We start from the raw sequence: 68,717 nt of genomic DNA on the forward strand, positions 1-68,717 counted from the left end.
CACTGTACCTCACATCGGTCTGACAGTGAGACGCTTTAACAGACAGCACATACGGGTTTTCATCACTCATACCTGATACAGAGTTGGTACTGTTACTGGTGCCCAATGAAGACTGTAGCTTTCTGCGCTGTTTCTGTGATTCACTCCTCTTTCCTTTTCTTTGGCATATTGACTTTTAATCACTGGGAAGTAAATGTAGTAAATGTAAGAATATTTTTTTTAATTACTGATTATTGAATATATTTACTGATATATATAAAATGTAACAAATCTTATCGTTGTGTCAAAGCTGATGTAGTCGTCAAATCAGTGGTCCTTGACGAATATACAACAGTGAAAACAGTGAAGAGGTCAATTTACTTACTCCTTCTGAAGATGCAGCTCAGTTTTCTTATCAGTTTTTTTTTTTTTTCTGTGGTTTGAGATTGATTTTTTCAGGTTGTAAGATTGGGTGTAAATCTTTGTGGTATCAAGTATAAATAGTGTATCAAGTATTAACAGTGTATCAAGTTTTCCAGAATCATAGATGGTCGTAGATCAAAATTGAGGGTTCTGGCCTTTTTTTTCAAAGATGCTAAGCAAGCTAGGCGTAGTTGCGTAAGGGTTAGAAGCAGATCTGAATTTGCATCTTGCAGTTTATAGTGCGAGCAAGCAAAGCAGCAAGCAGTGCAGCAGCATTTTGATGTGGCAGGCCAGTTATCAGTTTGGAAATGAAAGGATAAAATTAATGTAAATGAAATAAGCAAGATAAAGGGTTTAGTAAAGCATATAAAGATATGGACAGGAAAGATAGGGACAGACACACACAGAAAGAAATAAAGACAGTTACATTATTAAATGCAAATCAGTAAGCATAATACATAAATAACTAAATAAACTGCCCTAAATAGGGATTAATTGTTTATCTCATTTATATTAAATATTTGATAGTAATAAATAACAACAATAGCATAATTAAAGAATGCCCTATTAATATCACTTGTACTCAAAATAATGTTTAAAGGCCCATTCACACCAAGCACGATAACTATAATGATAACGATAACTATATAGTTCTAAAAATCGTTCTCAATATTAAAGAATAACAGAGTCCATACTACAACAATAACGATGAAGGCATAGAGAAACGGTATCATAGGAATCACTTTCAGAATGATTTTTTTTCCAGCTGATGAACGATATAAATATTGACATCCAATCAGAATCCATCCTGCTATAACGGGGCTCGAGGATTTAAAGCGGCAGACGCACATGCACTCAGAATAAACAGACGATGTGGTACACTGGTGTGGACGCTAATATCGTTATCTTTATAGTTATCATTCTTGGTGTGAACGGGGCTTAAGAGTATTACTTACACAACTGAGGGTTGAAAGAATGGAAAACTTCCTGAGCAATCAATATAATTTAAATCATTATTTAATGTAATGACCACAACATGTGCTGTTCTGTTTTTTAGCAATAGCACATAAACTACAGAAATAAACCATTGTTTTTAGCTCATTACTAACATCATAAAGAAACGACTAATGATTTTTAAAAGTTTACTTACATAGAGAGCCAAAGTATCAATATCTCCTTTGAATAAAAAATTAAAAAATAAATATATTGTAATGTAGTGAGACTCAAGCATCTCCTCATTATAATACTCAAATCTAAAGAAAGAATAAGCCATGAAAGACAGCTATTGCAGATTTGTATCTGACTGCTAATGTGAATATGCAAACATTACAGTAATTACCTTTAAATGGTGCTGATGGCAACACTTGGCAAGGAGACAGTGCAAGACTACAACAATCTATTAAGTAAACAAAATAAGTCATTGTGATCTACCACGCACAAATATTATTTAGATGTTAAAAGCAGAGCAAAAGAAAGAAGTATTAAATGTTGTAAAAATATCCTGACATAATTTGATATTAGGAGTCAATGTACCAAATGGTTCTAAAGATTACTTACATCACAGGATGCAATGACCTGACTAGTAAAGATTACAGACATAGCATAATTACAGAAAAACAAAACCGTGAAATAAGAAATCATATTGAGTCACTTATAACACAAATTTAATTATTGTTTTTGTTTTTTAGCTTATTGCTACTAAAAAAAATATTGTTGAGTATTTGTATTGCATTACAAGTAAACAAAATGGACATCCAGACTACTAGGAAGAAATACATTGTTTTTTTTAAATACAATAGAGCATTATTGACAGCTCAAACAATTATAGTTTAATTAAGTGATACATTTTTTGTGTCAGTAAATATACTAATGAAACCTTGATGCTAAGTAGAGAGATTACAAATATTACAAAGAAATTACTAATGTAGTAACATGATGCAGTGATTTTAAAGGGTTACTTACATAGAGAGCCAAAGCATCAATGGCACCTTTGAATAAATAAATCAATAAAAATTCTAACTATTATCAGAATATCCACATTATAATGCTTACATCCAAGGAAAGGAACTAAACATATTCAGCTATTGCAGGTTTGTATCTGACTGATAATGTGGTGTTTATGAAAACATGAATTACCTCAAATGAAGGTGCTGATGGCCACACTTGGCAGTGGGGAGGAGGAGGCAGTGGAATAGGTCAACAATCTAGTAAGAAAACATATTAAATAACTGATCTACCACCTTCACATAGTATGCATACCTTAAAGCTTAGCAAAATAAAAATATATATATTTAAAATGCTGATATAATTTGCTCAAAAGATTACTTACCGCAGCAGAAAGTGCAATGATCTGACATAAGAGCAGATACAAAAGATTTACAGGCAAGTAAAAAAAGGGAGAAATTAAGCAATCACTAGGAGTCAATTAGCTTACTTTCTATGAGCAACAAACAAACTCAGTGAAAGCAGCCATGAATGATAACTCTAAATATCATTAAATAATTGTGTCATATCAGTCAAAGCATATAGTTACAGCAGCAACGACCTGGTTTATACACAATATATGTCAAATAAATACTATAAAAACTATATCAATGTAATGGTCTCTAATTCACCGCTAGCCCTGCTTTATTGCAATGCTAAATTTAATTCGTTAATATTCTCATACATAACAGTATAATACACTCAGAATTATTATATTTAAAAAGCGGACAGCCTCAAAAACACAACAAACATACTTCTGAGAGCGCATTATATTACTGGCTTACAGTGATATTGAGCCTGTGTGTTGCTTGGCAACCGTTCTAAACACTGTTGAACTAACTATATATTGCTTTGCGTTTTTATTACCAATTGTTACCAATAAATTATTTTTTATTTTATCTGTTTATTTAATGAAACCTTGATATGTATATACATATTTGATGGTATGGCTATAGGCTATGTAAAGTGATATTTATAACAACTAACTGTTACGGGTTACGGGGATTTTAGACATGGCTTCACGTCCTGCCTGAAGACGCCTTTAACTGATAAAAAAAAATCAATGTAAACCGGCTTCACTAGGTTTATTAAGTGCAATCATTTTATAAACAATCGATACTTTTATTTTCTTTTTTACAATGTTTGATTGCATAATTGCCTAGCAAATCTAGCAGACTCACCTCAAGAAATAACCGCCGGACCGGATGAATCCAGAGTGACAGCTCATTAGTTATGCAAAATTCTAACGCTGTTCATTGGTTAACCGTTAGTCTATTGTTTTTCAATTAAATACTTTACAGTTAAATACTAATCTTTTTTATCTATCATACATATGAAAAATCAAATCCGGATTTAATTTAAAATGGGGGACAAAGATGTCTCCTTGATCCAAAAGCTTTTCTGCTGAAAGAATAATAACAATAATAATAATAATACGTTAATATATTTAATAATAGCATTTCATTATTATTATTATTATTATAATTATTATTATTATTAATAATAACATAAAATATTTTGAATTGGCTTTTATATTTACGTTTTAAGTTTAATTAACATGGTAATAATTTAAAGAGTTTTGTCCTTTTTTAATTTTATTTTTTAAATATATATTTTATACTTTCATTAATTTAATTTCAGTTTTACTTTTAGCAGGCTGTAATTAAAATTTTAGTTAGAGCTTTAACAAATGTAGAAGTATAGTTAAATATTGAATATATAGAATAATATAATATAGATAATAATAATAGAATAATAATAATAATAATAATAATAATAATAATAATAATAATAATAATATGCCATCTTTAGCCATCTACAAGAATCGGCTTGAAACCGATCTCTTCCATATTTATTTGACCCTCTAACTTTAACACTCAATATTCTAATTCTATTATATATAAAAAAAAAAAATCTAACTACCTTTCTAATCTTTTTTTTTCTATTTTCTAATAATACGTTAATATATTTAATAATAGCATTTCATTATTATTATTATTATTATTATTATTATTATTATTATTAATAATAACAAAAATATTTTGAATTGGCTTTTATATTTACGTTTTAAGTTTAATTAACATGGTAATAATTTAAAGAGTTTTGTCCTTTTTTAATTTTAAATTCTTTAAATATATATTTTATACTTTCATTAATTTAATTTCAGTTTTACTTTTAGCAGGCTGTAATTAAAATTTTAGTTAGAGCTTTAACAAATGTAGAAGTATAGTTAAATATTGAATATATAGAATAATATAATATAGATAATAATAATAGAATAATAATAATAATAATAATAATAATAATATGCCATATTTAGCCATCTACAAGAATCGGCTTAAAACCGATCTCTTCCATATTTATTTGACCCTCTAACTTTAACACTCAATATTCTAATTCTATTATTTAAAAAAAAAAAAAAAATCTAACTACCTTTCTAATCTTTTTTTTCTATTTTCTTTTCATTTACAGTTGTATGTGTATGTGTGTTTGCGCGTGTGTGTGTAAAGATCATTAACATTAGGTTGCTCTATTCTTTTTTTTTATTAGATCGGTTTTCTTTTTATTAATTATATTATTTAAAATCCCATGCAACGTGTATACGGTGTTAACCTAACTGAGACTTGTTATAGCACTTATTGCTCTTTTTGTTTTTGATTGCTTCCACTGTCCTCATCTGTCAGTCGCTTTGGATAAAAGCGTCTGCAAAATGAATAAATGTAAATGTAATGTAAATATATTATATCATATAATATATACTATATTTTCTATAATATAGAAAAGCAAATATCTTAATATGTTTTATATAATAATATATTTTATTTAAGTTAACATATATTATTTTAATTAATTAAATTGTGGGCTAATCATTTTAGCTTTAATGATAATAACACTCTAGGTCTATCCATATGGGAGATTATAGCAAATATAACTTTTATATTAGCCTATTATTTTTTCCAAAAGCAAATAAATAAATCCACATTTGTGTCACCGCGGATTTCTGATATAGGCCTAAATCAAATTAGCGAAAGATATATTGTGACATTTAAAAATGAGAAACATGTCAACTTTAGAGATTCTTCCTCGGAAATTCAAATCCCCATCACTTAATTGTATTTATTTATTTTCCCCCTCCTCCGGGAAATATAACAAGGCATGATGATATAAAGAAACAATTTAAATAAACTATTCGCAAAAAAATGCGAATGTATTTTTTTAATTGTTAAGACTTAAATTATTACTCGCGTGCAATGACCGCGAAAAAAAACAGAGTTTATAAAGCGGTGTCCGTGACCGGAGCGCACGCATAGCCCGACTCCATTCAGACAGAAGAAGAGCAGTGGATAAGAAGACAGACAATTTTCCTAAGGTAAGTACTTTTACCCAACCAATTTATTTAAATGACTTTTAAAATGTATAATAATCACACTACAAATATCAATTTAATATTATATAGAAAGAAAATACAATAATACCCTATAATAATTATACCCTAAACAAATCCCGATCTGAGGGAACAGTTTTTTTTCCCCCAGAGTTATTTTAACATCAAAAATAAAATAAAAATTTTTTTTTTAAGTTTTTAAAATATTTTTCCATATAGCCTATAGATAAAAAATAACGAAAACGGACAGTTTTTTCTAGTAAATGTATCTCAAAGCTACATTGTAAATGTATTACATTTACTGTACGACCAATAATGTCCGTTATTTCCGTTACATATGAATGACGCCATTTGTGCTAAGGGAGCAGCGCTCAATCCATAGAATGTATAGGTTCAAATTGCAAGTGCGCGAGCCCCGCTCTCTCAGACGTGCTGAGAGAGAACCAGCCACTGCGCTACCATTGGGCCCGGGTGGGTTCGGGCCCACCCATTTTGGCCCAGGCCTATGAGCGGTGAATATTTTCATTCTAGTGGTTCATCCAATAAGCAGTCCGAGGAAAGCTTTGAGTGAAAGTGTCCAATTAAATGAATCACGTTGGCGGACGAAATGTAATGTGCCGCAGAAAAAGCACTGGAACGGAGATAAAGGGAAACCCGTTTTTTTTTTTTTTAAACTATAACTATTATAGTTAATTAAAAATGAGCGTATTCATTAAATTAATTTCTCACGACAACTTTATTAATAAATAATTATATTTATGTAAAATATTTGTTCATATTTCTGGCTCATGAGCACTTTTTATTTTGATTAATTAATCACAAACTCATTAACATATTTGGCCTAAATGTCAAATATTTCTCATATTTCAGGCTCATGAGCCCCCTTTCCTTTGATTAAAATGTATAATATTATCCCTGATGAAAAACTAAATATTTAAAGTTTTGAAAAAATGTATATATTAAACATTTATACAAACATATGCAATATCTGATTCATATTCAGTAATGTTTTGTATTTCTCTTTGCTTTGTTTGTCATCAGCAGCTAAACCCCCCCTCAAAACATCGTAAGTATATTTTTTGGTTGACTTTAAGACATCTTCTCAGTATTTATGTTTAGAGATAGTAATAATAGTAAATTGTATTTTTTTATGCTACTAAGATATTACTTCCTTTTTCTTACCATCAGAATGGCGCATCCATATTCCACCCCTCAAAAGCTGGCGCTAAAATGTATACAGACACGTCTAATCCAAAAAGCTGGCTCATTTGTCCGCCGAGGGTTTAAAATTACCATTGACACACAGCACACATCAACAGTCTGTGCCCTCACAGATGGTAGTAGGGCCATTTACCACAAAAAAAATGGCTCGTATCCTGAATTTGAGGAGGGGGCATCGTATATTTTAAAAAATTGCACATTGTCCGACAGACATGGGAGGCTCTGTCTTCTTGTGGGAAGATCCACATTAAAGTTTAGAACAGCTCCATTAAAAATTTCTGAGGAGGCAGAGAGAGCTGCAGTGGAATTAATCCATCCACCATCCTATTCTGCCACTGGTGAGGAGGAGGATCTGTTTTCCAGGAGTGGATATCTCAGCCTCCTAGGAAAAGTTGAAAAAGTGAGCTAGCTATCTATATAAACTCATTCAGACTCTATCTATCTATCTATCTATCTATCTATATCTGTCTTTCTTCTGACTGTTTCTATCTATCTATCTATCTATCTATCTATCTATCTATCTATCACACTTTTAACATCGCTAGTCATTTTAAATTTTGCAGATCCAGAAAGTAAGGATGACAATGTCAGACATCCCAGTCTTGGACCTCAAAATGAAGTGCGGCGAAAGGCTCCTTGATGTGTCCCTGTGGAGGGATGAAGCACTCAGTGAACTCCATGAGGGAGACAATGTGCACATCAGCCATATGCGTGCCACCATTTTGGCAAGTGGCAATGCAAAACTTCAGTCATCGAACTATACTACCATTAAGGTACTTATGATTATATACTCCACATTACACAGTAGAGCTATCGTGAATTTCTGTCTAATAATTAGTACACACACACTCACTGGCACTTGCTCACTAGCGCATACACGCACATGCACGCACGCACTCCCTCTCTAGTGCACGCACTCACACAAAGACACAGACACTCACTCACCAGTGCAAACACACACTTACTCACTAGCGCACACACATACACTCCCTCACTAGCAGGCACACACACACTCACTCACTCGCTCTTGCTCACTAGCGCACACACATATACTCACTCGCTAGCACACACACACACACACATACATACACACACTAGTGCACACAGACACACACACATTCACTCACCAGTGCAAACACACACTTACTCACTAGCGCACACACATACACTCCCTCACTAGCAGGCACACACACACTCACTCACTCACTCTTGCTCACTAGCGCACACACATATACTCACTTGCTAGCACACACATACACACACATACATACACACACACTAGTGCACACAGACACACACACATTCACTCACCAGTGCAAACACACACTTACTCACTAGCGCACACACATACACTCCCTCACTAGCAGGCACACACACACTCACTCACTCACTCTTGCTCACTAGCGGCACACACATGTACTCACTTGCTAGCACACACACACACATACATACACACACACACTAGTGCACACAGACACACACACATTCACTCACCAGTGCTCACGAGTAAACGATAGTAAACAATCTCAGCATCTTTGCGGAAAAAGTGAGGAACAAACTGATCTCTGCTTCATTACAGTTTGCACATATTTTTTTGTCATGAACGTTGATCTTCCCTCAAAACAGCCGGTAAAAGAGTCGTGCGATAACCTGCGTCATCACTAAGACACGGCATTAAATCTGGCTTTTGTTCACACAGCGCTCGTCCCTGGATTGAACACGGCAATGTTACTAGGTCCCTGACCCGGGTTCAATGCCAGAATCAATCCCGGGACGTGTTTGCTTTCACACATAAGGCGACCCGGCAATGTTCCGGCAATTTGCCAGGTCCGACGTGCAGTGTGAAAGGGGCTTTACTCACACTCACTAGCATGTGCACACACAAACACACAGTGAAATACAAACAGTCAATTAAATTAAAAGGTTTTTAATGTTTTATGTTTTTTTTTCAGATCGAGGAGGTTGAACCTGTCGAACAGGAAGTTGAAGTTGTGGGAGTGACTGAAATTGATGACAACTGCCACCTACTTACTGCGGATGATGAAATCTTTGTTGTGCCTTCTGAACATTATTGTGGCAGCATTGATGACCTAATCATGGAGTTGCCCATGAAAATTATTGTAAATCATGTTAATAAACGAGTAGTTAGCGTACAAACAGTAAACTAATCAGTAATCAGTTCAGCGAATCAGTTTTATTGTAGTCATAGCTTTATAGACTAATCAGTAATCAGTTCAGCGAATCAGTTTTATTGTAGTCACAGCTTTATAGACTAATCAGTAATCAGTTCAGCGAATCAGTTTTATTGTAGTCATAGCTTTATAGACTAATCAGTAATCAGTTCAGCGAATCAGTTTTATTGTAGTCACAGCTTTATAGACTAATCAGTAATCAGTTCAGCGAATCAGTTTTATTGTAGTCATAGCTTTATAGACTAATCAGTAATCAGTTAAGCGAATCAGTTTTATTGTATTTTATTTTTTTTGTAGTTATATATATATATATATATATATATATATATATATATATATATATACACTTTTGCATAATAGTAAAAAAATATTTTACACTATTAGTTATTTGTGCTTATGCTAATGCAAATTAATGTTAAATAAATTTGTTCTTGTTCAAATTTATTGCAATTGTTTAAACACTTTATTGCACAATCACTTAGGCTGTGTCTGTATTTATACCTCACTATCACACAGATGAATTCAAAAACACAAATCTTAATTAGTAATGCTTTTTAGAAATCTTATGATCACCAAGGCTGCAATAATTTTAAAATTGAAAACCTTATGCACAAATGCTATTTTGGGGATTTCCGCTTGGCATTTTTCCTACCTAAATTCAAAAGCTTCCCATACCCACACCCACATGCAGTGGTGTACATACAAAAGTTTGGTATCATTTTACAGGAAATCTTTTGAAATTACATTAAACAGTTGAAATTGATGAAAATGATCTTATATGTTGTAGCTCAATTGGTAGAGCACTGCGCTATCCAAATTTGAAGTGTCCCCATACCCACATACATTGGAATAAATGCAATCTTTATATCATTTGACAGAAAACACTTTGAAGTTACATAAAAAGCTGTTTGCGACAAATATTCTTATGTTGTTTTTCACATGATGAAAAACCTCAACACAATGCACTTTTGTGTGTGTGTGTGTGTGTGTGTGTGTTCTAATCACTGTCTTTGAAAGTGGATAACTGGTACTGCAAACTGCATTAAATTATAAAATATATCTCATCTATCACAATCTAAAATAAAATCCACAATCTCCAGCTTTATATCATTTCATTTATGTGCATTCTGTATAGGTATACTGATTGAGAGCATCTGACCTCAGCATCATCTGTATCCCTGTATCTCTCCAGCCTCTCTCTCATCCGTCTGTGTGTTTGGTCGCGTGCGTGCTAATCCACTAGCCGGAGTTGCTACATGGCCTTCAGAGAGTCAAACAAACAAATATACGTTCATCCACATAGCACTGTAATAATCCATATGTATTTACTGTATATTTCCTCAGATGCATCATGTACTGTACTTTTCTGTCAATAAACAGTTTATCAGTATGCTAGCTGTGCTTTTACGTTTCAAAATAAAGATAAAAATATATAAAAGTAACTAACACGTTTATAGCCTCACCAGACGTGTCCTGTACTCTCCATGGCGCCGGTGCTCATCGGACCATAACTTGTAATATAATTATTATTTAATTGATATTCTCCGAGACGTGTATGCTCAAACCTTTCCGCATGCGAGTTTTGCATACAATCAGCCGAAAACTCCAAATCCCAGCGTGCATCGCGGTCCCGGTGTCATTTCTCAGGACCCAGAGTGATCCCATTGGCTCAACGAACAATTAATGGGTATTATTTTTAGCGCCTGATTACAATTCCTGCAAAATCGTTTATAATTGTTGTTGTTTGAACTGTGCTATAATGACCATTAATGTCTTTTAAATTACATGTTTTATAGGCTAATATATAGCCGACGCTATAGGTTGTGAAATCAAACATTTTATGTTTTTTTAAATAAAGTATGTCAGTATGCCCATTATATTTATACCATTAAGTATAGAAAGTGAATAATCGTTGTTTGTGCACTGAAAGTAACTAAAAATACAGCTAAATAGTTTATAATTGTTATATAAGTATAACTTTCAATTATAATATAATAATTATATTAATAAACAGATTTTTTTACATATAAATGTTCAAAAAATATGCACACAATCAATGTAAGACATTTATACATTTTTCAAAATACATAACATTTAAAAAAATCTTTACAGAAAGACATACCTATGGTTTTAATAGTTGGTGATAAATGCTTTAGTCTTCATACATACAGCAAGCAAGCCAAAGGCAACAGTGCTAAAAAAAAGAAAGAAAAATCTTTAAAATGCTGATACTGGAGTAAAAACAAAACCTTTGGAGAAACTAGGCTCACCAAAAACACTGGGGACCAGTTCTCCTCTGTATATTCAGTCTGAATATTTGGTACAATGTCAATGGTATATAACAGTGTTACTGCATTGATTCATCTGTAAGGTTAAAGGTTAATTGTGCCATTTACAGGCAGTAACATTGTTTTCTCTGTGGCCCAGGTGAGGCAGGCAGTGTTAGTGAAGAGTTCTAAGGTGTAGTCATCCTTGCTGCTTTGCTGAAACTGGAAACAGTTCATCCTATGTGAAGTCGATTGTGGAAGATTGGGGATTCATCAGTCTCAACGTAACTGACAGAGCTTCTGTGGTAAAGAAAAATATAAAAATGTTTAGGAACTTTAATATAATAATACAAATAATTGTTTCCTCTCTGCCTTTGTAATATACATTATGCTGAAAGACTTTCATGACATCATGCAGAACGGGTTCATAAAACATGAGCAGGAGGAAACATCAAAAATCACTGTTAACCGTAGAGCATTGGTTTACAATTCTTGCAAAAATCAAGTTATGATTTGTGTATGTTGTTATAAAAACAATTAAACTGACATAAATGTTATCTGTTAAATTCAGTCTATTTTGTATTCAAAACATAGCAACACCCTAACAACCACCCCAAGTAAATAGCAACTGGATAGTAATGCCTTAGCAACCCCCCAGAAACCCTAGCAACCGCATAGCAACTATCTATCTCTGACAGACTGTATTGCCTTCAAACTTTATGCTTTTAAAACTTATTTGCATTTTTTACTATTTCATACTGAAAACTGTTAAACTTTTTAAACTTCTTAAACTTTTTAAACTTTTCAGACTTCAAACTATCTATCTATCTATCTATCTATCTATCTATCTATCTTCAAACTCTATCTATCTATCTATCTATCTATCTATCTCAGACTGAAAACTGTAAAACTTTAAACTTTTTAAACTTTTTAAACTTTTCAAACTTTTTAAACTTTTCAAACTTTTTCAGACTTTCTGGTCAGGCTTTTCTCAAGCCAACTTAAAGTTTGTCTTGACGAACTTTTTTATCTAGTTTCTATTATGATTTTATTTAAACGTACATGAACAATAAGTACCTTGGTGATTGCATGTATTTTAAATGTTTCTGAGTCTAGTACCATGGATGGAATTGATAATCAGTACCACAGCGTAAATAAAAATACCATGGTACGACCACAGTACTTTATATATATATATATTACTACAGTTTTGGACATTTACTATAATATATGATATTTATATGATATTTAATAAAATCAAATATTTCAATATATTTATTTCAATATAGTAACTATTTAAAACAATTGTTAGATTAACCATGGTAATTTTTATACATTATATTATATACGGTATTTGTATATAATATAAAGCTAATGTTTATATTTAAAGTTTATTTTAATGTATAAAATAAATAAATGTATTTAAAAAACAAACTATATTAACTTTTTTTTCAAGGTTTCAATGTTAAAGTATGGCTGCCTTAGATGCCTCTAGAAATATAGAAGAAGGTAAGTGTTATATCTATCTATCTATCTATCTATCTATCTATCTATCTATCTATCTATCTATCTATCTATATCTATCTATATATATATTTATATATATCTATCTATATATCTCTATATAGATATATATATATATATATATCTATATATCTCTATATAGAGAGATATATATATATATATATATATATATATATATATATATATATATATATATAAAGATATATATATATATATATATATATATATATACACATATATATATAAAAGACCCATTTTCAACACAGCAACACTTGTTAACATCACATTGTTTCTGTCTCAGCGGAGGATGCAGCTCAAATGCTGAGTGACGCCATCAACTCTAGAGACAAAGATGAAGCGACCAAATACCTGAATCGACTTTTGGATCTGAAACTCCCAGTGTGTGTCAAATTAAATCCCGAAGCGTACGCTAAAGACAGCATCAGGTATGCTGTAAGACTGGTTCTTTTGCGGTGAGAAACACTTGTTGCTGAGGATCTGTAACTATATGTGATGGTCTTGTTTTGTTTTGTATGAACGCAGGTTGAGAGTAGGAGTGGCGGACGCCGCATCAGAAGCCCACATCCCAATAACAGTGATGGTACCAGTTTACATGACAATCTCAGAGCTGAAAGAAAAGGTGAATAATGGTACTGATAGACCTGAGAAGAAATTCTTGTTTGAAATTGAAACCCAAATTTATAGTTTAACTGGGGCTCTCATTTACTTTGTAGTCATTCCTGATTTGTTTTCCAGATCAATCGTGACTATGACTTCCACCCGGCCCTTCAGCGTTGGGTGATCGGGAAGCGTCTGGCCCAGGACAGGGAAACCTTGTATCATTACGGGATCAGAAACCACGATGATTCTGCCTTCCTCTTCATCCTTACTGCCCAGGCTGCCAATCTGACCCGGGAACAAGAGAGAAAAGAGAAAGAGGACAAGCGGATTGATGGTATCTGGCCTATATTTCGGATTTAAAAATAAAAAAGAACCACTTGTTTTATTGGAGTTTACTGAAATGCATTTCTTTCTTAATGAAGATATAATCGAGATCGTTGATCGTCCTCCTCATCGGCCACCAGAGCTCATCGCCAGAGGAGCCAATCGCCCTCCTCTACCTCCCAAACCTCAGGTCTGTCTGTCTGTCTATCATTCTGTAGCTCTATCGTTCAGTCTGTTGTTCTATGTATTGTTATATTTGTCTCTATGTCTATATATCTGACATTCTATTCATCGTTTTATCTGTTGCTCTGTCTGTGGTTCTACTGATCTGTCACTTTATCTAAGACTCTCTCTGTCGCTCCATCTTTGTATTTGTTGCCCATTCTGTCATTTTGTCTATAGCTCTTGCTATCATTCTGTATGATGCTCTATTGTTTGATTGTTCGTTCTGTAACTCTGTCTTTCATCTTTTTTTATTATTCTCTCACTTTATCTATTGCTCTCTGTTGCAGTCATTCTGTTTGTAGCTCTCTATCTTTTTGTCGTTTTATCTGTTGCTCTATCTGTGGTCCTGGCACTCTATCTGTCACTTTATCTATCATTCTTTCTGCTGCTCCATCATTCTTTTTGTTGCTCTTTGTCTATCGCTCTAGCTATCATTCTGTATGACACTTTATTCTTCTATCGTTCATTCTGTAACTCTGTCTTTCATGTTTTCATTCATTTGCCACTTTATATATCGTTTTCTGTTGCAGTCATTCTATTTATAACTCTATCTTTTCGTCACTTTATCTGTTGCTCCATCATTTTATTTGTTGCTTTTTCTGTCATTTTGTCTATCGCTCTAGCTATCATTCTGTATGACACTATATTGTTCATTCTGTAACTCTATCTTTCATCTTTTCATGCATCCTTCACTTTATCAATCGTTCTCTGTTTACTTTATCTGTTGCTCTATCTGTGGTTCTGTCGCTCTTTCTGTCCCTCCATCATTTTATTTGTCATTCATTCTGTCTATAGCTCTAGCTATCATTCTATATGGTGCTCTATTTTTTATGTCGTTCATTTTGTAACTGTCTTTCATCTTTTCATTCATCCTTCACTTTATCTATCATTCTCTGTTGAATTCATTCTGTTTGTAGCTCTATCTATCATTTTGTCATTTTATCTGTTGCTCTATATATGGTTCTGGTGCTCTGTTTATCACTTTATCTATCATTCTCTGTTGAAGTCATTCTGTTTGTAGCTCTATCTATCATTTTGTCATTTTATCTGTTGCTCTATATATGGTTCTGGTGCTCTGTTTATCACTTTATCTATCATTCTGTCTATAGCTCTTCTATCTGTTGCTCTATCTACTGTAGGTTCTATTTCTGTCGCTCTAGCTATCATTTTATCTGTAGCTTCATCCCTTATTTTGTCTGTTGCAATTTCTATGGTTCTGACACTCTATCTTTCACTTTATCTATTATTCTGTCGATACTCATGTCATCATTCTATTTGTTGTTCTATCATTCTGTCACTCTGTCTTTTGTGCTCTTATTCTGTTTTATTCTGTGCCTCTATCTATCTATCATAATTCATTTTATTTGGTTTTATAGCCGGTTGGTTGGTCATGTCCTGGCTGCACGTTTCTAAACAAACCGACACGTCCAGGATGTGAGATGTGCAGCACAGCGAGACCTGACAACTATAAAGTTCCTGACATATACCAGCCGGACGAGGCAGAAACCAGGAGACTCCAGCAGGAGGAACTCGCCAGCCTGCAGTACGAGCAGGTTAGCTGAGGGGACACCACACACTGGACTACAATGAGCTAGTTAGATTGGATTGGACTGTGAGATGAAAACCCCCCCAAAACTCCAGGTTTACATCTGTGGAACAAACTGTGGAAATACCGAACGTTATGAAAGCTTTACCGTTTCAAAAGATGAATGGAAAGTGAAAATGGGGAACATTTAGAGTCTTCATATGGATGTACTTTACAGCAAAAAAAAGCTCATAATTTGTTGTACACTGAACTAGTAAACAGAAATAAGTGTTTTAATCATTAAAGCAAAACTTAATTTTATGCATGAATAAAAAAATCCAAATGATTGCTTTTTAATTTTTTTAGTGGATTGTGGATTTTAAAGGCTCCTGTTGTTGGTTCCCAGTTAGTCCTTTTTTATCTACCAATATGAAAAAATATATATTAAATCAATTATGAAAGTTTTTGTATAGTAATTATTAGTTACATAATAAACATTTAATTTTGTTTAATTTATAAATGATATACATATATTGTGAATATATCATGTAACTTGTTTCCTAGTATTTGAAATGCTTTGATTTTCAGATGATTCCATTAGCATCTTTTAAAAATTGGATGATAAGAAATTTTTGTTATTGCATTTTTACAACAGTGGCTTTTCCTGTTTTCATCTATGAAAACTGCATTAAAAAACAGAACTATAACGCATGTGGCCTGTTCGTTTATTTTTGTAGTCTGTTAAGGATGAACGGGAGAGGAATTTCCAAGAACTCCTGGAAACGGATTCCCGCAGTCTGGTGGAGAACGTGGAAGAGCTGGATTGTGCCATCTGCTTTAGCACCATCATGCCAGGAGAGGGCGCCGTGCTGAGAGAGTGCCTGCACAGCTTCTGCAGGTGCTGTGAGACTGTTTATCACTTAATATAAACAGGAAGTTCCACTGAAATACTACTTTGTGTATCCCACAGGGAATGTCTGAAGGAAACGGTTCTGAACTGCACGGATGCAGAAGTGGCATGTCCTTATAGAGACGATGCTTATTCCTGTAACTGCAAACTTCAAGACAGAGAAATCAGATCAGTACGAGCTTAACTGAAGTATTATTTAAAACTGAATTATTGAGTTACCTGTTCACTTAATAAAACACACCAGACTTTACTGTTTCCCACCAGCTTCTATCTCAGGACGAGCACCAGAAGTTTCTAGAACTGAGGCTGAACATCGCAGAGTCCCGCAGTGAGAACAGTTACCACTGCAAGACGCCCGACTGCGCCGGCTGGTGCATCTTCGAAGATGACGTGAACGAATTCACATGTGACATCTGCAGCGAGACCAACTGTATCCTCTGCAAGGTGAACACAAAGTTTGTTTGTGTTTCGTTCACGTCTAGTTTGGAAGTGCATGTAATGGTGATCTAAAGGACTGTGCTTGTGCGTGTCAAGGCTATTCACAAGGGAATGAACTGCAAGGAGTACCAGGACGACCTCCGTATTCGAGCGCAGAATGACGACGCAGCCCGACAGACTGCAGAGATGCTAGATGTAAGCAAACATTTTATTAGTTAAACTTTTTTAGCTAATATTTGAGGTTTTCGCAATTGCGAAACATCACTGACTAGGGATGGAAATTGTAAAGAATTTCCTTACCCATATTTAATTTTTTTAACAGTTCAACTAACGAATAAAGGAAATGCATTAGTCAGTCATTTGGACTACACTGGTTGTGCTGTATGTTTCTGATTGACTAAAAAGAGCCGATTCTTAAGGGTCATTTGTTTGAGGATCAAACTATACTGGCAGTGCTGTCTATGTTCAATTCACTAAAAATCGCAAAAACATTTTTTATGCTCACTTAAGATAGTTTTTGACGAAAAGGGGTTCATGTGAATAATGTAAGATTGAAATCCGTTTGCGAATAAATTCCTCTAAGCGCATCAACAAAGTCATGTAACTTTGCATAATGGGACGGCAAAACCTGACTAACTAGTGGGTGGGTCTCGTGAATTGTTGTTATGGTCATTCTGAATGCCCAAGCAAAGTCTGCATTTACGTAAAATTGCCTCCCTGTGTTCCCAAACAACAGGCATCCACATCCGAAACCAATTGCCAGAATTGATCAAGATTCGTCTGTTTACTCTTAGGCACGAGAAATTTATTATATATAATTTTTTATTATATTCAGAGCTTCTCATACATTTCTTGATGATTTTTAGTGCCAGTTTATCAGGATGTGACAATTTTGTTCTCTTTTCCTCATTGGATGGACATATTGCTTGTTCGCAAATGTTTTATGCGATATTCAAATTTTGCGCAAAAGTTAAATTCGCAACTTTGGATGGAAACCCGGCTACTGATCTTGCTGTATGTGTTTGATTGACTACAAAGAGACAATTCATAAGATAATTTTTTATTTTTTTTGCTAATCAGACTACACTGGTCACACTATATATGTTTGATTCACTAAAACAGTCCGATTCAAAAGAGTCACTTGTTTGGGATTTGTACCACATTCGTAAGACTGTATGTGTCTGACTCTGATTCACTAAAAAGATTAGATTCTTAAAAGTCCTTGTTTGGGAATCAAGCTACACTTTTTGCACTTTATGTCTAATTCCCTACAAAGAAACAATTAATACAGTTAATTGGTTCGGGAATCAGACTTCACTGAATGTGCTTTATGTTTTGTTTTCAATACACTAGCAATATTTGTTACCTATTGACTGCTTTCCTTTCCAGCAACTCCTGAACAACGGCGAGGCGATGAACTGTCCCAAATGTCAGGTGATCGTCCAGAAGAAGGACGGCTGTGACTGGATCTGCTGTCTTATGTGTAAGACCGAGATATGCTGGGTGACCAAACAAGCCCGATGGGGACCTCAGGTCAGTCACAGAACTACTTGAATCATTAGTTCAGTGATTCACAAACATCAGACGGCTAACCTGGACCTGGTGTTGGTTCCTCAGGGCGCTGGAGACACATCAGGTGGATGCAGATGTCGAGTCAACGGAGTCCTCTGCCATCCACGCTGCCAGAACTGCCACTGAACAGTTCTGAATGATGCTGATTCAACAAACAAAAACCTGCGTTACGGGTTAAAAAACTCCTTAAAATAATCCAGGTGGGGCTGATGTGCTACACACAGTGTGCGGTTATAGCTTTAATACATTCGTTAAGTCATATCACTGGCACATTAATCCAGTTCTCTGTATTTAATAGATATGTTCTGACTAAATATAGAACATGTTTAGAAATGTAAAATATTTGAGGTTTCACAGGAGAATAGAAACTGGTGAAAAAGGGACATTTAATGGTCTTAAATCACTACCACTTTCTGGCAGACTGATGCTCTGGGACTTTGTGCAATGATATAGTGAGAGCAAAGCATTATTGTGTTTAAATCTTGGTTTCTTTTAAGCCATTTTTGTTAAGAATCCAAATATTTTTTTGTTGTTGTTGTAAGATCATAGCAAAATATGCAATATTTATCAATGAAGATACAACAGAAGAAAACGGCATATTCAAGATTAATTTAAATGCAGGAAAAATGCAATAGTTTGTAATCAAGTTTGCAGTTGTGCCTTTATGATGTATTAAAGAATGCTTAATTGTTGTAATTACAAAAATATTCCATATTTTCTTATATTATTTTTTTTTATACATGCAGAAACATTTTCAGTATGTGAATGATAATATTTTTTTGTTTACAATATTTTATGATTCCATAAAGCTGGAATACAAAAATGGAGCTAATGCAAATTAATTTAAATAAAAATAAACGAATCACCTTTAAACTCCTCAGTGTAAATAATTCACATAAAAACCAATGCAGGATTTATCTGGTCTTTTTATTTAAACATATTTAGCAACATGGTCAACCGTGACGCATTAACTTCATCTCTTCGTCTCTTAAAGTGCAAAAAAATAAGCAAGAAGCGTGTTCTTTAGTGCAAAATTAACGCATAATAATAGCATAAACAGTAGTACTGTGTGGATGGCAACGAGTTATTTCAATAAATCATGATTTAAGGATATTTTCAAACCAAGCAGTGTTAGAGTCCTGGAAAATATCGCCTTTAATGTTACTCTAAGCTTACAAGATGACGTTTAATGAAAACGATCAGCATTTAAACAATAAAAAACAATGTGCCATGATTCAACACCCATCTGGAGATCAATTAGTGTAGCTACCAAATTCACGTTCAGCGATTACACAATCAACAGTCAAGAAATCTCAAGTTTGTTCATCAGCTAAAGTTATTCAGAAGTGGTTTCGATTCCAGCTGAGATTCGTGAAAATTGCACGTTATGATCTAAGATCAGCACTTATTACATACATACTGTAATTAAGATGATTCAGAGAGAAAAAACTGAAATGTAGTGAAAAAATAACCTCAAATAACATAAAAACTATGAACATAAGACGGTCGTTATATGCTTTCATAAATCGTTTCTTTCCTAACTTTACATACACTTAATAAAATAATATTCCTGTTTATAAGGGGTCCTCAACCAGATTCAATTTCCAATCCTACAAACAAGGGCTCGAAAAATATTTTGGTCTCGATATATCTATTTTTTTATTTTTATTTTGCAAAGTACATGCCGTCTCGATCATGAACCACAAGTTGAGCAAATTTCTAAAATACATTTCTAAAAAAGCTCTTGTGAAATGGTTGATTTCCATATGAATGTTATTTTGAATGGTTGTTTTTGTTTGAATGTTGTTTTTGTACGTGAATTTCAAACATACTGTAAATTGTCGCATAAAGGAAAAAAGCTTTACAATGAACTTTTATATAAGCAGACTTGTGCAAATTATTATTGGATTTGGTTTGACAATTTATGGAAACTTTTTTTTTTTTTTTTTTTAAACGCTACAAAACTGTTAGTTCACAAAAAAAAAAAAAAAAAATTCTTATGAAATGGTTTGCATTCAGTTTGAATTTTAAATAAAAAAATTCCAACTATCAATATTAAATTGTTGCATAGTGTGACAGTTTAGATGAAAATTGTATTATGAGCAATGTACAACTAAATGGTTGATAAACGTACATGAACGTACATAAATGTACATGAATTTTGAAAGAAATCGTAACCCCAAATCGAAAATTTGCTGTAATTTTACTCACCCTCAGTCCATCCAAGATGTAGATGAGTTTGTTTCTTCATCAGAACAGATTTGGAGAAATGTAGCATCACATCACTTGCTCACCAATGGATCCTCTGCAGTGAATGGGTGCCATCAGAATGATCCACAACATTTTTTAACTTTAAAACAGCTTCTGACCAAAATATGAATCCGTCATTTCCATATTCCTGAGAGTCCATATTTCTCTCCTAATTCAACTTTTTCACTGGAGATAGCAATATTTTGAGTAGAGGACTAGATTGTAGCTGGAAGCAACGGTTAAAAGTTAGTAAAAAAAGTTAAAAACATCTTAATAGATTTGTTTCTTACAAACACAGCTTTTTACTTCACAAGACTGGAGAGGTGTGGATTACTGTGATGTTTTAATCAGCTGTTAGGACTCTCATTCTGACGGCACCCATTCACTTCAATGGATTCGTTGGTGAGCAAGTGATGCAATGCTACATTTCTCCAAACCTGACGAAGAAACAAACCCATCTTAGTCTCGGATGGCCTTCGGGTGAGTAAATAATCAGCAAAATTGAATCTTTATGAGAAAGACAAAAATAATGTTTTTAAACTATTTTCACATAAATTTGCTCAGATCGTGTTTCATATTCGAGACGTGAAGTGTACGTACCTCCACTGTACATCCAGGACACATTTTCATTAGTATCCTGAAGGAAGTGATATACTTTGCTCAATATCCTCACCTCATTTCATTTTGGGGAAAACAATCTTGTTTAATTACAGTAACTATCTGCACGATATTTTATTCATTAGTCTGACAAGTACAAAGGCAAAATAACAATATGCAGTCCTCAAACCGAGACGCTGTGGTTGGGCTCCTTCATGGGAAGAGCAAGTCTAGTTTCGGAGCCCATTCCAGGGCAGAGTTTACCACGGCTAGAGCGGCGGCCCCCAGCGCCACGGTCAACCCCATGACCGCCAGACGCATGAAGCGGCGCGCCGTGGGCTGCACGACTGCTACGGTCCCTCGCTGCGCCTCCAGAGCACGCTTCTGCTGCTGCTGCATCTCTTTCCGTCTCTGCCGGAGCACTGTGTCGGGACGCTGCTGTGTCGACGCCAGCTCGAAGTCTTTGAAGGTGGAGACGGCCGTCCTGGACAAAAGACAGTGGTTTGTGGTTTGTTGTGAGGAAAACAGTTAGAGCGAGGGAGACGGGCTTACAGCTGATTGCGCTCTCTGGCCAGCTCAGACGGAGGGAACTGGACGAACAGGTCTCCGGCGCGGCTGATCAGCGTCTCGTACGGGAGGTCCTGTGGGATGCGGGACAGGAGATGGTGCATCATGGCCATGTCACACTCACAGTCCAACACCTCCTCCTCTCGATGCAGCACGATCTGAAAACAGACAACAGGACGCTTGCTTTGAAATAGAGTCAGACTGTGCTTGAGCTTCTGCTGAATCTTAGAGAATGTATGATGATTACGTAAAATCTGTCAATTTTATTTATCTGTAGTCTAATGTGAAAATCTCACTGTCAAGTCACTTTAAACATTTTCAAACATTTTGACACTTTAAAACTGATTTTTCATACTAGTATTAAAACAGATACTACTCTTATGTAACTACAAACAAATTAGTATTTACAAATTTAAATATAATCTGAATTTAAACTACTACTAGAAAATATTTAATGAGAATATGATTTTTGCATTATGATAATTACTATGAAAAATGTTAATGATTCAAGTATCTTATTTGTTTAATGTAAATGGGATTTTTTTTTAATTACGTTAGATAATCATATTTTTTAATAGAAAATAATATCTCATGTTATGTTAATATAAAGGCAATAAGATTTTTTTTTCCATTACAGTAATGATTTGATTTTTGTTACGTAATGACAATGATTTAATATTTTAATTAATAAACAATTTTGATTATAATTTTTTTTCATTATGGTAATGATAATTATTCTTAAATATATTAAAAAATGTATAGTTTTATGTTATGTTAATACTTTTTGAGTGCATTATGAGACTGACAATGGTTTTTTTAAATATTAAATATTTAATTTTAAGTTAATCTAATGAAAATTGCATTACGGTAATGACTTTGTTTAAATATAAAATTTTATGTTACTTACATAATGAGGAATTATATAGTAATAATAATAAAAAAAAATTTTTTTTTAAGTATTTAATATCTCAATTCAACATACAGTGATAACACCGATATTTTTGCATTATGGTAATGACAACACGATTTTTTTAAATATTAAATAACATCTCACTACGGATATATATATATATATATATATAAAATATCTTACTTTATTCTATAGAAAAAATGAGTTTTTTTGCAATATGGTAATGACATTTAAAAAAAAACAACCTATTTTGTGTTACTGTAATGACAATGAGATTTTTTTTGTGTTCTAGTAATAATGATTATTTTTCATATATTAATGTCTCACTTCATGCTATGGTAATATCAATGAGATTTTTTAAAATGTTAAAAACAATACCTAATGTTACAATGAGATTTTTTTTTTTTTTATATTAAAATATTAAACCAAATTTTTAATGATCCTAAACTGGGCTATATAATTTCTTCTTTTTTTAATTTTGGTGGAATTGACTCTATATAAAGCTATTAGTATTTAGTCCCTGACCTACTTCTAGTAAACATCAGGTTTCTGAAGACTGCAGGTGGCAGAACACAGTACATTACTGTACAAAAGACAAATGTTCTCAACATGACAGACTGTGTCAATGATTTATTCAGATGGAACAACACAGCCTGATTCATGCCTGAAATAGCTGACCCACTTCTACAGAGCATCAGAAACCAGAGACTCAAAACTTCAGAAGACAAACGGAAACGTACCACAGCAGCGAAGTAGATGGGCATGAGCGGATGGCAGGCCAGGAAGAAGTCATACAACCGAACCACATGACGGAAATCTGACAGCACGTGTCCGAACCAGGTGATGAGCCAGCTGAGCGCGAAAATAGTGCCCACCTCGGCTCTGCAGACGAAATATAGACATTTATCTTAAACTATACAAGCCAATAAAGAATCATGCTTTCAAGAGATGATGTTAAAGTTACAGAAGGATGAATGTGGTAAAAAAATAAAATAAAAAAACACGCAGACAAACATGAAACCAGGTCTACTCACTGCTGCATGAAGTCGTACACTTCAGGGTTGACTCTCTCGATGATGGGCATCAGGTAGTTCAGGATGTGTTTGGTGTTGTCCATAGTGGGGTCCATAAAGTCCCTGTCATGTAGATGAAATGGACAAAAAATATCAAGCAGATATTAAAAACAAAAAATATATACTGTATCTATAATACAGTAAATGACGCAATTATTTTTATTTTCAGAATAAATGCAGAATAAATGCTCATACAAGCAATGTATAAATAAAATATGTATAAATATTTTAAAATGCAATTATATTACTATTTAATAATAATAACAATATATTTTTACAGTGATGACCTTATTTCAAACAAAAAGGAAATCTAATGTAATTAATATAATTAAATTATATTTAATATATTGTTTGTACGTTAAATTTAATAATATTTAAATAATAATAATAATAATAATATATATTTAAAATTACAGTAATGAGGAGATTTTGTCAAAGGTAATTGTGCTCGACTATCTTGTGCATAAATAATATAAAAAATGTTAAATATTTAATAATAATGATAATAATAATGAATTAAAAAGGAATTATAATTAATAAATTCTAAGTTAATATAATATTTATAATAATTATATATTCAAATTATTTTTTTTCTTGGAAATAACTGCGCTTCATTATTGAGAAGAAATAAATGTTGTATAAATATTTAAAAATGTAAATAACAAAAATAAATAAAAATATTGATTATGTAAAGTAAATATAAAGATAATAAAAAAAAGTATGAATATTAATATTATATATATATATATATATATATATATATATATATATATATATATATATATATATATATATTTTACATTACAGTAATCAAAATGCAAATTTTTGTTTGGGGGGGGGGGGTTGTGGTGAATTTTGCTGAATGTCAAAAAAAAAAAAAAAAAAAGAAGCTATTAAAAAAATTCTCATTAAAAATGAAATCAAGTAAAATATGAGTGTGTAAGTGCATCTCTTCTTGTCTGTGTGCTGCTGGTGCACCTGAGGTGGTGAGTGGAGAGTTTCTCCACCAGGGCAGTGGCGAGTCGTTCCCCCAGCACCAGCAGGAAGGTCACCACGATGTCATGGTATCCCTGATAATAGTGCAGCTGTGGGTTTTTGACCAGCACCCGCAGGATAATATCGGTCAGCTCCTCCTGAAGGCCTTCGCGCTGCTCGGCTGGCATCCCTGCGTCACAAACACACAGCAGCTTAGACACGACTGAGAGCGGCTGAAGAGCCCAGGAGGAGGCGCTGCTCACCTGGAGGGAAGCGCCGCAGGGATCTCTGAACATCCAGAAGCACCTGGGTGAAGTCCTTGTTATTGTCTCGATCCACCGGCTCTGCAAACAAACACCAGATTTACATCTACTCTTCATAGGCATGCTATTTTTCTCTCGCTTTATCAGAATAAATTAAAGTGTATATAAAATATGTAAATGAAAATAATATAAAAAATGTAAATAAATAATTAAAGGATGTTTGATAAAGTACATGAATATTATATACATTCATTAGTAAATAATAATATATGTATAACATTACAGTAATGGGAAGTAGATTTTTTCTTTAAGGTAATTGCATATAAATGTGTATGTATAAATATTTTACATTTCAAATAATAATTAATATAATTATATTATAATTATATTATTTATATTTAATCATATCTGAATAATAATTATTTCAATAATAATAATCATTATTTTATTTAATAATGTTTAACAATTATTTTAATAAGTATTATTATTATTATATTTTCCAAATTACAATGAAGAAAGTGCGATTTTCTGTTGAATTTATTGAATTATATGGAGATTATATTTAAAAACTAATTAAATAATATTTTTCACATTACAGCGATGAAAATGTATTATTGTGAAGTTAAAAAGACTGAAATATATAAATATTAAATAACAAAATGAAATTCTATTAATAAATCATTTGTATATTTGTATTTTATTTAATATTAACAATAATAATAGTTTCACATTTCAGTTATAAATATGCACTTAGTTATCTAGAACAAATAAAAGATGTATAAATATTGAAAAAATTATAAAAATAATATACTTAAATTCTAATGAATAAATTATAGATTCAATTTCTCACATTATAGTGAAGAAAATTAGACTTTTTCGTTTGAGGCTACTGCACTTGATTATCTTGAACATAAATAAATGATGTATAAATATTTTTAACAAATTATTAAAATAATATACTTAAGTTATAATTAATAAATTAAAAGTAGATTATATTTAGTAATCAAATACAAATATTTTCTTACATTATAGAGGTGATTTTTTGTGTTGAAGATTTTTGTTGAAGTTGTGATTGATTACCTTGAACATGAATAAAAGATGTTTAAATATTTTGAAAATTTAGTTATATTTAATGCAATTCATAATATTTAGAAATGATACGATGACTATATTTAATACTAATTAAATAATAATAAAAAAAATTCTTCACATTACAGAGATGAGAATGAGGTGTTTTGTTGTAAGAGACTACATTAAAGTATGTTAGTGAATGTATATCTTGTCCAGAAGGTGACCGTGCTCTCTCTCTCTCTCTCTCTCTCACCGAGCTGCTCAGGTATGTCGTCTTCGGACACGTTGAGCAGTCTGGGCCACACCTGCCGGCGGATCTCGTCGTTCAGCAGACCTCCTTCACTGATGGCCATACGTCTCAGAGCGGCCACGTCCACAGGCCTCGTCTTCAGCACCTGCCAGATCTCCGTCGTCTTCCTCTTCCGTCTGGACTCTGCATCTGTCAACATGAGGAGCAGCTCAACACCTGAACACGGACAGATCACGGCCTACAAGCGCTTCGGCAGAAGAGTTCACCGGAGACCGAGAAGCTGACTGACATCTTTCACCTCTGCTCTTTATTTGTGCAAGTGGTTTTTGATTTCTCAACAGCTGTTCCCAGAGGAACGGCACATTTACAAGGCTTGATATTGTTCAGAAAGGAACTATTTTTGCCTGGCACACAAACTGCAGTCACGTCCCAGACATCTGACGCGGTTTGTGTTAGAGATTTACACTACATAATGAGTGCACAACAAATCCTGCAAAACTGTTCTGAATAGTGCTTAAGATTCGATATAATGAGGCTGAGCACAACACCTTTAGATGCAAAAATTACTCACAGGAAACTCCCACAGAAATATTTAAAGGATTATGAGACAGAAATGAATCACTCTCACACCCGGCAAAAAAAAGTATCTATACATACAGAAATATATTCATGTTCATATACATTATTTATATTTATTTACATTTATTAATTTCTAAAATCCCCCAAATTTCTGTCTGTATAACTAAATGATATATATATATGCATAGAATGTATATAGAAATCTATATGAATATATACAGTAGACATATATTACACACAGAATATATATGTGTATATATACACACACACAAACACACAGACACACACTTATTTATAGCAAGATAGATAAAGATATTAATTTCTATACATTATATATTTATTAATAAACATGTATATATTAATGTGTGTGTGAGTATATATAATATTTAATATTCTTAAATGCATCTACCTAGCAGTAAACAAAGTATTATAGTATTTATGTATATATACGTTTACTTATTGTATTTATACATATTGAATGTTCTTATATAGCTACTTGTAACTTCTTGTTTCATACGTATTAACATACAGCACAGATCAAAACTACTTTTTCAATCCCATTAATTGTCTATCAAACTCTAAATCTACTTGAGTAAAAGCTGTAATGTTTAATCGCAGTCGATGAGACGCACCTTGTGTTCCGAGTCCGTTGAGCGGAGAAGAAGCTCCGAGACTCCGAGACTTCCTCCGGTTCATTGTGTCGTTGAGTCCAGCTGCTGCTACATCGCTTGATCTCTCTGAGAGCAGAACAGACTGACAGATGAAGGCCACATCTTCTCCTTCAGGCCCGCGTTAGCTGCAGAAACCACTCGTGGCACAGGAACAGCGTCCGTCTCTCCGGTCTGCGTCACTCATGACACGCGCTCTTCATCGGTGTGCACCGCCGAACCGAACCGAGCCAGAGCGAAGCGGCGTCTCTGCGGCTCCTTTGTGTTGTTTCACGGGAAGCTCTTCAGAGGCTCCAGTTGTAGCATCATCTGGGTTGATGTTTACGTGTGAGTGAAGGATTCTGGGAGTTGTAGTTTCATTAGTGCACGAGAAAGGCGACGTCTTAGCAACCCTTCAAAACACGGTAAACAAGTAAAAAGTATTAAATATAACGTAGTGCTGTTAAACGAGTAATCGCATCCAAAATAAAAAGTTTTTGTGTGTGTACTGTGTATATTTATTATGTATGCATAAATTCACAAATTTATACATAAAAAAACATGTTATGCTTTTATATTTCATATATTATGTAATATAAATTTATATTGAATATAAATATATACATTTTTACATTTTCAATATATAATGTATGAGCGTGTGTTTTTATATACATAATAAATATCAACAACACACACACATATACTATGCAAACAAAATGTTTTATTTTGGATGTGATTAATTCAGATACAGAATCAATTTTGTGATTAAAATAAAATTTAAAAAGATCGTTTTATCCGTCAGTCAAGTGCAGTAGGCCAGTTGTAAGCGCTCTGTGATATATATATATATATATATTTTTTGGAATCGGTTAACTAGACTTTTATTTTGAATATGTCGTTTTAAAAATATAGTGTACGTACAGTCCCTCCGCGCTTTCCGTATGTTTTTGAGACGACTGTCATGTGAATCCAGGGACTGCCAAAACGTTTGGAGAAAATTGACTTTATCAAATGAACGTATTTTATTTTCGTTCACAATAAATAGCCGAGATGCTCTCTCGTTTATTAAAAGAACACCAAGCGAAACAAAACGAAAGGAAAGAATTACAAGGTTTGTGTTTCTGTGGATCTCTACCGACTAGCACTGATAGGCCTTTTGATATAAGATTAAATATCAAGATAAAGACGCATCTTAATATTTGTCCGCTAAATGTATTTAAGAAAAGATGGATCTGATATATTGTTATAAGTAATAAAATTCGTTATTCATTTTCATTCGAGTCAATAAAAATTCTTCTTATTAGGCTTATTTCCTTAATTTAGTCACGGTCAGACTACAGAAATATATCAATTATTTCTTGCAATTAATTAATTAATTTTTATTAACTGTAAATGAATACATTATTATTTAGCAAAGATTGAATAACGTGCATTTGTGTATATTTATATATACATAATAAATATAAACACGTATTATGTTAACAAAAGCATTTATTTTGGCTGCGATTAATCGTGATTAGTCGTAATATATGTATTTCATTACTTGAAATTTTGTCAAACCCCTAAAAAAATCAAAACAAAATCACTTGATATGAAATTATTGCTTTTTAAATTATTATTATTATTCTTTTTTAAATATAAAATGCTTCTATATGGTACAGAAAGACGGAGACGAGAGGCCATAGCAGCTGCAACATGTTTAACAGAAGCCCTGGTGGATCATCTCAATGTAGGGTGAGTCGACAGTTTTATATGTTTGTAAAGGTACTCTAACAGGATTATATGATCAGTTCATGTGATCACTCGGGTCATAATCCCAGTTTTTGTTTGAACGTTATGATGAAATTCTGAGAAAGCAGCTTAGAGTTGCATGGTTGGATGCAACGGAGAATTGTTCTTGGAACAGACAGATTTTATGCAAACAGAATAGCTCACCCATTAATAAAAAAATGCTGAGCATCTACTCACCCTCGGGCCATCCAATATGTAGCTGAGTTTCTTTCTACATCAGAACAGATCTGGGGAAATTTTGCATCACATCAGTTCTTCACCAGTGGATCCTCTGCAGTGAATGGGTGCCATCAGAATCCAAAACAGTGTGTCAATTAACATCTTGTGAAGAGAAAAACAATGCATTTGTAAGAATTAGTTTTAAGCTTTTTTAGCTTTAAACCATTGCTTCTGGCCAAAATATTTCTTTCTCAGGTGATAAAGTCATCTGTCTGAATCAGGAGAGAAATCTGCATGGATCAAGCACAATAAAAACAGTCCAAAACCATTCTAAACAAATATGTCAGTGGATTTTGATGTGAGCGGACAACAGGAGGTGAGATTTTTCACCGGAGAAAGCAATATTATAGATTATGGACTCGTATTTTGGTAAGAAGCGACAGTTTGAAGTCAAAGCATCTAAATGATAGTCTTGTTTCTTAGAAACACGCAGCTTTTCAGAAGGTATTAACTGATGGACTGGAGTTGGATAAGTGTGGATTACTATAGCCATTTAGACTCATTCTGATGGCACCCATCCACTGCTGAGGAATGCAAGTGATGTGATGCAAAATTTCTCCAAACCTGATGAAGAAACAAACTCATCTACATCTTAGCACATTTTTGAGATTTTCATTTTGGGTGAACTATTCCTTTAAGCCATTGTAATGTATAAGTATCTCTGTTCAGGGTGGCGCAGGCGTACGTCAACCAACGCAAGCTGGACCATGAGGTGAAGACGCTGCAGGTTCAGGCCAGTCAGTTTGCCAAGCAGACGGCCCAGTGGATCAACATGGTTGAGAACTTCAACCAGGCTTTAAAAGTACGCAATCTCTTTTATATATTGATTCATGTGTGAATTTAGTGTTGCAACTGGTGAACTGTGCAGATTTATTCAGAGATTATTCCTGTACAGGAAATCGGAGATGTGGAGAACTGGGCGAGAAGTATTGAGATGGACATGCGGACGATCGCGACAGCTCTGGAGTACGTGCACAAAGGCCCGGTTCAGCCCACATCCTCATGACTGGATGGACTCTGATGCTCCAAAATGAGCAGAAACACCAGATGTTGGTGAAACTTGGGACACTTGAGACTTCTGTGTCTCATTTATTCCAGTAAATATTTGCTGGAACAGCTGTTTATTTCTGATTTGGTTCATTTTTATTTTTATTTTACATAATATGCTTGTATAATAAAAAATATCTATAGTGCTATAACTGCTGCAGTGGAGCATTTTATATCACATTTTACCCCCAAAAGTTCACCTGCACAGAAACACTGTCCTGCTTCTTACTTCATACAAACAGTTTTGACCAACATTTGACAAGTGTTTTCCATTCAGTCTCTGGAATGAACATATAGTGCCAGGATTACACACTTTTCATGCCCCTTTTTAGCTTTATAGATGTAACTGTGAGCTAAAATAGATTTAATACGTTTTTGTGGGATTTCACAGTTTGTTAATTAATTTTTACTGAACCCGTGTTAAGCCGTGCACGCACTGTGACGCTAACATAATCCACATTTACAACAAGGGCTTTCTGCCTCAGGATTAACATAAGGGGACAGAGTAAAATATAAAACTAAGAAAATGGATAGCAAGAACAGAATGTGGCTGGTTTAAATCCAGATTTTACATGTTGGCCCCATGGGACTGCATAAAATGGTTTTAGGTCTATAAGACAATTTTTTTTTACCATTTTTGATAGATGGATGAGAATCCAATTCAGAACTAAATTCAGTTCCAATTTACTATGTCCCGAGCAGAGCAAGGAAATCTTTATTAAATTAGTTGTAAAAATATAAAAGCCTATTTGGTTTGGTCTGGTTCTGTGATCCAAGGTTCACACCGGGGCCGGAGAAGGAAAAACATTCTCACCAGACCCTGAGGAAGACACATAATTCTCCAGAAGTTTTCATTATACAAGTGACTGCTGGGAAATTGATACCATTTTTACAAATTGCACAGAGACCTTTACGATATATAATTGTATATTCTAATTTCGAACTATTATTGTTTTAAAAAAAATAAGTATTCATATTTAATGTAGTCTCTCCATTTTTAGGAGGCCATAAAAACTTCACATATAATCATTTGAACAAAAATAGAAATTGTTTAAAACTACTGTAGACAAAAATGTCCCAGTCTGGCATCACTGGATGCTCCTGTCATTGCCTAAGTGTCCTGTCAACCTCCCAAAAACCGATTCGATTAACCTAAAAATAAAGCGAATTGGCATATTTCTCCTCAAAAGTTCCTCCCAGCCCAGCTATTTGTGGCTCACGCTTACACAAGCCACACAAAAAAAGGCCTAACAGCAATACAGTGGGATTGGAGATTAGAAATTGTGGCTCTGGCTGATAGAATCAGCTTTAGGGATAAAGACGCAGACCCACTTCAGATCACTCACCAAACACGTTCAGGACCTCCAGCTCCAGAGCCAAGAAGGGAAAAGGTAACTCTGATAACTGACGACTTTATCTGATAGAAGAAGAATTTCTTGTTTTTTATCCTCAATGACAGTGAATTCATATGTATTTAAATGTGTATTTTTAAATAAGTTTTTATTTACCAAAAAAGGGTATTGTTTTTAAAATATATTTTTTACTTGAAAACATGTGAAATGTAATTATCTTGAATTATTAATCAGGTTAATGTGAGTATTAATTTGATGTACTACGACATTTGTTAAAATAATTGACTTTTGTTTTGCTAAAACATATTCTTATTTTTCGGGACTATGGTATGATTGGTTTAGAAGTTTTGGTTATTTCCACTTAGATTCTTTAGCAATGTCATATAATCTGGAAATTAGTTGCAAAGTATTGTATATATACAAATTTATGCAATTAATATCAGAAAGCACATTAATAATATTTGATGCAGCCCTGTTTGTTTCAATAATTAATTAGCGTACATACCTCAAAGCTTAATGTGCATATAGGAGCTCAAATGGTTGGTTTTGTCTTATTGGTTGCATTGTAGCACAGAGATGAATCCTCAGCCTTTCTCTTTCCTAATTAGTCGCTGTAGCTAATAGGGTTTGTGTTTCGGTTTTACAGGGTTTTCAATCTAACAGCATTCTCTAAACCGTTACGCTGATACCAAGGCTCCCTTTGTTTCATAAGAGCCTTAGCTCAAGATTTCTCATGTGCTCTGAAAAACAACAGTGTTACTCATGTTAGCGCCCTGTGACTGCATAATCTAGAACCAAGAGGAGCAGTGCGCATGGGTCAATAATGTTCGATAAGCCTCCAAAGGCGTCATCACAACATACAGGTCTTACCAGTTCTGAGTCAATTTGTGGAATTTTTTTTTTTTTTTGTGGTAGTTCACAGTACCTTTTTGAACTGGTTTTTGTTGGATTTTGGGATTGCATCCTGACGCTTCATAATTACACCTGCATTGTTGTGTTTTTTCTTTCTTTTACGTCATTGGCATTCTACCAAAAAGCAACTGTTTACAAAACATCTTTCGCAGAATCACTCAGAAGGCAGAAACGATGTACGAGTACTTGAGGTAAGAATGTGTCTGATTAAAATCAAAACACAAAGGAAACAAACTAAAGACTACATACAGTTTGTATGCATTTTGTGCTTACAGTAACAATTGCACGTGCACATATGTCTTGGGTGCGTTTGTGCTGCTATGGGTTCTGGTGTGGTTCTACCGGGACAACTTGGAGATCACCAAGGTCTCAGAGAAACACGTTTTTGTGACCGGTTGCGACTCTGGGTTCGGATACCTACTGTGCAAGCGCCTGGACAAACGTGGTTTCCGCGTCCTAGCCGGGTGTTTCACGGAAAAGGGTGCAGAAGATCTGAAGAGTGCGACAGGACCTTACCTGAAGACCTGCATCTTGGACGTGACCAGCACGGCCAGCATTCAAAAGGCTTTGGAATGGACCAAAAAAGAAGTTGGAGATAAAGGTTTGTTTCAGGTGAGACCTCACAGTAAGATTTAGAAACAAGTGTGACATCTTTGTTCCCAACTTTCTAGGACTTTGGGGTCTGGTGAACAACGCAGGACGCTCCCTTCCCATGGGTCCGTCAGAGTGGATGAAAATCGAAGACTTCCAAAGTACGCTTAAAGTCAACATGACTGGCATGATCGAGATGACCATGGACTTCTTGCCTCTTGTCAAAAAGGCCCGTGGACGACTGGTGAATGTGGCGTCAGTGTTGGGAAGAGTGGCAGCTAACGGCGGAGGATACTGCATCTCAAAGTTCGCAGTGGAGAGCTTCTCTGATTGTCTCAGGTATCACACTTCAATCAAAACTTAGTTGTTGTCTTTTTTTCCAGCAGTTTTGACTTTTGAAACCACCTCTACGTTTATTATTAATAGAATACCTTTTGATGTAATTTCAGGAGGGATATCCAAAATTTTGGGGTCAATGTGTGCATCATTGAACCTGGTTTCTTCAAGACTCAGGTGACCAGCTTAGAGCCCATCGAGAGGGAACTTCATCGCCTCTGGAACCAACTGACCCCTGAAGTGAAGGAGAGCTATGGAGACAAATACTTGGATAAATGTATGCTATTTACGCAAATTACTACTTTTCTCCATTTCTCCATTCTCTTTCAATAGTCTTGACAATAAACATTTTATAATGCAACAGAAAAAAAACATTTTTGGTTTCCCAAAGAATCTTTCAGTGAACAATTGTTTAAAGCACCACAGTGTGAAGAACATATAATAAACTTTTTCCACTATAAGAACCCTTCATGCATTGAAAAGTTCCAAGTATGTTAAAGGTTCTACATTGAATCATAGTGACGTACATTCATTTTTAAGAGTATAGTCTATTTAGACACTCTTTGTCTCTCCAGACATCAATATCCAGAGGCTGATCATGAACACCATATGCGACTCTGACCTCAGTAAAGTGACCAACTGCATGGAACATGCCCTGATGGCCGTCCACCCAAGAACACGCTACAGCGCAGGCTGGGACGCCAAGCTCTTGTGGATTCCCTTGTCTTACATGCCTGCTTGTGTTGTAGACATCGCACTGAAGCTGGTTTTGCCAAAGCCTGCAAAAAGTGTCTAGATTTGGAAGTAATCTTAGGCCACATATGTTTAACTCTTATCTTTCATTTCCCTCTTATGATACACTATAGATACTTTATTTTGGGTCTTACTAATGGCGCTTTTCCACTGCATGTTACGGCACGGTACGGTTCACTTTTGGGGGGGTTTCAACTGGGTACAGTACCTGATATGTTTTTTTGTACCACCTTGGTTGGGGTTCCAAGTGAACCATACTGTTACCAAACATGATGCGTAAACTCTGCTGATCACTAATTGGCTGGAGAGAATCGTCACTACCTGCATCACAAACACAAAAAACCACTGCCAGTGAAGGATCAAACGCAACTGTTTTGAACGAGTGAACCTTTTTTTTTTACAACCCAAAAAATGGCTGTTTCGTTGTCAGTTGAGGACGTACAGATGTTCCTCTCGTTGATAGCAGAGGAGTGGATCCAGCGAGAGCTAACGTAGATGGGACAACTCGTAATGAATAATTTTTTCAGGAGTTGCGGCAGAGGTGTTCTGACAAATAATGCTACCGATCAGATTATGCTACCAATGCTGTAAGGGGTAGGTGTACAAGTTAATACAGCCTCACACCTTATTAATATCATGTTGAAAGCAAAATCTTTTAGGTAGCACTTTTCGCTATCGAATTATGCTACTATCTGTTTAAATGGAAGGTAGCAAAATCTGACAGGGTAGCACAAATCGTCAGAACAAACAGAATAATCGCACCCACTCTAAAGCGGTACTAAACTGCAGTGGAAACCGACACCGAGCCGTGCTGTGCTATACTGAACCATGCCAAGCCGAGTCGTACCAAGCAGTGGAAATGTGCTAATAGTAACTAGAGTTTATAAACACTGTGAATTTAATAGTGCATTTATGATGCAAAGTTATCTGGTAACTGGACATTATCAGTAATTTTGTATATTTATGAACCATTATACATAGTTATAATGTGCCTTGAAACTGCATCACCAGTTTTGCCTGTTGGTCATCTAATGTAGATGTGTTGCTTAAGTGCCACCTACTTTGACTTTTGGCGTTATATTTGTACGAAACTGTCAGAATTACTGTTTTGCAGGGAAATTGAGTTAATATAACTGTATAAACATGATTCAATAAATGTTATAAGAACATTTTCTGTGCACAAATCTCTCACAGAAAGAAAGAAGAACTGCTTAAATCAGCATGCTGGTTTACTGTTTCAAGCTGAACTCGCCATAAAACTTACCTGGACTGGTTTAAGCACTTTTCGTTTTTGATGTTGTTGTTGTTGTTTTTTTCAGTAGGACAGCTAGCATACTCTTTAAAAGTCCTGAGATAATATACTTAAAATGTATCATATTTATTTACTTAAAATCCCTCTTAGAGAACATTAATCATTCATTAAACTGTTTGTTCTGTGCTATGATGATTTGAATGAAATGTAGCCTAAGCTTATAAACATTTCAAAACATGCTGTCTAACGTCATGGCATGAAGTCACTCCTCCCCCGATGTTTTAACAGTAAAGTTATAGTTATCTAGTAATCCGTGACAGTGGACTTGCCCTCAGTGTTGATAAAGTGCCTCTGGCGTTCACCGGATTCCACGCGCACCTGTTCATGCGCCTCAAAACAAATAGCCGCGCGAGACTCTGGACACCGTTATTTGCGACACGGAATAGGTTGATTTCCCCTTTTAACGCTTGAAACTTTAGATTTTGATTAAAGACTACATACAGTTTGTATGCATTTTGTGCTTACAGTAACAATTGCACGTGCACATATGTCTTGGGTGCGTTTGTGCTGCTATGGGTTCTGGTGTGGTTCTACCGGGACAACTTGGAGATCACCAAGGTCTCAGAGAAACACGTTTTTGTGACCGGTTGCGACTCTGGGTTCGGATACCTACTGTGCAAGCGCCTGGACAAACGTGGTTTCCGCGTCCTAGCCGGGTGTTTCACGGAAAAGGGTGCAGAAGATCTGAAGAGTGCGACAGGACCTTACCTGAAGACCTGCATCTTGGACGTGACCAGCACGGCCAGCATTCAAAAGGCTTTGGAATGGACCAAAAAAGAAGTTGGAGATAAAGGTTTGTTTCAGGTGAGACCTCACAGTAAGATTTAGAAACAAGTGTGACATCTTTGTTCCCAACTTTCTAGGACTTTGGGGTCTGGTGAACAACGCAGGACGCTCCCTTCCCATGGGTCCGTCAGAGTGGATGAAAATCGAAGACTTCCAAAGTACGCTTAAAGTCAACATGACTGGCATGATCGAGATGACCATGGACTTCTTGCCTCTTGTCAAAAAGGCCCGTGGACGACTGGTGAATGTGGCGTCAGTGTTGGGAAGAGTGGCAGCTAACGGCGGAGGATACTGCATCTCAAAGTTCGCAGTGGAGAGCTTCTCTGATTGTCTCAGGTATCACACTTCAATCAAAACTTAGTTGTTGTCTTTTTTTCCAGCAGTTTTGACTTTTGAAACCACCTCTACGTTTATTATTAATAGAATACCTTTTGATGTAATTTCAGGAGGGATATCCAAAATTTTGGGGTCAATGTGTGCATCATTGAACCTGGTTTCTTCAAGACTCAGGTGACCAGCTTAGAGCCCATCGAGAGGGAACTTCATCGCCTCTGGAACCAACTGACCCCTGAAGTGAAGGAGAGCTATGGAGACAAATACTTGGATAAATGTATGCTATTTACGCAAATTACTACTTTTCTCCATTTCTCCATTCTCTTTCAATAGTCTTGACAATAAACATTTTATAATGCAACAGAAAAAAAACATTTTTGGTTTCCCAAAGAATCTTTCAGTGAACAATTGTTTAAAGCACCACAGTGTGAAGAACATATAATAAACTTTTTCCACTATAAGAACCCTTCATGCATTGAAAAGTTCCAAGTATGTTAAAGGTTCTACATTGAATCATAGTGACGTACATTCATTTTTAAGAGTATAGTCTATTTAGACACTCTTTGTCTCTCCAGACATCAATATCCAGAGGCTGATCATGAACACCATATGCGACTCTGACCTCAGTAAAGTGACCAACTGCATGGAACATGCCCTGATGGCCGTCCACCCAAGAACACGCTACAGCGCAGGCTGGGACGCCAAGCTCTTGTGGATTCCCTTGTCTTACATGCCTGCTTGTGTTGTAGATATCGCGCTGAAGCTGGTGTTGCCAAAGCCTGCAAAAAGTGTCTAGATTTGGTAGTAATCTTGGGCCACATATGTTTAACTCTTATATTTCATTTCCCTCTTATGATACACTATAGACACTCTATTTTTGGGTCTTACTAATGGCGCTTTTCCACTGCCTGTTATGGCATGGTATGGTTCACTTTTGGGGGGTTTTCTACTGGATACAGCACCTGGTAAGTTTTTTAGTACCACCTCGGTTGGGGTTCCAAGTAAACGTACCGTTACCAAACATGATTCTTAAACTGATCACTGATTGGCTGGAGAGAATCGTCACTACCTGCGTCACAGAGACACAACAGAACCACTGCCAGCGAAAGAGATCGAACGTAACTGTTTTGAACGAGTGAACCTTTTTTTTAACAACCCCAAAAATGGTTGTTTCGTTGTCAGTTGAGGACGTTCAGATGTTCTTCTCATTGATAGCAGAGGAGCGGAGATGGGAGAGTGAGAGCTAGATGGGACAACACGTAATGACTAATTTTTTCAACAAATAATAATAATGCTGACAAATAATGCTACCGATCAGATTAGTATTTATGGTACTGTAAGGGGTAGGTGTACAAGTTAATATTTTATTAATACCTTATTAATATCACTTTTCGCTATCGCACTTTCCGCTTTATCGCAATAAATTGAAGGAAGCAAAATCTGACAAGGTAGCACAAATCGTCAAAACAAACAGAATAATCGCACCCACTCTAAAGCGGTACTAAACTGCAGTGGAAACGCACACCGAGCCGTGCTGTGCCATACTGAACCATGCCAAGCCGAGTCGTACCAAGCAGTCGAAATGTGCTAGAAGTAACTAGAGTTTATAAACACTGTGAATTTAATAGTGCATTTATGATGCAAAGTTATCTGGTAACTTAACATTATCAGTAATTTTGTATATTTATGAACCATTATACATAGTTACAATGTGCCTTGAAACTGCATCACCAGTTTTGCCTGTTGGTCATCTAATGTAGATGTGTTGCTAAAGTGCCACCTACTTTGACTTTTGGCGTTATATTTGTACGAAACTGTGAGAATTACTGTTTTGCAGGGAGATTGAGTTAATATAACTGTATAAACATGATTCAATAAATGTTATAAGAACATTTTCTGTGCACAAATCTCTTCACAGAAAGAAAGAAAAACTGCTTAAATCAGCATGCTGGTTTACTGTTTCAAGCTGAACTCGCCATAAAACCTACCTGGACTGGTTTAAGCACTTTTCGTTTTTGATGCTGTTTTTTCAGTAGGACAGCTAGCATACTCTTTAAAAGTCCTGAGATAATATACTTAAAATGTATCATATTTATTTACTTAAAATCCCTCTTAGAGAACATTAATCATTCATTAAACTGTTTGTTCTGTGCTATGATGATTTGAATGAAATGTAGGCTATAAGCTTATAAACATTTCAAAACGTGCTGTCTAACGTCATGGCATGAAGTCACTCCTCCCCCGATGTTTTAACAGTAAAGTTATAGTTATCTAGTAATCCGTGACAGTGGACTTGCCCTCAGTGTTGATAAAGTGCCTCTGGCGTTCACCGGATTCCACGCGCACCTGTTCATGCGCCTCAAAACAAACAGCCGCGCGAGACTCTGGGCACCGTTATTTGAGACACGGAATAGATTGAATTCCCGTTTTAACGCTTTAAACTTTAGATTTTGTCTAATGATGATATCTTTCAGGACCCTACGACTGACTAACGTCGGAGTTGTTGGTTTACTGGCGAAAGACATCGCAAAAAGCAGCTCAACATGTCAGAACGTGACGCGGAGGTCGTTCAGTTTATCTTCGCGCATTCACGCGAGTCAAGAATTTATCGCTCGTGCATCCGCGGATCTACCTACTTCGAAAAAGTGAGTAACTTGTAGGATAAATGAAATCGTATATAAAAACAATAATGCATACTTAGATGTTTGATAAATATGCTAATAAACTGAAATACCTGAACTACAGTATGTCTGGTGTTGGCATACTAATTTTGTTTGATTAAAACAGACAAGTGACCAATAAAGGTCTGTTCTCTGGAGTAGAGGACATGCTTTTCTACACTATAACTGAAGGAGCAGAAAAAGTTCCTGTGTCTCATTTCATTGCTGTGAGTTTTTATTTTAATTTTATTTATTTACATATGTATAATCATATACACACAAGTTTTAACTGGATTTTAAAATCTTTGCACTAGCAGTTTTCCTAGTCTGCTAACTTTATAATAACACTGTATATGGGCAACAGCGGGGAGGTCCTACATTTACTCAGTGGCATGCTGTGTGCTCAGTTACTAACATCAACCCCCTATGTTTCCTGAAATCTGAAAAGTCTGGGACAAAACACACAAACGTTTATCCAGACTTTGTGGAACCGGTTTGTGTCATCAGTTATGTAATCATTAATAAGGAAAATCAATAAACAGTATAATATAAATGAGATGCTTTTTCTTATTAGATAAAAATCTTCAGTTTGCCAGGAGGATGATTTTTTTATTTTGTTTATGTTTGATTATTGTTTATTCATAGTCTTGTTTTGTTTACATTTATTAGTGTTTAATGTTTGCGCGACAAATGCATTGCACAATGGCATTACACAAAGTAAATTTGTGAATGATTGTGAAAAGACAGAACAGTATCTTTCCCGTCTTACAGGCAGTGAAAAGCACCGGCCTTCTGACCTCTGACCCCAGATTGCGCGACTGCATGGAAAAGATTCGCAAAGCTGTCCAGGAATCAGCCGGTGAAGTCATGATGGACCGTGAGCTGTTCCGAAAGTGAGTATTCGATGAGGTCAGGCAATACAGATTCACAAACTTCCTGCAGAAAAGGAATACTTGGTAGTTTACAGATTGCGAAGATTTCTAATATCGCGACAGGTGTGTGGGTGGCAACATAGTCCTGCTGAGTCTCGCTTTCAGACGGAAGTTTATCATTCCAGAATTTGAGGCATTTGTGGGTGTAATAAATGATATTTACTACACATCAAAACTTCAACATGATGGACAGGTAGGGATGTTTTTAATCCATTTATCTCACTTATTTGTATAGCTACCTATACAATCCTATAATTTTTCTTTTTTAGGTTGCAAAATACATTCCACATCTGACCAAGTTCAGTCCTAATCTTTGGGGTGTTTCTCTCTGCACAGTGGATGGACAAAGGTGAATGTATAAATCTGACGCCAGTTTTTCTAAAATATGAAATTGTTGTTTTTTTAAATACCCTCTTTGATTTCAGACACTCAGTGGGAGACACAAAGGTGCCGTTCTGTTTGCAGTCATGCGTGAAGCCGCTTGAATACGCCATCGCTGTACACGAGCACGGCACGGAGCGCATTCACCACTACGTAGGGAAGGAGCCCAGCGGATTCAAATTCAACAAACTCTCCCTAGATGAAGAAAGTGGGTGGGAAAATTAATTTATTTACAATAATAACAATAATTTAATTCATTACTTGAGCGGAGTGGTTTTTCTGTTCTTAGATAAACCTCATAATCCCATGGTCAATGCTGGAGCAATTGTCATCAGTTCACTTATTAAGGTATACAAATTTTTATTTATTTATTTTTTTCTGGCGGATTTTTTTTGGTGTTGAGTAGGTTTGTGTTAACAGTATTTTCTTGTTTGTCTGATTATCAGCTCTGCACGACTCCCAGACAAACACTGATATACGCACATGTATTGGCATGCAGATAGGGCCAAGAATGAGATTGATTTAACAAACCTTTGACCCAGAATCCGGCTCTGTGTGGACAGACCCAGTGCAACTGCTGCACGTGTAGCAGACTGACCTTGTGACGCTATGAGCAGCAGTATTACTGGTCTGGACTAAATCCAGTCTATTAAAAGTGCCCTTTACACTAGATGTATGTGACTTGTGCTTTCTAGGTTACCAGAGCTTTCAGTACAGCCTAGAAAGCATAAAATTCATTACTTTTGCTGAAATTTTACTGTTGTTTTTCTACAGCCAGGTGTCAACAAGGCCGAGAAGTTTGACTATGTAAGTTATAACCTGAGGAATGTAGCCATAAAAAAGATGAATCAACCTTAATGTATTTCAGAACTTCTATGATTATTAATTCCTTTAATGCAGCAAAAAGTAGACAATTAACAAAATGAAAGCAAGGCTATTAAAATCCAAAAGGATAAACAAGTAGTGCATACGGCTTTTCAGATATATTACAAAGTCATACAGTAGCTTTGTTTTAGGTAAAGACTGAAATCCTTTTCCACAGTTTTTATTCCTTGAAAATATAGTCTTTTTAGGCATCTGTAAAATGTATGTTCTATAAAATGTCTGTTTTCTATAACAAGTCTATGGAGAAATTAATTGTCTTGAGTCACTTTCACAGGTGATGGAGTTTGTGAAGAAAATGACAGGCAGGGAGTATGTGGGCTTCAGCAACGCAACGTATGTTTTTCACTTTATCATTTTGCACAAGTTTTTGCACCTTGACTTAAAAGGAACACCTTTTTTGGAAATAGGATCATTCGCCAACTCCCCCAGATTTAATAAATTGAGTTTTACAATTTTTTAATCCATTCAGCCGATCTCTGGGTCTGGGGATAGCATTTTTAGCATAGCTTAGCTTACATCATTGAGTCCTATTAGACCAGTAGCATCGCACTCAAAAATGACTAAAGCGTTTCAGTATTTTTCCTATTTAAGATGGACTCTTCTGTAGTTATATCATGAACTAAGACCAGTGGAAAATTAAAAGATGATTTTCAGAAATTGATTTCTAGAAAATTAATTTTCTAGGCCGATATGATTGGGAACTAGACTTCAATTTCGGCGTTATAATCAAGGAACTGTCAAGTGTGAAGAGTCAAGTCTTAAATAGGAAAAATATTGATTCTCTTTGGTCATTTTTGAATGCAATGCTACTGGTCTAATAGGATTCAATGATGTATGCTAAGCTATGCTAAAAGTGCTATCCCCAGACCCGGAGATCGGCTGAATGGATTCAATAATGGTAATACTCAATTTATTAACTCTTGGGAAGTTGGAGAAAAAAGTGGAGTGTTCCTTTAAGTTAAATTTCCGTTTCAACAGGTTCCAGTCCGAGAAGGAGACAGGAGACAGAAACTACGCAATAGGATACTACCTAAAAGAGAAGAAAGTTTGTACTTTAGCATGCTTTAATTAAGCAAACTAAAAAGGTGTTGTTTATTCTATGCAAACACAACTATGACGTCCTTTTTACAGTGTTTTCCTGTAGGGGCGGATATGATAGACGCACTGGACTTCTATTTCCAGGTAGGTCCAGTTGACATTTTTTCACTGTTAAATCAGACATTTAATACTTCTGGTAATCCCATCAGAATTTCCTTTCTGTCCCAAAAAGTTGTGCGCCATAGAGGTCACGTGCGAGTCTGGCAGTGTAATGGCCGCCACACTGGCTAACGGAGGCATCTGTCCAATCACAGGAGAGAGAGTTCTGAGCACAGAAGCCGTACGAAACACGCTGAGTCTCATGCACTCCTGCGGGATGTACGACTACTCGGGACAGTTCGCTTTCCATGTGCGTAAAAGGATTGTTTCTACATGGCTTGAATTGTATGACTTTCAGTCCGGTTTAAATAATTTTTATTCAGAAAATGGCTTATTTGAAAGGACATTTAAGAGTGAAAATTTATTAGGATTTTGTGTAGCCACTAGTTATTGAAAACTTTTACGCAATATGATACTAAAAACTTTTCTGATAGCTTTTTGTAACAAATTGTAATTATTTTAATCGTACTGACACTTGTCATAGTAATGAACCATATGACTTTATTTACCAACACGTCAGGTTGGATTACCTGCTAAATCCGGTGTGTCTGGCGCTGTTCTTCTGGTGGTGCCGAACGTGATGGGTGTCATGTGTTGGTCGCCCCCTGTGGACAAATTTGGGAACAGCGTCCGTGGAATTCGCTTCTGTCAGGTGCTTCTGTTATCGTCCTGTTGGTTTTACACCCTCTTTTTAAATTCTCCATCATAAATTTAGTCTAAATGACTAATTTTGTAACCCTTCCATAATTAGGAACTGGTGTCTATGTTCAACTTCCACAATTACGATAATCTGAGGCACTTTCTGAAGAAGCAGGACCCTCGCAGACAGTCTGGTGATGACAGGGTAAATCTAAAATTAGAATAGCTTTCACATCAACCAATTTTAAACACCAAACGTTGAGAAGATACCCTATATTAAGCCCTTGTTTTAGACTGATTAATAGTTTCAGCAATTAATGCACAAAAGTATTTTCTTTTCTTAGAATAAATCAGTGGTGAATCTGATGTTTGCAGCCCACAGTGGAGATGTCTCAGCTCTGAGAAGGTCATTTTATATACTTCACAATGTCTTTATTACTCCAAATTTTTGAATGCTACTGAAATATAAATGGCTCATTGCCCTCTTTCTCCATTGTTCCTCAGGTTTGCCCTTTCATCTATGGATATGGAGCTGAAGGACTATGACTCTCGGACACCTCTTCACATAGCTGCTGCAGAGGGTAGAATCATTTTCTGCAAACATAAAATAATCTTTCTGTCCCAAACATGATTTATTAATCATGCACATAATTTGAAATCTATGTCTTCTCTGTTTTAGGTCACATGGATGTTGTGCTATTTCTGTCGCAGTCCTGCAAAGTAAACCCTTTTGTGAAAGACCGGTACAGAGTCCTGTTTCTTTCCATGTTTACCTTCAGCTTCTTCCTTTTGGTGATAATTGACCTCATGTCTCTTATTCAGGTGGGGAAATATTCCTCGGGATGATGCCATGCAGTTCGGTCATGAGGATGTGGTGAAGGTCTTGGAGGAATATGAGCAAACCTACAGTCTGCAAACATCTCAGACTGACAGAGAAAACCATAGTCATCAATCCAAATGTTCATCTCTGGAGGGATGAGAGTAATCTGCTGTGAATTTACCCTATTTAAGACTATAGATTATGTAATTAGATATTGTTAAAATAAGGTCACTAACATGGAAATTTCTCTGGACAGAGATAAAAAGCGAACTATATTTTTATGTGTAATATTAAATATTTGTACATAATTTGTTATATATTGTAGTTTGACATATCTTCTTGGAAACTTCCTTGGTAATGCACACTAATTTCCTATTTAATACTGTAAAGTGCTTTGACTATATGTATAAGCACTATATTGAATTGACTTATACAGTGTAGAGTGTACAGTATTTGTGACTAATAAACAAATCCAACCATGCCAAAACAGAATCTTATGCTGATAATATTCTCTTTCTTATTATGTTGCCACACTATAGGTTTTAAAAAAGGTTATAATAAGGCCTTCTATATGTAAAACATCTAGGGTGACCATACGTCCTCTTTTCCCAGGAAATGTCCTCTTTTTGGACCTACAACGATGCGTGAAAAAATGTCCAGGACTCGGTTGTTGTTGTTGTTTTTTAAGAAAGGGTTAGTTCACCCAAAAGCCTCCTGTAACAAATCGATGCGTTTATGTAAAAAAAAAATCAATATTCAAAACGTAATAATCACTTTAATCTAGCTTGCACTCATTGTTGTAAACTAAGAAGTCCCGGGGGAATTAGGTATGAGGTCAATCTCCCTCTTGCTGAATCTCTCACCATTGCCACTGCTCCCGCAACAAGTTTTGCTCCCGCGATTCTTGTGTCAACTCCTTTAAAAATTCTAATATTGTATCTAATTTTTCGTGCATCAGGGAGCCGCTCTTTAAATGAGCGTTTCTGCTGTTTCCTTTCACTTTCGATTTCGCGATCACACGCACTCAGTGTTAAGTGAGCACATCTAACAAGATATTTGTCAATGAGCTCCGGATCTGTTCACCAGCAAATACTCAAGCCTGCAACCCGCCCCCTACTGTCCTCTTTTTGAAAAACTAAAATCTAGTCACCCTACATAAATCTATAACCCAACAACAATCTAGAACAGCCTTGCAACCACCCATAAAATATCCAAATAAATGAAACCCGATTCAGAAGGCCTTAGGAACTGCATAGTAGTGCTATTATGACGCCAAATGTCAATGAGCAGCCTGTATTTTAGTACAACATCAAGGTTGATCTGGTTGGATATTATATAGGCCACTTGCATCTATAAATTAAACGTGCACTATAGCACATTCACATATCAGAAACTGTAACAGAGGTTTCAGCTTGTAAACATTTGTTCTGCCCCTTACATAACCTTTTGCTTGTACCTGATTTTTTTTTTTTTTTTTTTTACATTATTCAGTGTTTGGAGTGTTTAATTATGTTAAAAGGTATATATTTGGTTGTTGCAAGCAGGAAGTTGATGAACCTTTTTTACAGTTTTTTAAACAAGGCTGCAGGACTGAAATTTACCATACCAAAGGAGCTTCACGAACTTGTTGCATGGTCAGACACGTCTCTCAGAAACAGCTAGTTTGCAGTTTCAATGACGTGCTTAACAACCCCAGTCAACTCTGTCCCAGGAGAGATCCGATTTGTGCTCGACAGCAGCGTGTTGCCTGTGCAATGTGCACCATGGAACTTGCTGGTGGCCTTGAAGGCCAGCCTAAAATATCCGCTTGATAAATACAAGAGAGACGGATACATCAGCCACTGAACCTACCTCATGAATCAGCAACATGGTAGTCATAGCCAAGCCAGACAAAATAAAGATATGTATAGACCCAAAACACCTGAATCAAGAACTACAAAGATCGCATTACCACATGCCAACACTGGAGGGCATCCTGTATAAACTTCCCAAAGCATGTCTGTTTAGGCTGGCGGACGTTGGTGATGCCTTTTCACACTATAGACTGGACAATGAGAGCAGTTTTATGACAACTTTCCGGACACCAAGGGGCGGATGAGATGGTGTAAACTTCCTTTCGGCATTTCAGTGGCACCTGAAATCTATCAATGAAAGCAACACAAGCTGTTAATGGGACTCAAAGGCATAGAGCCCTTTGCAGATGACATATTGGTCATTGGCTGCAGTGACTCGGATTCAGAAGCCAGGTTAGATCACGACAAAAATCACTAATGGATCGCTGCAAAACCATGAAACTCCGACTGAGCAAGAAAAAGCTGCAGTTCAAAAACACATATTATCAGCAGAAGGCTTACGGATCAACCCAGAAACAAATTAAAGCTGTTCTGGCAATGCCGATACCACAGGATGTGAAGGCTGTTCAATGCTGTGCAATCGGATTTGTGACATATCTGGTCAAATTTCTCCCACGGCTCTACGAGGTGTTTGAGCCACTTCGCTGACTGCTGGCTTCCCAAACATGATGAGGCGGTTCAAGAAATAAAACGCATGATTACGGACATGCCCATTTTGAAGTACTACGACAATGAAAAGCCAGTGACAATACAAAGCGATGCTAGTAAGAACGGCCTGGGCTGCTGTTGCATTTGCCTCTCGGGCACTCGCTCGTACTGAACAAAGCTATACCCAAATTGAGAAAGAATGCTTGAGCATAGTATTCGCTTGTCAGAGGTTTCATCACTATCTATATGGCAGGGAGACAATCACAGCTGAAACCAACCATAAACCCCTCATGACGATTTTTAAGAAATCACTCCTGAGTGCTCCCAAAGTCTTCAAAACATGATCTTGTAGATGCAAAACTACAACCTGAATGTTGCGTAAAAGCCTGGCGTGGTGATGTACATAAGTGATACGCTGAGCAGAGCAGCGCTTAACAAGCAGGTGTCCAATGAGCCTGCACTACTACAACGTGCTGTGAGCATCATAAAGCTCCGAGGCTGTGTTCTCATGCATAGATCAAGCACTACACCTCAACGTGACTGACGCCAGTCTCCGTCAAATTGTTAATGAGACAAAAGCTGACGACGCTTTGCAGGTGCTGGCAAAGATCGTGCTAATTGGCTGGCCAGAGCGCAAAGATGATGAGCTGCTCTTGGTGCACGAGTACTGGCCCTTCAGAGATGAACTGAACATTCATAAATATGTGCTATTCAGAGGTCAGTGCGTTATTATACCGAAAGCACTGAGAGCAGAAATGCTGACTCACATTCATGCCACTCATATTGGAAGATAAGCCTGTTACAGACAAGCAAAGGAAACTGTTCTGGCCTGATATGAGAGGCGAGATAAAATATTATGTGGCCAACTGCTCTGTATGTAACGAGTATGCACACAAGCAGCAAAGAGAAATGATGATGTCCCATTAGATTCTCGTCCGCCCCTGGAAAATTGGAACTGTATGCGTATGATGGCAGGGAATTTCTTATAATAGTGGACCACTACTCGGATTACTGTGAAATTGATCCGCTGCCAGATCTGACAGCAGACACAGTCATCACACACTGTAAAGTTCAGTTTTTCACGTAACAGGAAGCCGGATCAGGGTATTATTGACAATGGGCCGCAATTCGCTTGTGAGCTGTAAAGAAAATTCGCAGGACATGGGGGGTTTGTTCGTGTCAAATCTTCACCCCAGCACCCCCAATCTAACGGAAAAGGCAGAATCGGCAGTGAGGATCGTAAAATCGCTATGTAAGAGAGCATAACTCGACGGGTCAGATTCATGGCTAGCAATTGTCTACTGGCTAAACACACCCACAGAAGGATTAGAAAGCAGTCCCGCACAGCGACTCATGTCCCGTAGACTTAGGATGGGACTTCCCATGGCAAACAGTTTGCTTTTCCCCAAGGTGGCAGAAGGAGTTTCGGAGAAGCTGAGGGGGAAATGGTGTATGATGAAATCCATTATGACGCGAGAGCCAAAGACCTCCCAGAGTTTAATGTCGGCGAACACATCAGAATGAAATCCCTGCCAGGAGACCACACGGGCCGGTGGAGGAGAGGCTAGTTTTTAGGAAAGGTGAATCCATCTTATGTCTTATGTTGTGAATGTGGATGGCACTTTATACAGACATAGCCATGTTGATTTGTGGAGGGCTGAGCTTTCTGACTAGCTTAATCACCAAGAAGCATGGATTAAGGAGGCTAGCTAGAGTGAAACGGCAATCAGAGAGGACGACACATCGGAGATCACAGAGTATGAGTCATGGAAAATTCAGGAATGAAGACTTATGGTGGCTAACAAACCATCACCACTGGGAGTCTCGAGCATTACTCGCAGCGGCCGTCAGTTCACGGCCACCACAAAGACTTGATACGTGAGTCCTTCTTAGTGTCTTACACAGACTAGGGCATCAGTAAATCAGTTCAGTTAGTACTATTTCAAAGTACTCGTTTAGCTAGTAATTTTAAAGTTCATGTTGGGAGTTGGGGTTGTTAATGGAGGGAAAGGGTTCTTAGTGAAGTGTGGCAAATTTTTAAAGAAGGGGAGATGTAACATGGTGTAGTGCCATATATGTCCTGTATCCGGCGGTGGCGTTGTTGTGTGGGTTCACGTGCAGTTCGCGCTGAGGCCTGTTAATAAAGTCGCATACTGATTCAGCTCATGCTTGTTTATTGCACCTAACACAAACAATGATCTCTAACACAGTTAGCATGCAGCAGTGGAGGAGGGTCTTGTGGACAAAAGGTAGGCCTATATTAGAGAGCTCTAACCACAGTTCTGCAGACGCTTTTCGGCCTCGCACGCACTTTGAAACTTCTCACGTATTATCTTCTGCCCACAATGCCCATGCACACTTTCGTGCACAGCAATATAAATAAGTTTTAAGCTTTTTTTTGCAGTCTGATATGGCAGGTATTAGGTATTTCATTCACAATTAAGGAATATGTTTAAATGAATTAATCACTCAGGCTAAGCTGCGAAGTGTTATTTTAACAACATGAAGGAAAGAGATGTTGAGCATCAGTACCTGAGGCTACATTTAATTATTGGTCAGCTCTGACTGATACTTATCATAGCGGTATGAGCAGTCATTGGCTGAATCGTCACCACATGCTCTGTTTGTGAGCTGAAACCACAGTCACACCAGTCACTCTTCTGAAATGATCACATATATGTTGCGTTTAGTCTTGCTCTTCATTTGTGTTGAAGGTAAGATGAGTATTGCTACTTATTTGATAAATGTGTTTTTGTAAATGTTTGGTGGGATTTTTTTATGTTTTCGGAGGTTTTCAAAGAGTCGGTGGGTGAGCATCAGTGCTTGTCACTAGCTCAAATAATCAATATATTAAATTGAGTATTAATAAAAAGTATTAATTTGCCTGTTTGACTCATATGTGCCAAAACACATACTGTTTAAGAGTTTTATCTTTACTGAATAAAACTCATCTAATCATTACATTATTGGCCTTCATTCATTCTTGACATTCATGGGCCAATAACCAACAATAGAAACCACATCCTGCCATGTGCTAAATGTTTAAAACATAAATATGCTGAATAATATTTGTATTTATTTATTTATTTACGTTTTTAAGATCTTTCAGTTCAGCCAAAGATGTTCTTATGAATGCTTTTCAGGTGTGTTTGGTGATACAGATGTAGTGTCAGTGATGGAGGGAGATTCTGTCTCTCTAAACACTGATGTTACTGAAGTACAGAGAGAGGATCAGATTCTGTGGATGTTTGGACCTAAAGAGACGAGAATAGCTGAACTCTATAAGAACAGCATTGATATGTTTAACAGTAATGAGAGATTTGGAGACAGACTGCAGATGGACAATCAGACTGGATCTCTGATCATCAGAAACACCAGAAGAACAGATTCTGGACTTTATAAACGACAGATCCGCAGCCACAGAGGAAACTCAGACAAGACATTCAGTGTTACTGTCTACGGTAAGACAAATATGGCTTAGAATATGTATAAATGGATTTGAAGCTCATTATTGGACTGCTAGTATGACAGCTCTAAAAATTAAGGTTTGTTAAAAATGAAATGTATTTCCCAACCATTTGATTTTTTTTTTTGCCAGTAAACTATAACCAATTTCCCTTTCTTAACACTGAATTGATTAATCTATTTTAACACTAATATTTAATGCAGCCTTTATTATGTATGCTGTCTTTCTGTCTTTATGTTTGTAATGGTAACTTAATCCATGGTGATAATGTTGCGTTGCTCAATTCTGATTTACGTATTTTGGATATTTTGATTATTGTTCTGTTTCATCTGCATTGGATCATGCAGTCCCTAATGTCTGAAATTGCCCACATTCCTAAAATATGCTTATTTAATTTACATGTTTTTCAGCTCCTCTGCCTGTTCCTGTCGTCACCAGTAACTCTTCAATCTGTTCTTCTTCATCATCATCATCAGTGTCTAATTGTTCACTGCTGTGTTCGGCTGTGAATGTGAGTGCTGTGACTCTCTCCTGGTACAAAGGAAACAGTTTATTGTCCAGCATCAGTGTGTCTGATCTCAGCATCAGTCTCTCTCTACCTCTGGAGGTGGAATATCAGGAGAACAACATCTACAGCTGTGTGATCAACAATCCCATCACAAACCAGACTCAACACAACATCAATATCACTCAACTCTGTCAGCCATGTGCAGGTAGCGTACATCAGAAATCTGCATTTTAATGTAATAATTCACCCAAAATTAAAAATAAAGTAATTAATGCTTATTTCTAAAGCAGTTTAAACTTGTTGGTTCACCCTGTTGAGTTTTCAATTGACAAAAATAGTGCGAGCAACCAATAATCAGAAGATCAAGCAACTGGTGCTCTCCATTGGTCAACACACACACACACACACACACACACTTGTCAGACAATTCTGCTTGTTCTTCCGTGCCAGTGTGGGCACTGTCCCTGCAAAATGTGAAAATTCAGAGTCGGAACAATCCATTTTATTTTGTTAATTCAAACATAATTTAATGAACATAAAGAGTTATAAAAACAACCATTCGACTCCTCTTTCTCCAGGCTTGTATGGCAGTTCTGTGGGTGTGACTCCATCGCTGATTTATGCTGTGGTGGGCGTGGCCGCTGTTGCTCTAATGGTTTGTTATGTCAGATCTAGAAGGGACTGAAAAAAGTAAACGCCACCATCACAACCTCACTGACACGATTCTCTCCTATAGACACCAGGTGGCAGTAACTCATAATTGTTCAATCAAATTCATGTGAACTTCCCAAATGTAAATAAAATATGGCAAACCTGCTTCTTTGTAGTCTACCAAATGTCTTGTTTCATTAAATCATCAATTACGCTGTATGCAAGACTGCAGTTTTAAATGCAATATCAAGCTCCCATAGCTGGTACAAAAGTTCTCATACAGTGGGTTTCAGTTTTTACCTGTCCCTTTAAACCGTCTGCCTGTGTAACTTATAAACATAAACACAACCACATTAAAGTTTTTATCTACAAATTGTCATGACCATTTTTATTTGATTTGATTTAATTGGCCTACACTTGAAAGTCACTGACCTCAAGAATCAACAAACAAACACCAATGTAATTTGATGATCATTGTCAATTTCAATCCACAGTTTAGGAATTCACATTCATTCGTTTTGAAAACAACCAGCTGTTAATGCTGGTCATAATGAAAAGAAAAAAAAAGTGGGACAAGACACACAGCACAGAGCTCTGTCAAAAAGCCTGAGAGTGTGAAGCAACAGTGCATGATGAGGCATGTAATGACTTGCAGCTCTATGATACAGGGAAGAAAGATCAGAATAACAGGAAGGACAGCAGGAGTTGGGGTGGAGTCTGTGGCTTTACATAAGAACGCTGAGGACGCAAATAACTGCCAGTTTTTTCTGTGAGTATCAGACTAGCTGAAAGAACATAAACATGGTATTCATGAAGTTTCTCAATGCATCAAATACTGTGCTTTTGTAAAATAAAGAAGTAATTGCTCTCTTTAAGTAAGTTGTTTTTGTTGTTGTGTAAGTTGTTGCTGTGTCTCCATGCAAATTGTAGATTTGTCAGAGGGAAATTTGGATATGGAAAACAAAAACAAAAACAAAAAAATTCCCTATATATTAGACATGCTAGTTCTGCCACAATCTGATCAGCTGGTCATCATTTATTCACAATCATGTATGATATATATATGATACATTAGGATATTTTAAATTTATTTTTTATACAATATTCTTTTATACAATAAGCGTGAATGTGGTCCCCAATGTTGTTGTTGCTTGGACCCCAAAGTTCTTTTAAATATTTTCTTTTATGTTAGAACGCACAAGTGTTGTGATGCTGACAGATGCAGACGTGCAAAGCCATTGTGGTGAAATGAGAGACTGCTGCTTGTTTGATCAGTGTCCATTGACGGTGGAGTATATCGTCTCTTCTGTCTGATTATGCTTCTGTTGGACAACACAGACAGAAGATAAGAAGACTCAATACAAAAACCAGCAGGCTCATTTTTATAGCATTTCTATAATTTTGTGTAGAGCAATCAGTTCACTCTTTAAAGCATAGTTTAAAAGTGAAAAGACAGTTCACGTGTATCTAGTATTTCATGGATGCTATTGTTGAGATGTATAGCTGAAAAGACTCTGCTTTGATCATTACAGATAATCACACTACTGAAAATCTCAGTCTTTCATACCAGAACCTGACAAAGTCACAAGGAAAAGAGCATTGTCTTCTGATTAATGTGCTGCTAATGTGTTACAAAACAATTCCTGTTAAAGTATACTGCTATTGCTACATGCAGACTTAAGTTTTTTTTTTTTAAACACAGCAAAACATAAATTATCATTTTTATCTGGTGTAAAAGTGAACATGCCCATGGGAGTCCTACCTTGTTTTGTACATTAGGTAAAAATGTTGTTTCGGCATAAGCTACCTCGCTGTCGTCTGACTGAGCTGTCTCAGCTGCACGTGCAGATGGTTCAAAATAATTCTCTAAAGTCAAGAATAAAAATAAATAAATAAATTCATTAATAGCAGTTATAAAAACATGAATGCACATATGCTTGTTGCATTAGGTTAAGAGAAGACCTGCCTTTTGGTCTTGATTGTCTGTATTTCCTGTAAAGATAGCACATCACAATTGCTAGCATAGCCAGTACTACCGCAGATATTAATGCTGCAACAAACGATCCGGTTTCTGAAGCTGAACCTGAAAGAGGAAAAACAATCATTCCACTGTGCCTTCAAAGAAGAAATAGAAACACTAGTTATGGAACAGCAATAATAGGAAGGCAGAAAAGAAATTCAAATGTTTTTGAAATTTACATTAATTATACAGAATACCCTTTAAATAAATTTTCATTTTGACTTCCAGTATATGAATATGCAGTCACGACTTCATTTTTATCTTGCACTACCCTGAAGCACTAATGTAGGTTGATGGTTTAATTGTCAAAAATGGTCTGAACTAAGTACAGATTTATATATAAAATACATATTATCAAAAATGCTATTCAGCTTAAAAAAATGTGGACATACCTTTAAATCACATTTAACATTGTTACATTTTAAGACAGATTCCTGATGTACGTTACCTGGACACGTGTGACAGAGTTGAGTGATGTTGATGTTGTGTTGAGTCTGGTTTGTGATGGGATTGTTGATCACACAGCTGTAGATGTTGTTCTCCTGATATTCCACCTCCAGAGGTAGAGAGAGACTGATGCTGAGATCAGACACACTGATGCTGGACAATAAACTGTTTCCTTTGTACCAGGAGAGAGTCACAGCACTCACATTCAACACTGAACACAGCAGTGAACAATTCTGACCTGATGAACGTTTAGATGATGATGAACAGATTGAAGAGTTACTGGAGATGACAGGAACAGGCAGAGGAGCTGAAAAACATGTAAATTAAATAAAACTCAGACATTAGAGACAGAAGGATCTAAATGCAGATGAAACAAATAATAATACTTCTAAATATCTAAAACACGGAAATCAGAACTGAGCTACACAACATTATCACCATGGATTGTGAAAAGGCCCACAAAGCACAGGGAAACACATGGCTTTATACACGCACTGTAAATTAACCAACAAGACACAGGGGTATAATTTGAGAAAAACAGGTTTGCAACAGGAACTGAACCACTTACAAACTAAAAATCACTATAAGTTTACATTACAAAAATAAAAGCACAACGATAGCATACAAAACATTAGTTTAAAAAGAAGATGAGTTGAGTTTAAATGGGTTATAATTTGCTAGCATAAAATACAAGTTGTTGAGAAATACATTTTCATTTCAACAATCCTTTATTTTTAGAGTTGTCATATTCCTGATTCACAAGTCCAGTAATAAGGTTCATGTCCATTTATACACATTCTATGTTTTTTAGTCATATTTGTCTTACCGTGTACAGTAACACTGAATGTTTTGTCTGAGTTTCCTCTATCGCTGCGGATCTGTAGTTTATAAAGTCCAGAGTCTGTTCTTCTGGTGTTTCTGATGATCAGAGATCCAGTCTGATTGTCCAGCTGCAGTCTGTCTCCAAATATCTCATTACTGTTAAACATATCAATGATGTTCTTATAGATTTCAGCTATTCTCGTCCCTTTAGGTCCAAACATCCACAGAATCTGCTCCTCTCTCTGTATTTCAGTAACATCAGTGTGTAGAGAGACAGAATCTCCCTCCATCACTGACACTACATCTGTATCACCAAACACACCTGAAACACAAACACAAACAGTTTTGCAAAGTTAATTGTAATGAAGGTTTAAAAAGAAGAAATGTATAAACAGATTTTACTAGTAATAACATTTCAATTTAAAGTGATACTGTAATTTTTGTTTGACAAAAACAGTTTTACTATTCCCTGTGTATGTAAATAAATTGTCTAATGTTAACATGCACGAAATAAAAGACTTAACACACACTTTACATGAACAAAATAACATAAAATGCAACATAAAACACTCAAGTTTTTCTCTTTCATTTTCTGTTAAAATGTCTTACAGTTGTAAACTAGTTAGTCTCCATCTCTAAATAAGTTCTCCAAATAAGAGTTATTTTTAAGTTGTTTATGTCTGAATGGTTATAAACTGGCAAATAAAAAGAAACAAAACCATTACAAAACTTTTTTGTAGAATACTTTGTACTGTGCGGTGCAAGGGTGGCTGCTTGTTGGGAATTATACGTTATAGCTCATTGGTTATAATTGCTTTTAGTGTTAATGTTTTTATGTAAAACTGTGTCGGTTTAAAGTGCCCTCGTGGAGATAAGTGCTCTCTTTGAGACCCTGTTAAAGTTTAGATACGTATTTGTGTGCAACATTGAAAGGACATGATGATACAAACTTATTTTGTTCTGGTGACAATCTGAAACAACTTTTGGATACAATGGAAAAAGAAATGGTACTGCTAAAAAACTGGTTTGATTTGAATAAACTAACATTAAATATAAGTAAAACAAAATGTATTGTGTTTGGTAATCGTTTACCGAACACAATAAGTAAATTAATGATTAATGAAATTGAAATAGAAAGGGTGTCGGCAATTAAATTTCTCGGGGTGATAATTGATAATGACTTAAATTGGAAGCCCCGTATATCCTATACTAAGAACAAGATTTCAAAGTCAATTGCAATATTATATAAAGTTAAAGACTTATTAAATGAAAAATCATTATATACCTTGTATTGCTCCCTAGTGCTTCCATACATTACTTATTGTGTGGAAGTATGGGGAAATACATATAAAACAAATACCAATTCAATAGTTATGCTACAAAAGAGAGCCATACGAATAGTAAAGAAAACCAACTATAGGGAGCCAACAAACTCCCTATTTATTGAACTAAAGGCCCTAAAGTTTAAAGAATTAGTAGAACTAAAAACATTACAAATTATGTACAAAGCAAACAATCATCAATTCCCAGAAAGTATACAAGGGTTGTTTACAGAAAGAGAATGTCAACATGATTTGAGGGGAACTTGTATGTTTAAAAAGAACCAAGTGAGGACCAATGCAAAATACCATTGTATTTCAGTTAAAGGTGTAATTCTATGGAACAGCTGTCAAGAGGAATTAAAAATATGTGGGTCACTTAGCAAATTAAAGAAGCTATTTAAGAATAAAACACCGAAACTAGGCTATATGAAACAATTTAAAGAGTGATAAATGAAAGCGGCTTTTTGTTGTATTTTGGATTGTGGAACTGTATTGATTGGCAAAAATAATGTTATTGTAGTCTAGTTATACTAGTATATTGATGTAAAACAACAGTTTTTATTTTTTATTTTTATTTGTTTATTTATTAAAAGATGAGATGTTTTAAAAAGGGTAGGCATTATAAGCAAGAGCTTCAGCCTACACCTGTTCAGACTAATGTAAATATGTTGTTGTACATTAGCTCAATTGTGTTGAACCTAAGTTGTCCGTCTGAAATAAACTAAAGACAAAGAGTGTTGCGCTCCTTGTTCCCCGATGGTTTCAGATTCCCAAAGGCTGATCCAGCAGTGGAGCCGTTGTTTGGTGGGCGAGCCGAATCCATCACATGTTTTTAAACTCACAGAAATTCTCACATTTAATCCTAACCTTTGGTTTTGGTCACAATCTCTAACGTGTTATAGGTCTATGACAGAGGTGCAGATAGAGCGCTATCAAAAGTAGAATAAGCGAATAAATATCATCTTTATGTCTTAAACGTAAAAGACTAAAGTCGAAGTGACACAGTAAAACACTTACCATCCATAGTCAACAGGAAGAGACATAAGAACGCTATTTTACAAATAGTAATCCTCATCGTGTCTTAAAGATAACTGAATTCCACATGTTTTATACAAGAACCATCAATTGTCCGATGCACAAAAGACAGGAACACGATCCAACGCAGAATCCAACGCAGTCAAACGACTAAATCCTTCAGATTAATTTACACGATTTAATCAAATAGATGATTAAGAAATATTTTTTATTGACGAACCTATACATGAAAAAGAAGAAGAAGAAGAAGAAGAAAAGAAGAAGTTTACATATGCAGTGCGTTTGAGTCGAGCTCACTGTTTAGTCCCGCCCTGACTAACAGAGTCAAAGCAGTTTACGTTATAGGCTTCTGTGTATAGCCCAGGTTTTTTTTTTTTTTTTTTTTTTTTTTTTGTGGCTGGATTTTGAGTTAAACTGCTGTATTTGAGGAACACTATCGCAGTTTTATTTATGTGAAGAATTGCACAGTTTTCAAATCATAAATATTACTATTAATAGCCTTTTACATTTATGCATTTAGCAGACGCTTTTATCCAATATAAAATATTTTATTCAGGGTATAATATTTAATTATTATTTTTATTTCTATTATTATATTCTGTTCTGTTTTGTAGCATTCCGTTCACTCTGACCTTGAAAATGTTTACTGTGTTTTGGAATAAAATTGGTTGGGGGCTGATTCAAGCTTGTAAAACATCTTGGACCAGCAAGAAATGAGCCGAAAAGCTGTTTTTGGGAACATATCGACATGATTGTAGAACAACTAACACATGCTTGGTGCACTCTTTAGAATATAGTATTTACTACAGCTTCTGCTAAGTGAGAAGAGGCAGTGTTAAGATCAGGCCATCAGAAGCACCTCATCCACCTACACCATGCACTGCACACACCACCACACATCCATCTCTAGAAGTCATTGTTGTGCACAGGTTGCATATTACACTGGTACAAACCACACTTTGGTACACAACTTAAAAATACATTACCCTGACCTAAATTTATAAATACAATACATTTGTTGAGGTGCTTAAAATTTCCACATACACAGTAACAATTCTTTGACGCATTCGCTTAATTTATTGGACTTCATTTGCTAAGTCTACTATACACATCTGTAGTTAGAACATGCAGTGCAATGCACATCTACAATCTGAATGATGAACCATGTTACAGTCTAATCATCGCTGTGGTTTTCAGCTCTTCTCTGAACCCTAAGCCCCTTCCTCCTCTTTTTCGCTCTTCTACAAAAACCCAAAGCAAACTGAGGTCTCTGATCTGACTCAACCATCTGAGATCTCAATGATCTCTTTGTGATGTTTGCAGGAAAGAAAGATGCAGAAGTTCTCACAGCTCAGGCCTACAGTTCCCTTCAGAGCGGCACAACTCACGGAAGATTCCAATACTGCAACAATAGAGAACAGTGTGCAAAAATGATCAGGCCAGGACAGTCATAAACCTAAATAGGTCACACGGGTTGAAGCGCCTGTCATAAGACCTTCAGTCGCATCACGTACAGAGTGACCACTTCCGGTTGAGATGCAAACGAAGATCAAAAAGGTCAAAACCAAAATGCAGAGTGCGTGCAGTTGTCCTTTTTCACACGACTTAATCACCTTTGTGTTAAAGTCAACATTAGTAAAAGACGTGTAGATAGAATATTAAAATGCAAATAAAGCCATTCAGATATTTAGTAGCGCTTGTAACAAACTGCTCAGTTCCGTCAAGTAAAGCACGGAGTGCAGTTTGATGGTTAGTTGAAAGATCAGTAAATTACTTTACAAATGTCCACAGATTAACATAAATTAAGCATTGTATTCAATGAGTTTCTGCTTGAATATCTCACATGACATTATGGTGCCACAATAAACAGTTTGAAGATGGAATTTAATATCATCCAAAATCTGTTTCCAAAACAACCGAGAGAAATGTTTCCATTGCTACCCCTGATATCAGGGAAAGCAGTTTGGGCAGTTTAGAACGTATTTTAAAGATAGCAGAGGTGTGTACTATAAACAAGTTTCCCCGACAGAGTGTTTTAGAACCAGTTTGGACATAAACTCCCTTTTAATAAACTGCTTTTCTATAATTATGGACATCCCTTTATAGACGAAATGCTAATAGCTGTCACAGACGAATCAAAAACTTAATTTCATAAAACCCTCACTTCACACTCTTTTCACACTATGGGTTCTGGTAGGCCACCATTTCCTGTAGATCAGAGAGATAGAACTCTTTCGGGTGGACCCATTTGATTTATGCTGAGCAATATCAAATCTATGTACTGAACTCGTATTGACTGATCAACTGTTGTTGGGAGTTGATCTTTTGCCCATTGTATTCTTCCAACCCGAGTTTTGTGGTCATAATTATGATTCAGACTGACCAAACCTGCTTGTATCTCCAAAGAGACAGTAAAGTGAAAGGGCTTCAGTGTTTTATCTACCTTATTGGTCAAGTCGGTGGCCAAGTTACCACTCCCAGATGGCCGATGATACCTAATATGTGCACCAACTGTCTTGTGTTGCATATAGTGTGAAATATCAGCATCGCACAAAAGATAAAGGACGGGGAATTTTGGATTCCTTGTGACATGGACTACAGACCCCCAGTGTCCACCAGTGCTTAATCACTCATTTCCTTCTTCTAAAAATACACGTCCTCAGCAAACAAGAAGATTCTTTACACTCAGAGGATGTTGGTCTGGCTAATGCAATCTAAGGGAGGAGCCCAGTGTTTATACTGTAACATGATCTGCCTCCAGTGGTCTGAATAACATGTTTACATTTGGTAGGCTTTAGTTTGAGGGGCTTGAATTGCAGGAAACTTTTGTACATAAAAAAAGTGGGATTCCCAGATCTTTCCAATGTTCAGTACCAGTGTGGTTTATGAGATTACATAAGCAGTCGTTTATGTAATGGAGGAGAGCTTTGGTGTTCAAATTTTGCTTATAAATCATACATCAGTTCCTCATTTTAAGACCTCCTACTTTCCGTTTAGATGGTCTACTTCCTTGTTTTACACCGGCTCTGTCCGTTAGAGTTAATATTTATACTGCTGAACCAAATAGGAACCAGACAATTAGGAAAACATGAGGTGCAGGAGAAGCTGCAGACCTGTAACCATGCGTCAATACAAGTTTCGTATTTTTATCTTGGTCTGTCACTGTTTCACTTACCAAACCGCATCCTGTGTCAGAGGTCTCGGGACAGACCATGTGAAGCATCACAGCTCTTTAAAAAGACCCAGCTTCCTGTGACAATGAATTACAGTCTACCATGCTTGTCCTTTCCTCTACAAATATTGACACCAGTTCTCTGTACAAAGAAAACACGCCTAACCTTTTACACTGTGAACAACACAGTATGGTTTAACACACAGTAATAATTTCCAGCAAAGGCTGACACCAGAGAAAGATCAGCTTTTTTTCTTTGTGTTCCTTCCCCCTCCTTCCCAGTCTTCTGCGGTGTTTATCTCCATGGGGATTTCCATGGAAAGCAAGTGCAGTTACTTTATCTGATATTACAGAAAGCAGAAATTGAGCCTTGGGGTTCTGACGCATAACATAAAACCACTAGCTCACAAGAAATGTAAAAGAGCAGATAAGCTAGTCAGTATAGTAATTGTACTTGGTCTATTGTGGTTATATCTAAATTCTAGTTAAGTTGGCTTGAGAAAGCCAACTTACTGATATTCTATTTAAACTTATTATTAAGTTGGCTTGAGAAAGCCAACTTACTGATATTCTATTTAAACTTATTATTAAGTTGGCTTGAGAAAGCCAACTTACTGATATTCTATTTAAACTTATTATTATTAAGTTGGCTTGAGAAAGCCAACTTACTGAAATCCGTCTTAAACTTATTAAGTTGGCTTGAGAAAGCCAACTTACTGAAATCCGTCTTAAACTTATTATTATTCTTCTTTTTCTGAGACTAAAATTTCTGACTGCTACTCCTCCTAGAGCTTTAACTCTACAGACTCCAAACTCAGCCGAGCTCTTCGGACTGATCTCGCCGGGTGTGCTATATCTTTTCTAACTGATCAGACTTACGGTTTTCCTAAAAATGAAGATTAAAAATCATAAAAACTCCCATAGACTTACATTGAAAAGCCTCTGCTCATCTGAACATTCCGTCAAACTTCAACTGTCAAAAATTCAAATCTAAACACACTGAAGCCCATTAGACTCAATCAGACTTCCTATGTACTATTACTAACCCATTCAAACTCATTCAAACTCATTCAAACTCATCTATCTATCTATCTATCTATCTATAATCTCACGTTATCTATCTATCTATCTGTTTCTATCTATCTATATATCTATCTATCTATAATCAAACTCATCTATCTATCTATAATCAAACTCATCTATCTATCTATCTATCTATCTATCTATAATCTGACTGTTATTAATCTATCTATCTATCTATCTATCTATCTATCTATCTATCTATCTTCATAGCAACACCCTAGCAACCACATAGCAACACCTTAGCAACCACTTGGGGTACCCTAGCAACCACATAGCAACACCCTAGCAACCATCCCAGATACCCTAGCAACCGCATAGCAACACCCTAGCAACCACCCCAGATACCCTAGCAACCGCATGGCAACACCCTAGCAACCACTCCGGGGTACCCTAGCAACCGCATAGCAACACCCTAGCAACCACCCCAGATACCCTAGCAACCGCATGGCAACACCCTAGCAACCACTCCGGGGTACCCTAGCAACCGCATAGCAACGCCCTAGCAACCACCCCGGGTACCCTAGCAACCACATAGCAACACCCTAACAACCATCCCAGGTACCCTAGCAACCACATAGCAACACCTTAGCAACCACTCTGGGTACCCTAGCAACCGCATGGCAACACCCTAGCAACCACTCCGGGGTACCCTAGCAACCGCATAGCAACACCCTAGCAACCACCCCGGGTACCCTAGCAACCACATAGCAACACCCTAACAACCATCCCAGGTGCCCTAGCAACCACATAGCAACACCTTAGCAACCACTCTGGGTACCCTAGCAACCGCATAGCAACACCTTAGCAACCACTCTGGGGACCCTAGCAACCGCATAGCAACACCTTAGCAACCACTCTGTGTACCCTAGCAACCACATAGCAACACCTTAGCAACCACTCTGGGTACCCTAGCAACTGCATAGCAACACCCTAGCAACCGTCCCAGAAACCCTAGCAACCGCATAGCAACACCTTAGCAACCACTCGGGTACCCTAGCAACTCCTTAGCAACCACTCCGGGAGACCCTAGCAACAACATAGCAACACCCTAGCAACCGCATGGCAACACCCTAGCAACCACATTGCAACACCTTAGCAACCACTATGGGTTTCCTAGCAACCGCACGGCAACACCTTAACAACCACTACGGGTACCCTTGCAACTGGATAGCAATTAACAAACTTTTTAACTTAACTTAAAATGTAATTTTAAACTTTTTAAACTTTCTGGCCAGGCTTTCTCAAGCCAACTTAAAGTTTGTCTTGACGAACTTTTTTATCTAGTTAAGTTGGCTTGAGAAAGCCAACTTACTGAAATCCGTCTTAAACTTAATATTATTATTATTATGTTGGCTTGGCAACAAGCCAACATACTGTTATGCTATTTAAACTTATTTTTATTTTTTTTATTTTTATTATTATTATTCTTCTGAGAAAAAAATTCTGAACGCTACTCCTCCTAGGGCTTTAAAGCCACAAGCCCCAAACTCGGCAGACACCTGCGGGATAGAGGGGTGGTGTGTGCTATATCTTTTCAGAGTGATCAGACTTCAAGTTTTTTTTTTTATTAATTTTTAAATGTAAAAATTGTCTGAGAAAAATTGCGCCCCTACAGTTGCAATGAGATTTATGGGAGGAGCAGTCAGACGAGAGAAGAATCGCTGCTGCTCAGCTCAGGCTGTCTACACGGAGCCGACAACAAGCGAATTCATTCCTATTTAAGACATTTTAAAAACGCTATTGCACGCAATCCACACGTTAGAACACACCAAGAGCTAAATTGAGATGTTTCTGAACTGTTTAAAGTAATAACATGATATATTCGCGGCAGCCAACTGCTCGCGAGCTGGCGATGTATTTCTCTGAACACTTGAAGTCCACATTTACAGCCTTTCACATTAAAACACTGCAGCGAAACGGCACAAAACAATTAGAAGAATATATTACACACATGAAAATGAGTGTTTATATGTGCTTGTGAGATTTCTCTGTCAGTCTGAACGTCGCAGCGATTGCTCAGCGTTGCATAACATGGTAAAGCAGGGAGCTACACTGAGACCAAAAGGGTCGCAGGCATCACTGATTATTTTTGTACCTACTTATGTGTTATGCTATGATTTAATATGACCATTTATTAAAACAGAAATGTGTATTTTAAGAATACGTTTTATAACGCGCTCCGAGCATTCAACACATCAAGTTGGCTTCAGCCCAGCGCTGCGGGAAACTGAACTGAGCAGCTGATGGGGCGTGTGCACGAGAGAGAGCCGTGCGTCTCGCGGACAGGGACAGCAACACACTGACAAGCTAAACCAACATATGTTATTATTACCCGATCTGATCTCATTAATACATTATGTCTCAGGCCAAAGAACCGAGAGAAAGACGAGAGAAATGAGCACTTCATCAGCAGCCCATATGACAGCGTAATACAGTTTATGAATACTGGAAGGAAAAAAAGTCACGACAGCCTTTTAAATTAAAACAGTGCAGCGAATCAACACAAAACAATTATAAGAATATATTATAGAGATCAAAATGAGTGCTTGTGTGATTTTTTTTTTTGTCTTAGGTGAAAATAACATCCATCTCTCCAGCTTCAGAGGACAGTGGTCGGTAGATCGGTCAAATCAAGTACACGATTACTTCAAAATTCATAATAGCTTGGCGAACATAAACTGTTGAAAAATAAATTGAAAATGGGTAGTATTAATGCTGGATTGAATATTAAAACCCCTTTACTGTCAAACATCGCCGACGGCCCCAGTTTATTATTGTTTCACTTTCACAGCACACTAGGCTACTTTATCTAGACAAACTGTGCATCAATTGAAAGTTTAAAGACTCAAGCTTCGATATTTGACGAATATTTTGATAAAACGTTGTTGCAGTGAGAGTTATTTTTCTGGGCAGAGAGCAGTAAAAAGGACGAGACAAGAATCACGGCTGGTCAGCTCAGTCATTGTCTAAATGGAGCTCACAACGAGCGAATTTATTCTTCTTTAAGACCTTTTTAAAACATGTTATTACTTTAAACAGTTCAGAAACATCTGAATTTAGCTCTTGGTGTGTTCTAATGGGTAGATTGCGTGCAATCGCCGATATAATTTAATTTGAAAAGGTCTTAAATAAGAATAAATTCGCTCCCTTGGTCGCAGCCTTGGTCTGCGCTGATCTTCATTTACAAACACGTCATTAAAATGAACTGTAACTCCATGAATACACAACGAAGAGACATGAGAGATATATCTATAGAAAGCTTGACATGTTTACTTTTAAACCAAACAAGTGCTGCCGAACAAATATTCTGTGATAAAGTAATCCATATCAAAACAACGCAATGTCGTTTTTTCACGTCTAATGTGTATGGAAGGCCAAGAGGGTCAAATATACGTGAACAATCAGCGGGTATTTAACGTGTATTTCACGTGTTAAATACACGTGAAGTAAACCTTAAAAATCAGTTTGAAGAGGTCAATGTCATTGGCTGCTGAGGACTTGGGTCAAACCACTTCTGTGAGCCTAGAGGGCTGTAGGCTGCCATTCATAGACAGGCAACCACCATTTAACATGCTATAGATCCGCTTATTCAGCCTTATTATTTAGTCTTTTTTTTTTCTGTTTTTTCTGTTTTGTATAGCCTATAGAAATAATATATTTAAGTTTCAGTTTTATGAAATATTTATTTTATAATAAATATTAATAAACATTTTGTGGTGATAGTATAAAGTTTATAAAAGTTACAGTATTTTGTAATGAAACAGTATTTTTTGTTTAGCTCTTGACACGCCTAAGTATACTATAAATAGTGTCCCTTCTTAAATTTTTCAGTAATGTGTGATAACTTAAAATATGTTGTCAGTACTATTAAAATAAGATTAAATTGAATGGTATTTAGGAGATTATGGTTTTTGCATGACTTTTTTGCATTCAGCTAGACAACCCTGTCTTAGCTGTTATCATAGCTTAGGCTTTTTATTAAAAAAGAAAACAGCAATGGACCATGGAAAAAGACTGTTGCAGGTGTATTTTTTTATTTACATTACACTTACATTTATTCATTTAGCTGACGCTTTTATCCAAAGCGACTTACAATTGTTATATATGTCAGAGGTCGCACGCCTCTGGAGCAACTAGAGGTTAAGTGTCTTGCTCAGGGACACATTGGTATTTTATGGTATTATTATTTTATTTTTTTGCAGCGGGGCAACTCAAGAATGTTGGGCACACAAGTACTGTGGCTCTTTTGCCCCATGGCCAAGATGGCCAAGCCAACATCAAAGTTAGTTCACTAACTTTTAATTCTAGTTATTCTTCTTTTTCTGAGACTAAAACTTCTGACTCTAACTCCTCCTAGAGCTTTAACTCTACAAACTCCAAACTCAGCCCAGCTCTTCAGACTGATCTCGCCGGGTGTGCTATATCTTTTCTAACTGATCGAACTTACGGTTTTCCTAAAAATGAAGATTAAAAATCATAAAAACTCCCATAGACTTGCATTGAAAAGCCTCTGCTCAACTGAACATTCCGTAAACTCCAACTGTCAAAAATTCAAATCTAAACACACTGAAGCCCATTAGACTCAATCAGACTTCCTATATACTACTACTAACCCATTCAAACTCATTCAAACTCATCTATTTATCTATCTATCTATCTATCTACTAACTGTTTCTATCTATCTATCTATCTATCTATATATCTATCTATCTATCAAACTCATCTATCTATCTATAATCAAACTCATCTATCTATCTATCTATCTATCTATCTATCTATCTATCTATCTATAATCAAACTCATCTATCTATCTATAATCAAACTCATCTATCTATCTATCTATCTATCTATCTATCTATCTATCTATCTATCTATCTATCTTCAAACTATATCTATCTATCTATCTATCTATCTATCTATCTATCTATCTATCTTTCTATCTATCTATCTATCTATTTTCTGACTGTATCTATCTATCTATCTATCTATCTATCTATCTATCTATCTATAATCAAACTCATCTATCTATCTATAATCAAACTCATCTATCTATCTATCTATCTATCTATCTATCTATCTATCTATCTATCTATCTATCTATCTATCTTCTGACTGTTTCTATCTAGCTAACTATCTATCTACTGACTGTTTCTATCTATCTATCTATCTATCTATCTATCTATCATCTGACTGTTTCTATCTATCTATCTATCTATCTATCTATCTATCTATCTATATTAAAACTTATCTATCTATCTATCTATCTATCTATCTATCTATCTATCTATCTATCTATCTATCTATCTATCTATCTATCTGTCTAATACTTCTAATCTATCTATCTATCTATCTATCTATTCAAACTTATCTATCTATCTATCTATCTATCCTAACAACATGCTAATCATGCTAAAATCATGCTAGCAACTTGCTAGTCGCATGCTAGTCATGCTAGAAACATGCTAGCAACATGCTAATCATGCTAAAAATCATACTAGCAACATGCTAGTCGCATGCTGATCATGCTAAAATCATGCTAGCAACTTGCTAATCATGCTAGCAACATGCTAGTTGCATGCTAGAAACATGCTAATCATGCTAAAATCATGCTAGCAACTTGCTAGTCACATGCTAATTATGCTAAAATCATGCTAGCAACATGCTAATCATGCTAGCAACATGCTAGTCGCATGCTAGAAACATGCTAATCATGCTAACAACATGCTAGCGACATGCTAGTAACTTGCTAATCATGCTAACTACATGCTAGTAACTTGTTAATCATGGTAGCGACATGGCTAGTCACTTGCTAATTATGCTAGCGACATGCTAGAAACATGCTAATCATGCTAGCAACATGTTAGTCGCATGCTAATCATGCTAGAAACATGTTAGAGACATGCTAGTAATTTGCTAATCATGCTAGCAACATGGCTAGTCACTTGCTAATTATGCTAGTGACATGCTAGATACCTTGCTAATCATGCTAAGTACATGCTTGTCACATGGTAGTCACTTGCTTGTAATGCTAGCAATATGTTAATCACTGTCATTTTTATACTTCTTAAACTTTTAAATCTTTTTAAACTTTTCACATTTTCAAACTTTTCAAACTTTTCAAACTTTTCAAACTTTCTAAACTTTTCAAACTTTCTGGTCAGGCTTTCTCAAGCCAACTTAAAGTTTGTCTTGACGAACTTTTTTATCTAGTTATTATTCTTCTTTTTCTGAGACTAAAATTTCTGACTGCTACTCCTCCTAGAGCTTTAACTCTACAGACTCCAAACTCAGCCCAGCTCTTCGGCCTGATCTCGCCGGGTGTGCTATATCTTTTCTAACTGATCAGACTTACGGTTTTCATAAAAATGAAGATTAAAAATCATAAAAACTCCCATAGACTTACATTGAAAAGCCTCTGCTCATCTGAACATTCCGTCAAACTCCAACTGTCAAAAATTCAAATCTAAACACACTGAAGCCCATTAGACTCAATCAGACTTACTATGCACTATTACTAACCAATTCAAACTCTTTCAAACTCATCTATCTATATATCTATCTATCTATCTTCTGACTGTTTCTATCTATCTATTTATTTTCAAACTCATCTATCTATATTAAAACAAATCTATCTATCTATCTATCTATCTATCTATCTATCTATCTATCTTCATAACAACACTATAGCAACTATCCAAACCAACCTAGAAACCAACCAGGGTACCATAGCAACCTCATACCAACCACTTAGCAACCACCCTGGGTACCCTAGCAACCGCATAGCAACACCCTAGCAACCATCGTAGATACCCTAGCAACCACATGGCAACACCTTAGCAACCACTCCGGGAACCCTAGCAACCGCATAGCAACACCCTAGCAACCATCCTAGATACCCTAGCAACCGCATAGCAACACCTAAGCAACCACTCAGGGTACCATAGCAAAACCTTAGCAACCACCCTGGGTACCC

The 68,717-nt window shown here is 36.1% G+C and overlaps 9 protein-coding genes and 1 long non-coding RNA gene across 21 annotated transcripts; 7 read left to right on the forward strand and 3 right to left on the reverse strand.

Annotated features, from left to right (window-relative positions):
- Window positions 1-546: 546 nt before the first annotated feature.
- Window positions 547-12,191, reverse strand: LOC113039496 (uncharacterized). 6 transcript variants are annotated; one of them, XR_003275023.1, is made up of 10 exons: window positions 10,647-11,026; window positions 10,343-10,444; window positions 6,953-7,373; window positions 2,732-2,752; window positions 2,539-2,606; window positions 2,365-2,390; window positions 1,960-1,981; window positions 1,742-1,798; window positions 1,553-1,578; window positions 547-628 (listed from the first exon to the last, which is right to left on the reverse strand). It is a non-coding gene; the product is annotated as an uncharacterized LOC113039496 (long non-coding RNA). The 6 variants fall into 6 exon arrangements; XR_003275026.1 differs by lacking the exons at window positions 6,953-7,373; window positions 10,647-11,026 and adding an exon at window positions 11,306-12,191; XR_003275024.1 differs by lacking the exon at window positions 6,953-7,373 and having other exon boundaries at window positions 10,631-11,033.
- LOC113039487 (uncharacterized) lies at window positions 5,203-9,489 on the forward strand. 4 transcript variants are annotated; one of them, XM_026197383.1, is made up of 5 exons: window positions 5,203-5,755; window positions 6,812-6,836; window positions 6,959-7,391; window positions 7,555-7,764; window positions 8,944-9,489. In XM_026197383.1, exons 3-5 carry the CDS (start codon window positions 6,960-6,962, stop codon window positions 9,157-9,159), a joined length of 858 nt encoding a protein of 285 aa, XP_026053168.1. In that variant the 5' UTR covers window positions 5,203-5,755; window positions 6,812-6,836; window position 6,959; the 3' UTR covers window positions 9,160-9,489. The 4 variants fall into 4 exon arrangements, with proteins under 4 accessions (XP_026053168.1, XP_026053169.1, XP_026053166.1 ...); XM_026197384.1 differs by having other exon boundaries at window positions 6,815-6,836; XM_026197381.1 differs by having other exon boundaries at window positions 6,812-7,391.
- A 697-nt stretch (window positions 12,192-12,888) lies between the features above and the next one.
- LOC113039482 (ranBP-type and C3HC4-type zinc finger-containing protein 1-like) lies at window positions 12,889-18,775 on the forward strand. The gene is made up of 12 exons (XM_026197375.1): window positions 12,889-12,959; window positions 13,276-13,420; window positions 13,518-13,614; window positions 13,731-13,929; window positions 14,018-14,109; window positions 15,521-15,697; window positions 16,407-16,567; window positions 16,640-16,751; window positions 16,844-17,023; window positions 17,114-17,212; window positions 18,407-18,550; window positions 18,635-18,775. Exons 1-12 carry the CDS (start codon window positions 12,923-12,925, stop codon window positions 18,713-18,715), a joined length of 1,524 nt encoding a protein of 507 aa, XP_026053160.1. The 5' UTR covers window positions 12,889-12,922; the 3' UTR covers window positions 18,716-18,775.
- Window positions 18,776-21,623: 2,848 nt separating this feature from the next.
- Window positions 21,624-28,184, reverse strand: LOC113039484 (TBC1 domain family member 20-like). Of its 2 annotated transcripts, none has more exons than XM_026197376.1 (8): window positions 27,757-28,182; window positions 26,549-26,734; window positions 25,225-25,305; window positions 24,965-25,151; window positions 23,948-24,049; window positions 23,654-23,795; window positions 21,989-22,161; window positions 21,624-21,920 (listed from the first exon to the last, which is right to left on the reverse strand). In XM_026197376.1, exons 1-8 carry the CDS (start codon window positions 27,818-27,820, stop codon window positions 21,650-21,652), a joined length of 1,206 nt encoding a protein of 401 aa, XP_026053161.1. In that variant the 5' UTR covers window positions 27,821-28,182; the 3' UTR covers window positions 21,624-21,649. The 2 variants fall into 2 exon arrangements, with proteins under 2 accessions (XP_026053161.1, XP_026053162.1); XM_026197377.1 differs by having other exon boundaries at window positions 21,650-21,920; window positions 26,549-26,728; window positions 27,757-28,184.
- Window positions 28,185-28,699: 515 nt separating this feature from the next.
- Window positions 28,700-30,948, forward strand: LOC113039493 (biogenesis of lysosome-related organelles complex 1 subunit 1). Its single transcript, XM_026197389.1, has 4 exons — window positions 28,700-28,882; window positions 29,433-29,505; window positions 30,451-30,583; window positions 30,677-30,948. Exons 1-4 carry the CDS (start codon window positions 28,822-28,824, stop codon window positions 30,785-30,787), a joined length of 378 nt encoding a protein of 125 aa, XP_026053174.1. The 5' UTR covers window positions 28,700-28,821; the 3' UTR covers window positions 30,788-30,948.
- A 1,123-nt stretch (window positions 30,949-32,071) lies between these two features.
- LOC113039486 (retinol dehydrogenase 7-like) lies at window positions 32,072-34,950 on the forward strand. The gene is made up of 6 exons (XM_026197379.1): window positions 32,072-32,219; window positions 33,218-33,283; window positions 33,368-33,693; window positions 33,764-34,022; window positions 34,133-34,296; window positions 34,595-34,950. Exons 2-6 carry the CDS (start codon window positions 33,267-33,269, stop codon window positions 34,813-34,815), a joined length of 987 nt encoding a protein of 328 aa, XP_026053164.1. The 5' UTR covers window positions 32,072-32,219; window positions 33,218-33,266; the 3' UTR covers window positions 34,816-34,950.
- A 233-nt stretch (window positions 34,951-35,183) lies between these two features.
- On the forward strand, window positions 35,184-38,584 carry LOC113040775 (retinol dehydrogenase 7-like). Its single transcript, XM_026199030.1, has 5 exons — window positions 35,184-35,263; window positions 36,528-36,877; window positions 36,948-37,206; window positions 37,317-37,480; window positions 37,779-38,584. The coding sequence occupies exons 1-5, from the start codon at window positions 35,184-35,186 to the stop codon at window positions 37,997-37,999; spliced, it is 1,074 nt and encodes a 357-aa protein (XP_026054815.1). The 3' UTR covers window positions 38,000-38,584.
- A 769-nt stretch (window positions 38,585-39,353) lies between these two features.
- On the forward strand, window positions 39,354-44,999 carry LOC113039481 (glutaminase kidney isoform, mitochondrial-like). 2 transcript variants are annotated; one of them, XM_026197373.1, is made up of 18 exons: window positions 39,354-39,848; window positions 39,991-40,090; window positions 40,635-40,756; window positions 40,859-40,988; window positions 41,065-41,144; window positions 41,221-41,384; window positions 41,466-41,524; window positions 41,951-41,983; window positions 42,336-42,394; window positions 43,040-43,106; window positions 43,193-43,243; window positions 43,332-43,508; window positions 43,779-43,910; window positions 44,010-44,102; window positions 44,242-44,303; window positions 44,402-44,478; window positions 44,577-44,640; window positions 44,720-44,999. In XM_026197373.1, exons 1-18 carry the CDS (start codon window positions 39,556-39,558, stop codon window positions 44,874-44,876), a joined length of 1,920 nt encoding a protein of 639 aa, XP_026053158.1. In that variant the 5' UTR covers window positions 39,354-39,555; the 3' UTR covers window positions 44,877-44,999. The 2 variants fall into 2 exon arrangements, with proteins under 2 accessions (XP_026053158.1, XP_026053159.1); XM_026197374.1 differs by lacking the exons at window positions 39,354-39,848; window positions 39,991-40,090 and having other exon boundaries at window positions 40,840-40,988; window positions 41,229-41,384.
- A 5,223-nt stretch (window positions 45,000-50,222) lies between these two features.
- LOC113039489 (SLAM family member 9-like) lies at window positions 50,223-51,592 on the forward strand. The gene is made up of 2 exons (XM_026197386.1): window positions 50,223-50,679; window positions 51,095-51,592. Exons 1-2 carry the CDS (start codon window positions 50,274-50,276, stop codon window positions 51,424-51,426), a joined length of 738 nt encoding a protein of 245 aa, XP_026053171.1. The 5' UTR covers window positions 50,223-50,273; the 3' UTR covers window positions 51,427-51,592.
- A 1,247-nt stretch (window positions 51,593-52,839) lies between these two features.
- LOC113039488 (hepatocyte cell adhesion molecule-like) lies at window positions 52,840-57,738 on the reverse strand. 2 transcript variants are annotated; one of them, XM_026197385.1, is made up of 6 exons: window positions 57,472-57,738; window positions 55,137-55,454; window positions 54,312-54,617; window positions 53,810-53,914; window positions 53,606-53,709; window positions 52,840-53,165 (listed from the first exon to the last, which is right to left on the reverse strand). In XM_026197385.1, exons 1-6 carry the CDS (start codon window positions 57,527-57,529, stop codon window positions 53,115-53,117), a joined length of 942 nt encoding a protein of 313 aa, XP_026053170.1. In that variant the 5' UTR covers window positions 57,530-57,738; the 3' UTR covers window positions 52,840-53,114. The 2 variants fall into 2 exon arrangements, 1 of the variants encoding a protein (XP_026053170.1); XR_003275018.1 differs by lacking the exons at window positions 52,840-53,165; window positions 53,606-53,709; window positions 55,137-55,454; window positions 57,472-57,738 and having other exon boundaries at window positions 53,810-53,926; window positions 54,312-54,375.
- Window positions 57,739-68,717: the final 10,979 nt, after the last annotated feature.

Source organism: Carassius auratus, chromosome 22, assembly GCF_003368295.1.
Source record: "Carassius auratus strain Wakin chromosome 22, ASM336829v1, whole genome shotgun sequence".
NCBI classification, from domain to species: domain Eukaryota; kingdom Metazoa; phylum Chordata; class Actinopteri; order Cypriniformes; family Cyprinidae; genus Carassius; species Carassius auratus.

What these genes read in the sequence shown, in the direction of transcription:
- LOC113039481 (XM_026197373.1), top strand. Translation starts at nt 39,556, where the DNA reads ATGCGCCTCAAAACAAACAGCCGCGCGAGACTCTGGGCACCGTTATTT. An exon ending in ACTACCTAAAAGAGAAGAAA is followed by an intron (nt 43,107 to 43,192) that starts GTTTGTACTTTA and finishes TCCTTTTTACAG; the next exon opens with TGTTTTCCTGTAGGGGCGGA. An exon ending in CGGGACAGTTCGCTTTCCAT is followed by an intron (nt 43,509 to 43,778) that starts GTGCGTAAAAGG and finishes CCAACACGTCAG; the next exon opens with GTTGGATTACCTGCTAAATC.
- LOC113039489 (XM_026197386.1), top strand. Translation starts at nt 50,274, where the DNA reads ATGCTGAATAATATTTGTATTTATTTATTTATTTACGTTTTTAAGATC. An exon ending in ATTCAGTGTTACTGTCTACG is followed by an intron (nt 50,680 to 51,094) that starts GTAAGACAAATA and finishes CATGTTTTTCAG; the next exon opens with CTCCTCTGCCTGTTCCTGTC.
- LOC113039493 (XM_026197389.1), top strand. Translation starts at nt 28,822, where the DNA reads ATGCTCTCTCGTTTATTAAAAGAACACCAAGCGAAACAAAACGAAAGG. An exon ending in CGAAAGGAAAGAATTACAAG is followed by an intron (nt 28,883 to 29,432) that starts GTTTGTGTTTCT and finishes TATATGGTACAG; the next exon opens with AAAGACGGAGACGAGAGGCC. An exon ending in ACTTCAACCAGGCTTTAAAA is followed by an intron (nt 30,584 to 30,676) that starts GTACGCAATCTC and finishes ATTCCTGTACAG; the next exon opens with GAAATCGGAGATGTGGAGAA.
- LOC113039486 (XM_026197379.1), top strand. An exon ending in AAAAGAAGTTGGAGATAAAG is followed by an intron (nt 33,694 to 33,763) that starts GTTTGTTTCAGG and finishes CCAACTTTCTAG; the next exon opens with GACTTTGGGGTCTGGTGAAC. An exon ending in AGACAAATACTTGGATAAAT is followed by an intron (nt 34,297 to 34,594) that starts GTATGCTATTTA and finishes TTGTCTCTCCAG; the next exon opens with ACATCAATATCCAGAGGCTG.
- LOC113039484 (XM_026197376.1), bottom strand. Translation starts at nt 27,820, where the DNA reads ATGAACCGGAGGAAGTCTCGGAGTCTCGGAGCTTCTTCTCCGCTCAAC. An exon ending in CCATCTACTTCGCTGCTGTG is followed by an intron (nt 22,162 to 23,653) that starts GTACGTTTCCGT and finishes GTCTGTTTTCAG; the next exon opens with ATCGTGCTGCATCGAGAGGA. An exon ending in GCCAGAGAGCGCAATCAGCT is followed by an intron (nt 21,921 to 21,988) that starts GTAAGCCCGTCT and finishes TCTTTTGTCCAG; the next exon opens with GACGGCCGTCTCCACCTTCA.
- LOC113039482 (XM_026197375.1), top strand. Translation starts at nt 12,923, where the DNA reads ATGGCTGCCTTAGATGCCTCTAGAAATATAGAAGAAG. An exon ending in CTCTAGAAATATAGAAGAAG is followed by an intron (nt 12,960 to 13,275) that starts GTAAGTGTTATA and finishes TTTCTGTCTCAG; the next exon opens with CGGAGGATGCAGCTCAAATG. An exon ending in TCTCAGAGCTGAAAGAAAAG is followed by an intron (nt 13,615 to 13,730) that starts GTGAATAATGGT and finishes TTTGTTTTCCAG; the next exon opens with ATCAATCGTGACTATGACTT.
- LOC113040775 (XM_026199030.1), top strand. Translation starts at nt 35,184, where the DNA reads ATGGCTGTTTCGTTGTCAGTTGAGGACGTACAGATGTTCCTCTCGTTG. An exon ending in TGGATCCAGCGAGAGCTAAC is followed by an intron (nt 35,264 to 36,527) that starts GTAGATGGGACA and finishes GACTACATACAG; the next exon opens with TTTGTATGCATTTTGTGCTT. An exon ending in AAAAGAAGTTGGAGATAAAG is followed by an intron (nt 36,878 to 36,947) that starts GTTTGTTTCAGG and finishes CCAACTTTCTAG; the next exon opens with GACTTTGGGGTCTGGTGAAC.
- LOC113039488 (XM_026197385.1), bottom strand. Translation starts at nt 57,529, where the DNA reads ATGAGGATTACTATTTGTAAAATAGCGTTCTTATGTCTCTTCCTGTTG. An exon ending in ATTCAGTGTTACTGTACACG is followed by an intron (nt 54,618 to 55,136) that starts GTAAGACAAATA and finishes CATGTTTTTCAG; the next exon opens with CTCCTCTGCCTGTTCCTGTC. An exon ending in CAGACAATCAAGACCAAAAG is followed by an intron (nt 53,710 to 53,809) that starts GCAGGTCTTCTC and finishes TCTTGACTTTAG; the next exon opens with AGAATTATTTTGAACCATCT.
- LOC113039487 (XM_026197381.1), top strand. Translation starts at nt 6,882, where the DNA reads ATGTTTAGAGATAGTAATAATAGTAAATTGTATTTTTTTATGCTACTA. An exon ending in TCCTAGGAAAAGTTGAAAAA is followed by an intron (nt 7,392 to 7,554) that starts GTGAGCTAGCTA and finishes TAAATTTTGCAG; the next exon opens with ATCCAGAAAGTAAGGATGAC. An exon ending in CGAACTATACTACCATTAAG is followed by an intron (nt 7,765 to 8,943) that starts GTACTTATGATT and finishes TTTTTTTTTCAG; the next exon opens with ATCGAGGAGGTTGAACCTGT.